Source organism: Ornithodoros turicata, chromosome 1, assembly GCF_037126465.1.
Source record: "Ornithodoros turicata isolate Travis chromosome 1, ASM3712646v1, whole genome shotgun sequence".
Taxonomy (NCBI): domain Eukaryota; kingdom Metazoa; phylum Arthropoda; class Arachnida; order Ixodida; family Argasidae; genus Ornithodoros; species Ornithodoros turicata.
In genome coordinates, this window is record NC_088201.1 from 58,782,169 (window position 1) to 58,854,257 (window position 72,089).

General features: G+C 46.1%; 5 protein-coding genes across 5 annotated transcripts; 3 read left to right on the forward strand and 2 right to left on the reverse strand.

Annotated features, from left to right (window-relative positions):
* Nucleotides 1-17,218: 17,218 nt before the first annotated feature.
* LOC135395407 (uncharacterized) lies at nt 17,219-17,881 on the forward strand. Its single transcript, XM_064626644.1, has one exon. It carries the CDS (start codon nt 17,219-17,221, stop codon nt 17,879-17,881), a length of 663 nt encoding a protein of 220 aa, XP_064482714.1.
* Nucleotides 17,882-18,112: 231 nt separating this feature from the next.
* On the forward strand, nt 18,113-20,461 carry LOC135395520 (uncharacterized). Its single transcript, XM_064626698.1, has one exon. The coding sequence runs from the start codon at nt 18,113-18,115 to the stop codon at nt 20,459-20,461; it is 2,349 nt and encodes a 782-aa protein (XP_064482768.1).
* A 173-nt stretch (nt 20,462-20,634) lies between these two features.
* LOC135395636 (uncharacterized) lies at nt 20,635-22,521 on the forward strand. The gene has a single exon (XM_064626756.1). It carries the CDS (start codon nt 20,635-20,637, stop codon nt 22,519-22,521), a length of 1,887 nt encoding a protein of 628 aa, XP_064482826.1.
* Nucleotides 22,522-30,661: 8,140 nt separating this feature from the next.
* On the reverse strand, nt 30,662-31,482 carry LOC135395699 (holotricin-3-like). Its single transcript, XM_064626809.1, has 2 exons — nt 31,471-31,482; nt 30,662-30,958 (listed from the first exon to the last, which is right to left on the reverse strand). The coding sequence occupies exons 1-2, from the start codon at nt 31,480-31,482 to the stop codon at nt 30,662-30,664; spliced, it is 309 nt and encodes a 102-aa protein (XP_064482879.1).
* Nucleotides 31,483-69,078: 37,596 nt separating this feature from the next.
* Nucleotides 69,079-69,691, reverse strand: LOC135395759 (uncharacterized). The gene is made up of 2 exons (XM_064626869.1): nt 69,364-69,691; nt 69,079-69,161 (listed from the first exon to the last, which is right to left on the reverse strand). Exons 1-2 carry the CDS (start codon nt 69,689-69,691, stop codon nt 69,079-69,081), a joined length of 411 nt encoding a protein of 136 aa, XP_064482939.1.
* Between the last annotated feature and the right edge of the window lie 2,398 nt (nt 69,692-72,089).

Genomic DNA, 72,089 nt, shown 5'->3' on the forward strand with positions numbered 1-72,089 from the left:
AAGTTCCACTCCACTTCCGCTACAGGAAAAAAAGAGTTTCTGAATTATTCTTAATAACAGATGCTGCGTGATACCTTCAAGATATGATCTGTGCGCTGGGATCTGTAATCAGCCCGGAAGATACGCAATTGCAGCAACGACGTGGTATCGAAGAATTTGTTGAAGAGGCACCGGTGGAATAATTTTCTTCCGTCACACAATATCGGAAGATCTAAATTATGCTTTAACACACTTGAGAAATCGAGTGATTAGACCGGATGAAACGGACACATCTGTTCCTCAGTTGAATAATGGCAGTTGAAGAAAAAGCAGCAGTAGTGGGATTCGAACCCACATATCATTATTCAATTGAAGTTGGTTTCAACTGAGCGTTGGTGAGGCTTGCTTTGTGTGCGCCCTTGTATGTTTAATTGCCTCATTTACTACTACGTTAGATCTGTTCTGTACACACATTGAATGAGGGATGAGGGTCCCATACAGACGCTGCGTAGTCTAATTTAGGATGGGTGATAGTAGCCTAAGCGAGAAGTTTGACGTTAGAAGGTGCTAAACGAATGGGGCGACGAGGAAATGGAAGCGTATTCGCTTTCCCGCAAACGACCAACATGTGTTCTTTCCGTGAGGAGATAGATAGAAAATTTAGTCCGAGGTACTGTTGCGATACCAAATGCGAGATGATATGACCAGAGATACACTCCTAAAAATGAACTTCACTGCATAGCACGCTCCTAGCCAACCATCATCTCGAATGATATCGTTATCTGCCCTGATTTGTTGAAAACGGGGGCGTACGCCTTTTTTGTGACACTTATGCTGTTCATAATTGTCACAAAAAAGGCGTACACCTTCCGTTTTCAACAAATCAGGGCAGATAACGATATAATTCGAGATAATGGTTGGCTAGGAGCGAGCTATGCGGTGAAGTTCATTTTTAAGAGTGTAGAATAAGTCGCTGAGACAGGACGCAAAGGTAGAAAGAAACGAACAAATACACATTTACTGACATTAAGCTCCACTCAACCAGGCTTACACCATTCATCAATTGAGTGAAGGTCGTGCTTTGGTGAGGACAGGTCTGAAAAAGGAGAGATTGCGCGATAGAGGACGCTGTAATCAGCAAAAGGACGGACGCCATCTACTCCTGTGGGACCCGAATAAACAACAACAACAATAAATGAAAGAAGGAAAAGTGATGATGACATGGGATGCTTCCCCGTGGTAGCCAGAGGGGTAACATCTCATTACGGCCCGAGTCTCATTACGGCCGAAGTCTCATTACGGCCGAAAGTCTCATTACGGCCGAAAATCCTTTAATCCCCAAGTGTCTCGTTACGGCCAAAGTCTCAATACCGCCGAAGGTAGTCTCATTACGGCCGAAGATGTCTCATAACGGCCAAAAAGAAAAAAGAAGCATCCACCATAGTAGCTCTGTATATACTGTGTTTTATGCTTCCCAAAATGTGTCCGAGGCGGTGTGGCTTGTGTCACACACAATGGTTCATGCACACAATATTGCGACAGTGTTTCATGCATCCCTCGTGAAAAATGTTTTTATTGTCATATGTGTCACACGATATTTGTATGTGTTACGCCATTTTCTCTCAGTATTCAAGCAACATCCTACTCGTTGGTTCTGTGAGCAAACTGTGTGTGTGTGTGTGTTCTGAAAAGTACTCCACAAGGGAGCCCACTGGGAGCTCCAGGAGTCACATGACCTATGACCATGATCTTCTCCCCCACTAGCTGCCTTCTACAATTTACGTCCACCTGAAATTTACAAAAAAGTACATAAGCCACTGAACAAAATGACATATGCTCTTGTTTGATGGTGACTATAAAACATATGCTGTCAAGCAGACTTTTTTTTTTCATATATTCGAAACATATTCAAGAATTATGGACAACAATGGCAATTACGTCATAATAATGCAGCTGCATAGCCAGGAAACTATTTCAGGAGGTGTTTTATTAGGCTTGACATGGGGTGGAGGAGTCCCCCTCGTCAGTGCTTTATCCAGACCCCCCCTAACTTTTTTGCCTGTGCACCCCCTACAGGGGGTGCCCTTGCGATTTCAGCTTCAGATACGTCTGTAATGATATGTTAAGCTGTAATGACGTAACTATTCCAACAATTTTTTCCAACACCCTTCTCGTGCTTGGGATTCTGGATAAACCACTACCCCTTGTTCATTTTCGTGGGGCACTACATTAGAGCTTATGCCACTGCACTGATGTCACAATGTTAAAAGTGAGTGTCACTCTGGGCATTCGGAATTCCTCTAAGCTACAATATGTAAATTCAGAATATCCGAAGGGTAAACATCAGATGTTACCGGCAGGCTTCACGCTGAAAGGCGTGTACGCAAAACACTTCCGCCGTGGTGGGCGACGCCGTTAGTGTAATCATACACGCAAGACAATTGCGGGCACATGGAGTAGTGGCAGCAACCTGAAAACGATACATTTTCTTGTTACATATGAGTAAGAACATAGAAGCCATCTTAACTGTAAGTTTGAATTTCAAACACGTCTAGCATCATTTACCTATTTTTTTAATGGCTTTTCCCCCCTCTGAGTAATCAAAAATATACATTCCCACATGTTTCGTTTTGTCGTTTGTAGGAAGCGCTAGTAAGGGAACAGCACTTGGTTGGTCACATGCAAGCCATAATGCGAGAGGTGCCGATATTTCGATTACGCGATCAAAAATTAAAAGTCTAGAACCATGCACACTTCCCCATGCAACTACTTCCCCAGCATCGTGAGACATGACACCCATGACATGACACCATGTATTCACGTATAGTGTAATGATATGCAGGAATGAAAAAGATGCCAACATACCTGTAATCCAGTGTCCCATAAGTTTGATTCGATTTTTTGGCAGCTACCATGTAAAGCAAATGCACGATTCACAAGTTTCGTTTCGCCATTTTCATTGTTGATTTCGCAAGCGTCGAGCAATCCCACGTGACCTCCTTTGGATCAGTGAAAAGTGAAAATTACTCGCGTCATGAACATATATGTTCATCTCAGCGCAAATCACGTTTTGCATGCTATAGAAGGAGGGGGGATCAATACTCTTCCTTTCGTGTTTTGATATCTTGTTGTTTTGCTACTCTCACTTCGGAGTTCGGATGGTGTCTAGCAACGTTGGGTACCTCGTTTCTTGTGTGTGTGAGCGAGTGGTTGCTGTTTACGATGTGTTCATATATCGCTTTGTAGTGCTGTAATGTGCAAATTAGCGGACTTTACAGCGGCTCTCTATTTTCCGTCGTTGTCTTTCGAGCAGCGCCTGTTGTTCCGGTAAAAATCGAGTTGAATGAATCGCCACAGCCCCAACGTATATCGCGCAGTGTTGACCAAGACCAAGTCAAGCAGGAATTCTGGTGAGTAATGCTTTCGTAGATTGCCTGTCTTAGTAGTGTGCTGTCCACACATAGTTGGATTCTCATAAGAGTAATTTAAATTAATCAAAACAGCTGAAGTGCCTGTAATAGATGTAACTCGGTATCCGTTCGTAGGTTTGCGCCGTTTCTAGTTGGTTGCGCGTTTAGGAACAACAAATTTATTCGAAGACGATAAGATACCGATAATGCATCACCGTACAGCAGCATTTACTCGTATCATTGTGAGCCATATTTCATTTGTTAAAATTTGTCGTCGTATTTCTTCAGAAATAAAAGCACAAGTCGGCGTACTTGAATTGATCTCCAAGAACTGCTTACGTCGAACGTCTGCAAATGTTGTACTTATGTGCCTTCGCGCACCATAGTAGGCACAAAGCATATCTGATTAGAATAAATACTTCAAGAGGAAGTCATTCAAATACATTGTTATTTATAGCTGGTTTTCCATTCCAGGCATGGTATGTGGCTGCACGAAGGATTCCGAAAAAGAAAAACAACAACATGGCTAATAGGATGATGCTGCCCAGGGAGTCCTGGCGAAGAGGTGAGCTGTTAAGATCATCATAAGGTTCTGTTGTGAAGTGAGAAATTTTGTAGTAGTGCACGAATATTAATTCGTGCACTACTTTTATAAAAAAGAAACCACAAATGGAAAGTTATGCATGCATCATTTCATGAATTGTAATGTATTACTATTTGATATTCACATGTTTCCATTAAGGGAATGAACTACTGAACCTATATTCATATCATGGTCATGCTCTGTGTTTACCTGGAAGTCACATTTTTAAGGCTGGTCATTCTTTTGTCTAAATGAATATTTATGTTAACCTTGCATGAAATAGCAGACACGTATCAACACGTGTGCAGCTTGTGCACATTAAAACGAGCCATGTAGAGACAAATGCTTGTTGTTGTTTTTTTTAATATTCTAGCCTATTCATGGTTGCTCATCGCTTCTTGCAGGTTTACTCATTCCAGAAGCAAGAATTGTATCATTGTAAGGCGAATGGAAATAAACTGACATCGACTGAGATAGGTGCTCTGTCATGGCCAATGACTGTAGGATGGCTCCAAAAGCGTCACAACAAAGCCAATATTCATCTAGCTCTCTACAAGTAGCTAACTCCACATAGTAGCCTGCTTCACAGCCTACACTACCTTGAGGGAGTACACATTACACAATATGTTGCATTGTGCTGTGGTATGATAACATACCGTTTGTCTCGCAATATGTGTATATAAATATGATAAGGGCCCTAAGGGCACAGTGCATGCCTTATACCCTGCTGAATATATATCCATACCTGGCTGCGACATTGCATATCAATGCAGGTTACAATACACATTTTGACATTTGGCCGTTATGAGACATCTTGGGCCGTAATGAGACTGCCTTCGGCCGTATTGAGACTTTGGCCGTAATGAGACACTTGGGGATTAAAGGATTATCGGCCGTATTGAGACTTTCGGCCGTATTGAGACATCGGCCGTAATGAGACTTCGGCCGTAATGAGATACAATCGCCAGAGGACCCTACCCCACTTCAAAGAGGTTACTATGAGAGGGTGAATTAATCGCGAACGCGAAGAGATGAGAGGTCTGAAGGTTCTGGTTTGAGCTCTTCGAGGAGGCCGGTAGTTTGAACGAAAGCGAAGAGGGAGCGAAGAGCCTGGCACTGATGCGCAGGGGTGCTCCATGGGCCAAGGGCTCTGGACAAACTGAATGATAGGTGGTCCAGGAGTTCATGTTGGTGTCGTAGCACCCGTCGTTTACATGTGTACCGGTCGCAGTCCTCGATTATATATATACAGGGTGTCCCAGAAAACGTGTAATTGAATTACAATAAAAAAACTACGCCACCTCGAATCATGCGGTCAACAGCATTTGTTCTTATTACGTTTTTGCCACCTCCTAATGTGAATGTCATGTACCCCAAGTTCAATTATGTAAATATTTGCGAACTGAACTCGGAAATTTGCTAAGTAAAGGTAACTTTTTTACCACACCAATATGAAGAGCGTGCCGAATTCACTCAAATTCATGATAATTCACAGTGATATTCACGAGCTACCCCGCCGGAAAAAAAAGTCTAATATCATGCTTTTCGGAGCACCGGACCATAGCGCGCGATGACTTTTTGAGCGCAATCGCTCTCAGTGCGACGAAAGGAGGTTCCGATGCCAGCCCACAGAGTGATAGTAGAAAAAGTAACAGTTCCTAAAATTGGGAGAGGGAAAGCATTATCCCAGCGAAAGTCGGACGTGATAAGCCGTGCCTGTTTTATCTCTTTCTGCGATGTCGGGGAGGGCTGGGTTTCCAACCTCCTTTCGTCGGACTGACAAAGATTGCGCTGAAAAATTCATCGTGTGCTATTCTGTGCGATCTCCGTAAGCATGATGTTCGGCTATTTTTTCCGATGGGATAGCTCCTGAATATCCCTGTCAATTATCATTAATTTGACTAAATTAGACACGCTCTTCACATTGGTGGGGTAAAAAAGTGACCTTTACTAGGCAAATTTCTGACTTAAGATGCAAAAATTTACATAATTAAACTTACGTTACACGACATTCATATGAGGAGGTGGCAAAAACCTAGTAAAAACAAATGCCATTGACCGCATGACTCTAGGTGGTGTAGTTTTTTTATTATAATTCAATGACACGTTTTCTGGGACACCCTGTATAGGGAATCGTAGCTCGGGTATGGCAGGTGTAGCGCAGGATTGTGTTATTTGTTACCCAGTCTAGGGGTGAACACAGGGGTGAAGATGACGTTGAGTCGGAAACGACGCACAAGGGACGTAAAGCTGCGAGGGAAGCCACCTGGCATCTTGAATGATAATGATTTGGAGCGACTATCTCCATTGGAGATGATGATGGCGGGTTGTCTGGAAAATACGTGGAAGTGCGCAATGTTCGCTGACGGCATTTATATTTTGTGTACCGAATCCTCGATCGAGTATGATTTAAACTGCAAAATATAATAAATATAACTTTTTTAGTCCGGAACGGCACTGTAAGGGAAAATTTATTACGCAGATGCACAACTCTACTATAACCTAGACGACAGACGAACGGACACAAGACAAGGAACCGGAATTGACAACTCGAACGAAGATGGCTATGTACTATTCGCCTATGTACAATTCAGTGACCAACGGTGCCCAACAATGTACAAATAAATAGGCAGCTAAATTATATATAGTCATTTCTTGTGAACAGTGTGTGGCACACGGAAACCTATATACTCCACGAAAAGAAAGACATGTACCGACGCACTCTACGTATTTTACCCAAGCGGACGCGAAGCAAGCAATTGGTACTCATACGAGACGTCTGTGCAGTGGACACTGGCGAAGAAGTGTCCCTTCTACGTCATTCCTGCGCAAGGTGGACCCAGATCTCCGTTTTTATATGCCGTCAGCGCTTCCTCGACCCATCATATCGCTCATCCACAGGCTCCGCCTCAACGTGCCATACAGTGACTGATTATTGTTTAAGCTCCGCATGGTTTCATTCCCCAACTGCGGTTTGTGTGATGTAGTTGAAGACGAGGAAAATATACTCCAAGACTGCCCGAGGTACAGTGTACACCGTTGTACACTCTTAACTCGGTACCCTTTAGTAAAGAGTAAAAAATCGCAATATTTTACCCTCTATTTCAGAAGCTACCAGGTACCCTCTGAGCGACCCCTTTTATAAAAGTTACAAGGAAACCCACTAATTAGAGGTTACGGCCTTCAATCCAGCACCTGCCCGTAAAGGTTACGCCAACGTGCGGTTTTTATACAGGATGTTTATTTTTATTCGCAACAGAGTAGCGCTCATTTGGCAGGTGGGTTATGTGAATTTTTGCTAATTAATCGATCCGTAGTTACAAACACATGCGTCAGGAAATGTCGGAAATGTTTGTAACTACGGATGGGTTAATTTGCGAAAATTAACATAACCCAAATGTCAAATGAGCGCTGGTGTGATTCGAATAAAAACAAACACCCTGTGCGTGGGATATGGACAGACCTTTACACAACACACCAAGGTACCAAAATGAACCAGCAGAAAAGGAGATCTTGAACATATGTATATTACAAAAACAGAAGTCTGTCAAGAGGTGACACATTGTGCACAAGTGCGATTCTGATGTGAGGAGAAACCATGGTCGCTTTACCATGTATGTGGAAAAAAGAACTATCTTCTAAGTGAGAAGCAATGCATAAAAGTGCGAGGAAGCCAGCGAGTCAAAACAACTGACCTATGTTTGCCAAGCTGAACAGACCCAATGAAATGGAGAATTGCAGCAGAAAAAAATTTATTCCACATTCGTGTTGCACAGGCGAGCGCAAATGGCAATACAGTATTACATAAAACGCACACAACCTTGAGGAATATGAGTGTACAGTAACGCAGGAGACACTACCTTACTGCGTTATCAGCGTTGGAGGCGCTCTGGGACGAGTTTGTGAGGTACTGCATTGCGCTGGTGACGGTATGTGAACCTGCATGTGAGATCCTGGGAACAAAAGTTTGAGCAATGAGAGTAACATTTACGGAACCATTCAAATCCGTACAAAGCACAAGCTATAAAGCAGCATAAATGCGGGAAGGCGTTCACTCCGCGATTGAGTCTTAGAATATCGTAAGAACACAACAAGTAGGAAGCTGCGAATTATATATCTCGATGCATATATCCGCAGCTCGCAAAATGCAAGTAAGAGCAGAAAAGTAGCAAGCGTTAGTGGCGTTCATATGCAGGACCGCAAAACGCTTGCCATAATCACAACAAACATGCGCTAAGAGCTCTTACTATCAAATTAAGCACGTACCTAGCACAAAATGTACACTTACCCAGTGTATGAAGTGTGTGAATTAGGGCTGCGGTGGTGACGTTCGTTTTCGGTTATATGTTCTTTGCAATCTTCGCACTCACTACACTTTCCCCTGAGAACACCGAAAATATCCTTGTTTGCTAGCGACATCTAGCTTTTCCGTTCTTTTTGACGATACTATGATAAACGCGAGGAAAACCACTGATTAAAACAGATTACACTTGTTAACGGACGGACGACGAGCGTTAAGCGTTTCAAGGAAACCGCTCTCAGTGTGGATAGACCTAGACCAGGCTCGGCTACGCAGCGAAATCGGAAATCTTGGTGGTTGCGGCATTGACAATGGTTTTCCACCCTTTAGAAAGAAACATACTATCAGTATTCCAGACTGCGAACTTATAATCTGTGTTCATACAGCATTGATAACATGTAGTCGAACGATAAGACAAGAAACGATACATTTGACAAACGATAAGAAACTAACAAAGAAATTATCGTTGGAGATTTCGCTTAGAAGTTACAGTGTCGGAGTAGAGGGTACATTTATAAGTTACAACAAGCTGTTTTTGTTTTTTCCGAGATGTAACTTCTATTCGTCTTGTAAAGACATGACCTTGGTCGCTTTTAACCTCTAAATATACGTTACAGTGGTGTAACCTATAAGAAATCTCGAAATCTACGTCTATATAGAAGTTACATGTTTCTAAAAGTTACAATAAAAGGTACGGGTTTAAGAGTGTACCCTTGTGTCATCGCTGGCCCGTCTGGATAATCGCCCATATACTCCACCGGAAATGTTCTTGGGTGCTGGCCCGGAAATCATACCTGCCATACGCGCCATTGTGCAATTCCTCGTCTCGACAGACCTCTTTGACACTCTGTGACGCTGTTTGTTTTTTGTTCATTGAGATTTTCACACGTGAACCCTCTTACACTATTGCCTTTGGTGCCAGGTTTTTGTGGTGATGTTTTCATCTATTCCATTTCGAAGTGTATAGATTTGTGTAGTTTCCCTTTCTTCTTTTTTGAATAACGCGTCCTGGAGTAGCCAGTCCCGAGTGGCTCGGGACTAACATCTCCATTTTTTTTCTTTTACAAATCAAATCAAATCAAGATCTGTGCAATTCTAGAATTTTGAATCTATCAACATGGTGATACTGCTAGAATGGCAGATACTCATGCGTGACATGAACGGCTAAGGTAGTAGACCCGCAGATGTAACTTGTTCAGCCTGGACACGGATAGAAGGGTGACAGCACCGTCGAAGCTCGGAGCCATTTTGCTCAATCGCAGTCACTCTGCAAGATGTTCGTTAGGTTCACTCGCACATCTCGCAGCAGCAAGAACATGGGCGTGTTGCGTCGTCACTGCGTCACAGCTTTATGCATGGTTAACGTGGGGTGGAGTGGAGGCGTGATTAGTCAAACACAAGCGTTTTTCGTGTCATGAACGGATGCGTGTGAACACCGTGTCGTACGACAACCGCATCCGCAGTCGATCCGTACCGTACCCGCAACGGATAGAAGTAGCACACTCTTAACTCGGTACCCTTTAGTAAAGGGTAAAAAATCGCAATATTTTACCCTCTATTTCAGAAGCTACCAGGTACCCTCTGAGCAGTACCTTTTATAAAAGTTACAAGGAAACCGGCCAATTAGAGGTTACGGCCTTCAATCCAGCACCTGCCCGTAAAGGTTACGCCAACGTGCGGCTTTTTATACAGAATGTTCATTTTTATCCGCAACAGAGTAGCGCTCATTTGGCAGGTGGGTTATGTGAATTTTTGCTGATTAATCGATCCGTAGTTACGAACACATGCGTCAGGAAATGTCGGAAATGTTTGTAACTACGAATGGGTTAATTTGCGAAAATTAACATAACCCACCTGTCAAATGAGCGCTGGTGTGATGCGAATAAAAACAAACACCCTGTGCGTGGGATATGGACAGACATTTACAGAACACACCAAGGTACCAAAATGAACCAGCAGAAAAGGAGATCTTGAACATATGTATATTACAAAAACAGAAGTCTGTCGAGAGGTGACACATTGTGCACAAGTGCGATTCTGGTGTGAGGAGAAACCATGGTCGCTTTACCATGTATGTTGAAAAAAGAGGAAAAAATCTTCTAAGTGAGGAGCAATGCATAAAAGTGCGAGGAAGCCAGCGAGTCAAAACAACTGACCTATGTTTGCTAAGCTGAACAGACCCAACGAAACGGAGAATTGCAGCAGAAAATTTTTTCCACATTCGAATTTATTCCACATTCGTGTTGCAGAGGCGAGCGCAAATGGCAATACAGTATTACATAAAACGCACACAACCTTGAGGAATATGGGTGTATACAGTAACGCAGGAGACACTACATTACTGCGTTATCAGCGTTGGAGGCGCTCTGGGACGAGTTTGTGAGGTACTGCATTGCGCTGGTGACCGTATGTGAACCTGCATGTGGGATCCTGGGAACAAAAGTTTGGGCAATGAGAGTAACATTTACGGAACCATTCAAATCCGTACAAAGCACAAGGTACAAAGCAGCATAAATGCGGGAAGGCGTTCACTCCGCGATTGAGTCTTAGAATATCGTAAGACTACAACAAGTAGGAAGCTGCGAATTATATATCTCGGTGCATATATCCGCAGCTCGCAAAATGCACGCCGGTGTATTGACTTGGCGACCAAGTAAGAGCAGAAAAGTAGCAAGCGTAAGTGGCGTTCATATGCAGGACCGCAAAACGCTTGCCATAATCACAACAAACATGCGCTAAGAGCTCTTGCTATCAAAATAACACACGTATCCAGCACAAAATGTACACTTACCCAGTGTATGAAGTGTGTGAATTAGGGCTGCGCTGGTGACGTTCGTTTTCGGTTACTATATATTCTTTGCAATCTTCGCACTCACTACACTTTCCCCTGAGAACACCGAAAATATCCTTGTTTGCTAGCGACATCTAGCTTTTTCCGTTGTTCCTGACGATACTATGATAAACGCGAGGAAAACCACTGATTAAAACAGATTACACTTGTTAACGGACGGACGACGAGCGTTAAGCGTCTCAAGGAAACCGCTCTCTGTGTGGATAGACCTAGACCAGGCTCGGCTACGCAGCGAAATCGGAAATCTTGGTGGTTGCGGCATTGACAATGGTTTTCTACCCTTTAAAAAGAAGCATACTATCAGTATTCCAGACTGCGAACTTATAATCTGTGTTCATACAGCATTGATAACATGTAGTCTACGTATAGATGACGCTGAAACAGATAAAAAAATAACAGCGTAGATTCGCAACTGTCGTCTCGAATGGGATGCTGAAGCGCGGCATTATGCTGAAAAACAGAAGGAAAACAAACGATAAGAAACTAACAAAGAAATTATCGTTGGAGATTTCGCTTAGAAGTTACAGTGTCGGAGTAGAGGGTACATTTATAAGTTACAACAACCTGTTTTTGTTTTTTCCGAGATGTAACTTCTATTCCTGTTGGAAAGACATGACTTTGGTCTCTTTTAACCTCTAAATATACGTTACAGTGGTGTAACCTATAAGAAATCTCGAAATCTACGTCTATATAGAAGTTACATGGTTCTAAAAGTTACAATAAAAGGTACGGGTTTAAGAGTGCAGTGTGAACTAGGCATTATAGCCGACCGCTATATGTGTGCACTACAGGTCGTCGCAAGGACTGATTCGGTAACATAACCTCCAGGAGATCTTATTGTGCCGCCGAACAATCTCCCGAAAGATTATTGATCAGTAACATTCGTAAAGCACATCACTCTTGGTCTCGACAAGTATGAGCAACTCTTCGCTGACACAATGCTCCAAGCGTAGAGGCGGTCGCCCATTGACTGGATCCTCCATGCAAATCTCTACATGGCGTCATCCAGGGGACCACGAAGCCAAGTCGTGTGTTCGGTCAGGTTTTGTCATATTGTGAACATTTCGTAGACAAGCGAAATAAATCTTCTATTCAGAACACACAGGCACCCTCCACAAGATGTTTCTTGGTTATTTCGTAGGACCGCGGATGCTCACGCCGCCGCCATACCAGACTAGCGTCGGCGGCTAATACACTGCTCGCGCCACCATATCAGACTAGTGTCAGCAGTCAGCACATATTTGTCCGGCATCTGGTGACCACAAGAGCCAGCTTACCATCATCATGCCTCCCGGCCCGAGGCGGCTGCTCCATGGCTTCTATACACACAGGGCCGTCACAGGGCACTTGGAGTTCCGGGCTACTAGGCGAAATATTGGTGGTGGTGGTGGTGTTTATGAAATAGCTCTGGAACATTACCCACAGCCCACATTCGTGAGGCCAACAACGGCAAGCCGGTTTTCGTCACCGCCACCACCACCACCGCCACCTGGAATATTACCGAAATATTTACAAATAAATGCCATTTATTTTACCATAGGGGACGCTAAGAGGATGATACGTGAACTGAGACAAAAAATGTGCAACTCTTCATGGCTGACAGGATCTGCTCGATCTTCGGTGTTGTACAGGGTCGACCACGATCTACGCTTCCAGGTACCTCCGTCGTTTCCTGGACAACCAGCGTGTCTCCTGCATAGCCTCCGGCTGAACGTCCCGTACAGCGGTCGGTAGCTCTACAAACCACCATCAGTCAAACCACCATCAAGTCACCATCTCCAAACTGCAGTGAGTGCGATGTTGTGGAGGACACAGAGCACATCCTCCTTAGGTGCTCCAAGTATGCCGGCAGTCGCAGGACACTAGAAGCAAGCCTAGACGCCCGGCCATTTGACCTTGTAAAGCTCCTGGGTTGTCAGCCATTCAATCATTAAGCGGCTGCATTGAAAGCGCTCCTACGTTTCCTTGAAGAAACGCATCGGATTGACATTTTGTGACACCTTCTGGTCCCTTGGTTTGTGACAAGTCTTCCCACTAGTTCGGGATGTTTGTCTCCCGCTCTCAAACTACTGAGCTTTCTCCTTTTCTTCTTTGTTTCTCCAACTAACTGCGGCTAAGTGGTCTGGGGTAGCCAGTCTGACTTTGTCGTGACTTAAATTCCCATTTTTTTCTTCTTCTATCACATCACGTCACATTACAGAAATATTACCGGCCCTTCGCACCACTCGCCAGCAAGTGGAACAGGCCCCAAGCGAGAGCGCTCCCGGAGAACTGTAAAGCGTACTTGCGCGGCGACACGCCTGACGACTAGGATTTGTTCCCATATCTGCAGCTGCTTGACGTGTTCTTCCAACCGGGAACGTGATTTCAGCAAAGATAACGGCGAACTGACGAGTGAAGATGGGGGAGGGACAGGGTAGAGGAACCGTGCACTGGACATCTCAAACGGTCATATGACACGTTCAAGACCTCGGCCACGCGTCTGTGGAGAGCCGCCGGCAGCAAACACTCGAGAAAGAATGTCGCAGGTCTGGCTTTTCATAAATAGCGCAGCGATTAGAGAAAGGTGCTCTTATAGAAACGATCGGTTGTGATATCGCACGAGGCCATGGGCCAGACGGCACGTAAAAGATGACTGGCGTGGCTCCAGATAGAGCGCCGCAAGACGCTTCGATGCCAGTGTGGCAGGGGAGAGGTCATTCTCTCTTGGCAAAAGTTGCGTTTCATGTTGTTGCACTCTGACCATCTGGTGCAGGCGAAGACATAATGCTTCCAAACCTGGACCCCGACACTTTTATCCCACGTAGAGCATCCGCTGCATCCGCATACAGAGGGAGCTGGAACACCTAACCGCAGGATAGTGTGACATATTCGGCCTGTGAAGTACCGAAGTTTGAAGCTGAGATAACACTTATGGCGCATTCGCGTGGTCATTTCGTAGCAACACTGTCTAGCGCTCGGAAATTTAATTGCCGGGTGTGGGTTCGAATTAATTGGTGTGGGTTCGAATCCCACTGCTGGTACATTTTCTTCAGCTCATTGACATAGACATTGGTTCTCGCTTCACCTGGTCGACGGACGTGGATGGAAGAGGTGGTGACCATATCCCTATTTTCGTCGTATGTGACAAGTTTACGGCCAAGGCTCACAGGATCGCTCGGCTTACGAATTGGAATGCATTCCGGGATTTGTGCAGATGGGGCACATAGAGGAATCACTGTTGAGGACATGACTCGTCTCATCATGACAAGTCTAGAGTCGGCTACCGCGACAGTGAAGGTCTGTGCCGGACACGCAGGTACCAACCCAGAAGTTGAGCGTCTTCGGGCACACAGAAGGCGTGCTGAACGTAGGGCTCGACGCTCAAGTCAACTACACGATGTTCAACAGGTGGCTTCGCTCCACCAGGCTTGTGCAGAAAGCGTTGAAAACTTTGGACAGGGACAGATGGCGCAAATTTTGCGAATCCCTATCTCCTTTTGCTCGTCCAGCTAAGATTTGGAGACTGGCACGGAGCTTAAAAGAAGTCCCTCCTGTGAAGAGCCCTCTGCGAGCTTTGTCCTTGTCTCTGTCCAAGCCAGAAAAAGAGGTGGCCCAGGACCTTTGCCGGATTATAGCGAGAAGTTCTGAGGCAGCAAACAGTGGAAGGTTCAGTGAATCTGTATCGCACAAGCAAACTACGATTACGCATGCTTCTCTTGTGGCTGATGCTGCTATGGACGCGGACTTCACGCTGGCGGAACTCACGACTGCTATAGCCCTTTCCCAGAAGGCGTCATGCCCTGGCCCTGACAAGGTCTCATATGCAGCTATCAAGAAACTTGATGACAGCTGCCTCCAGGCGCTTCTTGAAGTTTATAATACTTCTTCGAGACAAGGGTGGGTCCCCTCCCTGTGGAAGGAAGCACAAGTTGTCCCCATACTAAAGCCAGGAAAACACCCATCAGACTTGGCATCGTTTCGCCCTGTCAGTTTAATCAGTTGCTTATGCAAGGTCCTTGAGCGAATGGTTTTACACAGGCTGGAGGAGTGGCTGGAGGGACATTCTGCCTTCCCTCAAGAAATGGCAGGATTCCGCCGTCACCGTAGCTCCATGGACTCGGTGCTTGACTTAGTTTTCACCGTGGAGGAAGCGAAAGTCCTCAAGAAGATAACCACAGCCGTCTTCCTTCATGTAAAACGGGCCGATAAAACAGCGATACAGTGAGTCACACTTGTGCTCTGTACGCGCTTCTACAGGCCCGAGTCCCCCAAAGGGCTTTTGGATGGATCAGTGACTTAGTGCACCAAAGATCAATAGTTGTCAAGCCTGGAGAAGGTCATACAGGCCGGACTACGCTATTGCAGGGAGTCCCCCAGGGCAGTGCTTTGAGTCCTCTGCTCTTTAACATTGTCATAGTGGGTCTCAAAGGTTGCGTTTCCAAGGGCATGAACCTGTCACTGTACGCGAATGATGTATGCATAGGGACAGTAGGAAAATCTCGTCCAGCCATACAAGCCCGGTTACAGCGCTCGCTGGACGCCATCAGCAACTTCTACCTGGATGCAGGGATGGACATCTCAGCTGAAAAATGCGCGGTCCTCTCATTTACGAAGAAACATATGCATCGTTTTCGGCTTCATCTTGGAATGAGTCACCTGCAGCAAGTGAATCACTATAAGATCCTGGGAGTTATTTTAGACCGCAGTCTACCATGGCGCCGACAAGTAGACTACCTCGTTTCTAAGGCGCAGCGCTGGATAAATGTGCTCCGCCACTTTGCTGTTGCACGATGGGGCAGTAAGGAACGGGACCTTCTCATGATGCATAAAGCGCTCGCTAGGGGATGAATGCTTTACGGTCTACCTGTTCTCTATGGCATGTCCTGGACCTGGATCTCCAAACTTCGTGGTACCTCGGCACGTAGTCTGCGGGTTTGCTTAGGGGTACAGCGCTGTACTGACACACGCATGGTGATGGCGGAAGCGAAAGAGGTCCCGATTGAGATCCTGTGTCTGAGACAAAACTATACGGCATCACATGGGCTTGTTGGCCCACCATCGCCGTCATCCTCTGGTCAGAAAGATCTATAAGCGAAGAAACAGCAAAGTCTCCGTACGTGTCCGTGAAGAGCATCAACACCTCCCTCGTTTCACAGTGCAGCATGTAGTTTCCTCCTTACCTCCGTGGACACTCCCAGCACCGGCAATCTCAACCTCTATCCCTGGGATCAAGAACAAGAAAAGGGAAGTCCCAGTTTCTGGTTTGAGGCAAGCGACACTTGAAATGGTGGACGCGGTATACACAACTGATTCTGCTGTCTTCACCGATGGGTCTTCCACTCAAGAAGGTTCATCCTCCCATTTCGTCGTACCAGAGGAGTCCCTGTCATGCGGGTAAGCTTTCGCACCGCACGTCATCCACCTGTGCGGAGCTCTACGCTATACTCTTTTTCCTGAAAAAGCTAGTGGAGTGTCACTTTCAACCCCACTCCTGGGTGATCGATACTGATTCTAAAGCAGCCCTACAGTGTATTGCAAGCAGGGCCACTCGAGGCTCCTTGGTATCAATCGCTACTGACATACTGCAACTTTACAAGCGACTACACGAACAGGGACACCGACTGGTTTTACAGTGGATCCCGGGCCACATCGGTATACGTGGTAATGAAGGCGCAGACTTAATAGCTGAGGAAGCCCACCGCCGTCGACATACGATCTCCCTTATATTGCCAAAAGGGGATAGACGACCTTACCTGTGTAATGAATTAGTATTTGGTTTGGGCTGGTTTTTAAGGTGTCAGCAACTTCGTCTTCCTGGTTGTGGTTGAGACGAAAAAGAGGGCGATGAAAAGAGGGAAAAGGGTGTGCCCTGATACGTTGATGAGCGTGGCGCACTGTGACTGGTCGATTCAGTTGTTCCAACATTGAAGACGATAAAGTTGTTTTTGTTCACGGCCGTCTTGGATATCCTTTTTGTAGAGATCGAACGAATACCTTTTTTCATGGTGCCGAAACCTGGGAGAGTGACTCAGAGGCCTCCCACTGTATCGAAGCCAGGAACCGTGGACCAGAGCTGTCTCAACGTTTAGAGCATTATCGTCTTCAGATCAACGATGGACCGGCTGAAGCCAAAGCGAGCTGTACGCCGAACGCAGACTACTAAGGTCATCAACGAGGCGACAGCAGCACTGGCCGACCCGACTACTACACCGCAAACGTACGCATCACTGCTGGAAAGGCTGTTGCACAACAGCAAGGAGCTAAGTATCTTGGATAGAGAAATAGAACCGCTGATTACCGATCAGCACATGGATCAGGAGTATGCGACAGTGCTCGAATACGAAGATCAAGTCCTCAAGATGACGAGCCTGTTGAAGGCGAAGGCAACGGAACCCGTTCTGAACATTGTGGCAGCCACCACGACATCAACGAACCCGATATCAAACAGTGGAAGGCCAAGTGCGGTTCGACTGCCAAGGTTGCAGCTGCAGACCTTTAACGGAGATCTTGCGAAGTGGACACCATTTTGGGAGCAGTTTCGACAGTCTATTCACGAAAATGAAGATCTCTCACGAAGGGAGAAATTCCAGTATCTGCGTTCTTTGCTGTCCGGACTACCTGCCGCGGCGATAGCGGGTCTTCAAGCGACGGAAATGTGCTACCAGGACGCGATTGACATTTTGACTCGTCGTTTCGGAGATCAGAAGAGAATTGGACAAGAGCATCTTGGAAAGCTGAGAACACCTCCTGTGGTGACGTCGTCAGACGACATCTAGGGTCTCCGCCGGTTGTTCGACCACGTGCAGACACACAGACGAGGACTACAGGCCCTCGGAATTTCCCCGTCAACGTACGCCGCGTTACTCGTGGACATCATCCTCAAGGCGTTACCTGGTGATATCACCGTCGAGTACTATCGTCGATCGGCTCGTGGATCCATAGTTTCTGCACAACCGAACACGTCAGGCGGCCACCAGGGCTCCCAACGGAACGACGAAAGCACCAGAATGACGGGGTCATCCGGATCCGAGCTCGACAGCATTCTCGATTTTCTACAAATAGAAGTGGAGAGCAGAGAGAAAGCTGGTAACAGCAATGCTAGCAAAAATGATTCTGGTCGAGATCAACAAGCGAAGGGAAACCGACTCAAGAAACCCCGACCAGCATCCGCAGTTTTGCATGCATCGGCGAAGGTGGCACGGTGCAACTTCTGCGATTCCGAGCAGCACACGATGGAGAACTGCACCGCCCCCATAGATTTGGATCGAAAAAAGAGGATACTCTCCGCAGAAAGTCGCTGTTTTAGGTGTACAGTGAAAGGACACCGCGCCAAAGATTGCAGGAGGAGGGTTGTATGCTCGTCGTGCAAAGGCAAACACGTGACTTCACTCTGCGACCCCAACTGGAACTCCGTCTCGGGGACGAAGGTTAAAACGGTCGAAACAACAAGCATGTACGCCGCAAGCACAGGAGGAGCAAACGATGGCGACGTCGTGCTATTACAGACATTTCGAGCGTGGATTCTCGCCGGAAAACAGTCGGCCTATGTTAGAGGGATCTTTGATGGCGGCAGCCAGAAGACTTTCGTCCGTCAAGATGTATCCAGGCGGTTGAACCTGGAGAAGCTAGGCGACATAGTGGTGAGGCTGAACACCTTTGGCGACGCTACGGCGGGAGGAGTCGTTCACCGACAGAAACTGGTGCAAGTAAAGCTCCGCAGCCAGTATGATCAGAAGGAGCACCTGCTGGAGGCCGTGGAGATACCGTTCATCTCCAAGGACATTGTGTCACTATGCCCAGACGACGCTCACGTAGAAGCAGTCAGAGCTGAAGGAGGACACATTGCCGACGAGATGTTTTTTCCAGGAGTAGAAGCAGAACCTGGAATCGGGCTTCTGATAGGCGCAGATCAAATGTGGAAGCTGGTGAAGACAAACGTCCGTCGCTGTGCCGGTAAAACGAACACAGTCGCCGTCGACACACACTTGGGTTGGACGTTCCAAGGACCAGCCGTACTCAAGTCATCGTTGACTGAGGAGACTAAAGCGCTTACCTGCGTTTTGCACGTTGAAGCCGCAACGGAGGAAAGTACCTTCGATCTGAGGAAATTTTGGGAGCTAGAGAGCCTAGGAATTACCGACAACGCCGATGACGGTCGCCACGAGGAAAATACAGTCATGAAGCAGTTTGAGAGCACAGTCACGCGGGAGGATGGTCGGTACAAAGTAGGGTTGCCATGGAAGCACACCAGTAGTCCACTAGAAGACAACAGAGAAGTCGCAGAGCACCGGTTACGTACTTTGGTCAAACGACTGCGGCGAAACTACAGCCACTTATTAGACTACGATGGAGCAATGCGCAAATACCTGGAGCAAGGACACGCGGAGGTCGTTACTGATTCGGAGCCAACGTCGTCAGAGCATGTATATTACATGCCACACCAGGCGGTGATTCGGGAAAGCTCCACAACCACCAAACTCAGGGTCGTTTTCGACGCTTCCGCTCACGCTCCAAACACAGCTCCATTAAACGCGTACCTGGAAAAAGGGCCCAAGCTGAACACAGAACTCATACCGCTATTACTGCGCTTTCGCACCGAACGTATCGCGCTCGTGGCTGACATCGCCCAAGCATTTCTGCAGGTAGTGGTTGGAGAGGAAGATCGAGACGCACTGCGTTTCTTGTGGTACAAAGAAACACCGACGGAGGAGGGTCCTTTACCAGCCCCCGAAGTTTGGAGAATGACTAGAGTACCGTTTGGGGCGACCTCGAGTCCGTTCCTCTTGGCAGCAACCCTTATACACCACCTGAACGGCGTAGAGGAACGGTTGAAAGCAACAGCTTCCAAGCTCGCCGCATCCTTCTACGTGGATGACCTGTTAACAGGGGCTTCCTGCGAGGAGGATGCCCAACGGATTTACAAAGAAGCCAACGCGATCATGAGATCGGCGGGAATGCACCTGAGGAAGTGGGCATCAAATTCTAAGCGTCTTAACCAGCTTTTTGAAGAACAAGAAGAGGTTGGTCCCGGAGATCACGACACAGGCTTACTGGGATTACGATGGGATCGGCAGACAGACAGTCTGAAGCTTGCACAACACAACAGGAGTACCGGTTCGGAAAGCACTACGAAACGAACGATACTGCAAGTCTCTGCATCGGTATTCGACCCACTAGGTTTCGTGTCACCATTCACGATATGCTCAAAGATTCTATTCCAACGGATCTGGCAAGCCGGCGTTGGCTGGGACGAAGACCTACCCGTGGAGATGGTTGAAGAGTGGACACGATGGGTCGAGGGCCTACCGTACATGCAACGCATCGAGATACCGCGTTTTGTGAGCCAAGGAATATAGGGGACATCGCGGGAGTACAAGTACACGTTTTCACGGACGCAAGTCCCTTGGCATACGGAGCAGTTGCATACTGGAGAACAGAAGACACGACTGGGGACGTCTCAGTAACGCTCATGATCTCGAAGGCGCGCGTCGCACCCTTGAAAACTTTAACATTACCGCGACTGGAACTGATGGGAGCGTTAGTCGGGTGCAGGCTAGCAAAGGTCATACGGAGCTCCCTTACAAACTGGCCACTGAAGTTCTACTTCTGGACGGATTCCAGCATCGTCCTTCAATGGATCAAAGGATCAGCCCTCCGGTGGAAACAGTTTGTACGGAACCGAGTCACCGAGGTACAATCCACCACAGATCCGGCATCTTGGCGTCATTGCCCGGGGAAGGAGAATCCCGCAGACTTGCTGACGAGAGGAGAGAAAATGCAAAGGTTGTCGAGCTGCAAGAGGTGGTTTAAGGGTCCGGAATGGCTGATTAGAACTACAGAGTCATGGCCGAACTCAGCACCTAAGGAAAAAGTAGAGGACGAAGAACTGGAAGCTGAACGTGTAAAGACCCAAGTCTTGTTGGCAGGCAACGACCGTCCAACGACCAGCGTCTTGAGCCTGGAGAACTGCAGCCGACTGCAATTCGTCCTCCGTGTGACCGCGTGGGTGTACCGCTTCATCAACAACTGCCAACCGAAAGTAAAGGTTTCAGGGCCTCTAACAGCCGAAGAGATACAGAGGGCGGACCTCTACTGGATCAGGGAGGCGCAGAAACAAGAGTACAACACAGAGATGCAGCAACTAAGGCGCGGCGACGGGGTCCACGAGAAGTCTCCAATCGCTGAGCTACGACCAGTGCTTGATGGTGACCACATAATGAGGATATCGAGTCGTTTGCAACACGCTTCGTTGTCTACGTCTGCAAAGCACCCGATATTACTGCCTAATGGACACAGGCTTGCTGAACTCGTTGTGGAAAAGGCACACCGACGGCTGCTACATGGAGGTGTGCAAGACACCATGACCGAAGTAAGGGAGCGGTATTGGATCCCCAGATGTCGACAGCTGGTGAAAAAAGTCCTACATCGGTGCGTCGTCTGTCGGCGGTTCAAAACTAGACCAGCATCAGCTCCCGTTGCTCCGCTTCCTGCTGATCGAGTAAAGGAAACAGGACCGTTCGATGTGATATGGATCGATTTCGCTGGACCCCTATTCGTGAAGTCGCCGGACGGAGGGGATCAGAAGACATATATCGCTTTGTTCACCTGCGCAGTTACCCGAGCGGTACACTTAGAGCTGGTGACGACGATGAGTACCGCAAGTTTTCTGCTAGCCTTCAGACGGTTCACTGCCCGACGAGGTGTCCCGTCCGTAATATACACGGACAACGCTTCAACATTCAAGAAAGCGGACAGAGAGATCTGGAAGGCACTGCGCGGACCAAGTTTCCAAGACCACCTCACCGAATGGGAAATTCACTGGAAGTACATTGTGGAGCGTGCTCCGTGGTGGGGTGGTTTCTGGGAGCGGCTTGTCCGAGTGGTGAAGAACAATCTCAAAAGGATCCTTGGGAAAAACCGGTTCAGTTTTGAAGAACTGACCACGATCCTGCACGGTGTGGAGGCAGTCGTAAACTCACGTCCTCTGACTTCCGTCGCCGACAGCCCGGATGAAGCAGAACCACTTACGCCAGCGCATTTCTTGGTCGGCAAGCGGGTTACTTCGTTACCATCCTTCTCTGGGAGCGCACCTAAGCCGACAGAGGATCTACAGGCCCGTTGGAAACAACAGCAGCTCTTACTAGATCGTTTCTGGAAACGATGGAAAGAAGAGTATCTTCTGCAACTTAGGTCAGCGCACATGGCCAAGACGTCCAGCAGAAAACCGACGCTACGAGTGGGAGACTTAGTCATTGTTCATAATGAGAGACTACCGCGTCACCTGTGGAAGACCGGACGCATCACAGAGGTGTTTCCAGGCAGGGACAAAAACATTCGCGCGTGTGCAGTAAGACTGTCGGACAAAACAGTATTGCGCAGACCAGTGCAACTGCTCTACCCCTTAGAGATTTGTTAGAGTTGTGTGGTTACTAGTTTGTTGGTGGGGCAGGTATCACTTTGAGTACTTTTGCAAATGAGAATTCTCATTTCCCGGGGGAGTGTGTAATGAATTAGTATTTGGTTTGGGCTGGTTTTTAAGGTGTCAGCAACTTCGTCTTCCTGGTTGTGGTTGAGACGAAAAAGAGGGCGATGAAAAGAGGGAAAAGGGTGTGCCCTGATACGTTGATGAGCGTGGCGCACTGTGACTGGTCGATTCAGTTGTTCCAACATTGAAGACGATAAAGTTGTTTTTGTTCACGGCCGTCTTGGATATCCTTTTTGTAGAGATCGAACGAATACCTTTTTTCAACCTGTTCTTCGCTTGCATCAGCAAAGGCCGCCCATCAATGGCGTCAAGACATCCCGGAAGGATCCCTCCTCCACTGAGATCCCACACTGTCCTTCATAATGCCGTCTACCCTTCGTCGGACCCTTACGTCTATCGTCCGTCAACTTCGTTTGAACGTCGCATTCACCCCATACTTTCGCCACGAGCTAGGTTACAGTAACACAAAGCTATGCCCTTGCTGTAATACTCCAAGTACTGTCCAGTACATTCTCATCGAGTGTCAGCAGTATTCCACTGAGCGACGCGTCCTCCAGCGTCAACTTGAAGCCACTGGGACACCCTCACTTGCCCTTCCTCAACTGCTTGCGCCTCTGGCCAACCCAGCGCATTAGCTACGAGCTCTTCAAGCCCTGATCACTTTCTTAACAGCAGCAAGGCTCCTGCGTGAACTTTAAACATTCATCATCTTTCACCAGCTTCTCCCCCTCAAGCAATGGGATAGGGTGCCGCCTCAGCGGTGAAATATCCCACTATATCATCATTACTTATCTCTTGTTGTTCAGCTGCCATCATTCAATTGATTTATGCTATGCGGGCAGCTGTCGCTCTTTCTGACATGCGCACTCTCTGGTTTCCTCCTTCTCTGGCTTGGATGGGCGAGGGGGTATTGTGCCACAGACACGGCGATATCCAGAAACCTTCCTGTTAACGGCCGCCGCTTTAAAAATGTATACAGACAACGCTCAATATACAGACGCACTGCGCGTGGAATCAAAAGAGCATTTGCAGTATAAACTGACGCCATATCAAATCAGTATCAAAAGCCAGTAGTGTATTGCTAACTGTAGGATGGGACAAGGTAAGCGTAAGCGTGTGTATTGTCTTGTTGAGTGAATAGAGGAGTCACAGAATTAGTGAGCTCATCTTCCTTATCCTTTTAGCCTCCATTCCCTATATCATTGTTATCATCGTCATCAAGGAGGAGAGCTACCTATGGAGGTAGTCCTCTTTGGACAGACACTAACTTCACGTTACAATCGGCGTAAGCGTGTGTATTGTCATCAAGCAGGAGAGGAACGCGTAAGCGTAAGCGGCGAGCTTGTGTTTCGAGCCCTAAAATAGTTCTTGATAGAACAGTTGGTGAGGCAGTAGAAGAATGAAGAGATAGCGCCTTTTTTTATGGTGTGTGTGTGTGGGGGGGGGGGGGGGGGGGGGGTGACATGCTATCGCCTAGCGGACTGCGTCCCGGCGTGGTGCGCAGTAAATTCAAAAACACCCTTTCTGGGTAAAAAAGGTGTTTTTAAGCAAATACACCTCTTTTAATTCCACACAGTTAGCCAAAGGCCGCAAAAAGGGTGCTAAAGGTGCTGAGAGAATATACTCTTTATTACACCAAGTGCTGTATCAAAAAGGGTGTTTTTGTGCGTTTCCACCTGTCTCTTCCTTTTTACACCCTTCAAGTAACACTGGTGTAGAAAATGGTGTTTTTACGTAGCAATAAGGCTGACCGCTTTCTGGTCTAACATGGTATATGCAGGTGGTCATGCACAGGAAAAAGCAAATGCCACTGACTGTGAAATTTATCACTTGGTGTCCAACAAGGTTGTTTTACACTTTTGAAACACGATCCCGTAGCAGCAAGCTGACAACAATGTGGTTTGCCTGCACAGTAAATCATTTTATTGCTTTATTCGCTCAAAACAGGTGTATTGTTATAAAAACACCATTTTCTATCCCGCAGATTGAAGCAAAATAGCATCATTAATGGTATAACATCGACATACACCACATTTTAGTCCATGTCGATCATTAAGGGTGTAAAAAGAGGTGTCGAAAAAGGTGTTTGCGTTATATACACCCTTTTTACACCGGTGTTGAAAATGGTTTTTTAATTCGTGAGAGAAAAATTATATTGGCTTGACAGCTCCGCTCATTAGGTAATCACATTATAGACGATAACTTGAGTGAAAAACACAATATTTGACAGGGAAGGATGTCAGGAAGTTTGCTCATATCTTTGACTCGTTGCAGGCGTACGTGTTAATTGCAAAGACACATTTCCGTCACCGTTACAGACGAGTTCTGCCACACTACACCTGACGAACGTACCGCAACAAATTGTATTTCAGTATATGATCAATCTGGTACGCCAATATGGGCTGCGGAGGGTGCCGGGCTCATTGCTGGTATCGTCTTAAGATCGCAGCATCGTAACGCCGCTCATTTCACGAGACGATGAGGGGTGCCTGTGACGCGCTGCGCTCCGGTTAGGTTGTGCGTTGGAACCACGGCTGGAACTCTGCCGTCTCCAGGGTGGTTGTTGACATACAAGCAAAAACGTCGGACTGCATGGCTCGGCATGCTGCCGCGGGAGCTTTTAGGGAGGTTTTACTGTGTGGAACCAAGCCGACACAGCTAGTTCTAAGCTAGATAGCTAGCTGGTGAGAACGTGGGCTCATTTACCATTTATAGCGCTGGCAGCTGCACACAATGCAGGGACTGCCGGGTGCGGTAATGCTTGCTGGCATTTTATTACGCCCTTTCGAAAGCGTGTAAGATTGTTAAACACCCTCGTAAAAGGGTGTTTAAAGGGTGTAAAAAAAGGCATTTTCAAGGAAAAGCACCCTTTCATAGGGTGCTTTACACAGAATGCGCCCTCTAAAAAGGGTGTTCCAGGCCATACGGTACAAAAAGTGGGGTAAGTTATAGGACAAGCCATTTACACCCATAAGGGTGTTTTTCAGTTTACAGTGTGGCATGTCGCTCGCGTGGGGGGGGGGGGGGGGGTCGTGCGTCCTGCGCCCACTTCACTGGTCACTGTGCCGACATTTGTCTTAAAGCGTCTGAGGAAAACCCAGGGAAAACGCCCAGACAGCACAGCCTGCATTTGATGGTGGGCATGGGTGGCGGTATGGAACCGCGAGGGCGACGCGGGTGCTGGAGATAGTAGGTTGTAGGAGTGCGACCGCAAGAGCACTTGAGTCAGTATCGAGTCGCCGCTGAGGATATGCAACGCGGTCCTCATGGTAATTCTTGTAATCACTAGGACAGCATCAGCAGGTCTTACTCCTCCCCGGGAAAGAGGAAGACAGAGCAGAGTGCGAGCTATCGCCCTACGTCGCTTTCTCTCGAAAGAGTGCTCTGCAGTGCGAATCATCGCTAATATTGGGTAATGCGCAATTTATACATGGCTGTAATGCCACACTCGCCCGCAATAAACAGTGCACACTATATACGCACGCTCGCGGCATGATAATTCATATGGTTCGGCCCCCATTGACCACCATTTTGCATAGGCCCGTCGAATGCAATGCTAAGGATCTAAAGAGATGTGGTACATTGCAAAGCCTGAGGTTATTGCGACACACGGCTTCCAAGAGGTATCTACTTGGTCGTTCCGTAATTTAACATTCCTCCTGATAAAGCACCGTTATGCATCGTACACACGGGGAGTCTCTGCCAGAGAAGCTGTGTCATTGAGGAGCACCACAACATTATCTGCGTACGCCGTCATTTTCCGCGAATCTGGTGCTGGAGTGGGTTGCCCTTGGAAGCGGATATCTGTATCACAATTACACAGCACATTCAGGCCTATCACTAAAACAAGAGAAAGAGGAAACCCCTGTATTTAACCGCTAGCTACTAACTGGGAAAGGCTGAACGAATCGGTCCAAAAGGTATAAAGAAAGCTCCGATGGTTGCTGTATAATCGTCTGATGATTATGTGCATCCTAAAGCGCAACAACCAGGTACGAGTAGTCAACGCGATCGAAAGCCTTCGCTTTCTCTTACGACGGTGATCTCCCAGGAAACTTGTAGGCATATGCAGTACACTCGTAGTGGAGAATATTGGTGAATGTTCTGACTCGATTCCCCCTCCCCCCCAAGCGTCCTCCACGAACATCGTTCGCACAACCGGCGCCTCTCTTATTGCTGTTTCTCTGGCCCCAACGCTGTCGCCATGGCCGTCAACGCCCCAGCCCGGCCAGGTGACGGAACAGGCTCTATAGACCTGACGACCAAGACCATGCAGACGGTGGTTTCCAACCTCGTTGATAAACGACGCCGAGGACTGCAGCGTACAGTGCCGATCAGGTATCGTAGGTCTACTGGCGCCGGACTATACTGCAGACACCACATTGCCACCTTATCTTTCGTGCACGATCGCCCATATCGCCCACTAACATCCACATCACTATTTACGCCCAAGACATGTCATCCTTGATCATCCACTTTAGCCGCCGTGCTCGGGAGGTCACGACTTCAGGGGAGGAGGTTAATGTAACGACAACATCGACGTGTGTCACGCGCGGTCATTCTGCCTCATTAAACCATTATCATCTGGAAGCTGCGCTGCTTATATCAATATAACGTAAACCGGAGAGGGTGTCATCCATAATTCAACCCAGGACACTGCCATGTTTGTGATTGAACTACTCCTACGTCCTTATTTCTTTTGGCCAAGGTCGACACCAGGAATTTGTGGGCACTGTTCATATGGGTGATTGGCCGCAAGTTTTCTGGTTAAGCAAGATCCCCGCTCTTCACAGGAAGCACAACGGTGTTCCCTAGGCCGAGCAACTTAGGAAATCGATCGTCGTTTGCACACTTAAAGGATGTCGAACATATCGATGTTCGACATCGAACTGCACGACCTTGATGACAAGCCTACGGAAGACAGGCAGACCATCAGTAGGCACTCAGTAGGCAGACCATCTAAGCCGCAAGCTGGTTCAGTTTCAGTTTATTTTATGACAAACAGAAAGAACAAAGACATGTACCAACTGGGTCTGCAGGGCAAGCCCGTGGTGCAGCCCCTTATTCAAACATGATACAACAAAATAATATTGTCTTGCTAGAAACAGTCATAAGTAACAGCATACACTACACGCAATACAACCATATTACTAAACAACAAGAGCAACTTTTAACAATTACGGTGTCGCTTGAATGTGCCTTATGGCCGTCATTTTCTTCATAAAGTTGGAAGAGCCGACTCATCGAATTCTTCGATTTGTGCAACGGTGGAGGATAGTGAGCATATTATAATGCACTGCACTAAGTATCCATCTCAAAGAGCTACACTGAAAGCTACACTTGCTGGACTAGACAGCAGGGTCTTCGATATAGTGAAGGTGTCGGGACTTTGGAGGGATGCTGCCTTGGCGGCACTTGTGAAATTTGTTCAGACCTGTGGGATGGATACAACCTTCTAGGATTCTCTGTGCATGATCTTGGAATAATTGTGAATAGTGGACTTCTAGTGAACATGTGAATAGTGGGCTTCTGAATAGCGAACATGTGAATAGTGAATAGCGAACTTGCGAGTAGAGCACTGAGAAGTATTTTTTAGGGGTGGGGGTAAGTGGGAGGTGAGAATTTATGTTAGGAGTAGCAGAACAAGTCTGGAGAGGAGTTCAATTTATCCTCTTTTTTTCCTTACAGACAAACAAACAAATGACCTACCGTTCAACAATTACAAGATCAAAAATTAAAATTAACAGTACTATCAGAAAAGAAGTGTTCGACATACTGTTTAAATTTACGAACTAATGTAGCCTGTCGTATAATTAAAGGCAGCGAATTCCAAGCGAGTTCCAGAAGATGCTGCACGTGTTGCGCTGCTCAGTACTACTATACTCTACGACCTCCCAAGAAATGTCTTGTCTGCTTCAGAGAGTACTGGCAGTTCGTCTAAGAAATGCTTCCCAGAGCACTATAGTAGCTGACGAACCAGTGGAGATCACGTAAGATGTCCTCACGGCTTCACCGTGAACAAGAGTAGAAATGACGTTGGAGCGCCGCAGACTATGTACGGAACGGTGACCATGCTTGGAGTAGTGTGCATGACGAAGAACTGAAATGTGGCAGCCGTCGAAACAGCGGCGGGACTCGCACCACGCATCTCTCTATTGCCTTCGAGTGCGTTAACCAATTACGCTACGCTGACATCCCCTTTCGGACTACTTATCAAGGGGCCTCATTCGACAACAGCAACAACAAATGGAGAAGTGATGACGGCATGAAACTTTATCGGCGACTGCCACATTTGAATTCTTCATGTTCTTAGGCACCTTGAGGCTTGTGTTGTCTTCGTCTGTTGTGTGTTTTAGCCTCAGAACAGTCACTTTTCATTGCAGCATGGAGGCAGGCCCGCGGGCGCAACTCCAGAACCTGCAAGTGCCTGCGATCGGACGTAAGTCTTCTATGCAGCACCAGGTGGCTGCGTGAACAAAGTTGTCGCACTGCCCCTGGGTGTCCATCCAAAGCAGGTTGTTTTTAATGTCTCACTTTACTACCATAATTCGTAAGATGTGAAGGCAATGACATCTTCGTTTGCTGCTGTATCAATATACGTGGTATGGTATAGTCGCGCTCTACATCTCAGTGACAGCTTTGCTCCGTTCGTGCGCAATGATTCAGCTTCGAACTTTGCGATTCGTAAAATGGTCGCAACATCCCTAATTCTCTCGGTATTCAGAAGACGCGGACACGCAGCTTTTCTGCTTGTTGCTGAACCGAAGTCGAGAGTGTGAATTTTCGTCTGTATTTTGAAAATACGAGAGGTTTGTCTTAGAGTTAAGCTCAAGATAGTTTCTTTTTTCAAGACACCCACTAATGTATATTGACGCAAATGTACTATTTGTCCGCCAAAATCCCGTCCGAAATATCAGGCAATGATAGAGAACAACTAAACCCGCACCTGAAAGTGATAAAAAGGGCACCACTGATATCCTGCGCTTAATACTGCGCATAAATTGGTACTGTAGAAGTTACTCTCTTTGTTATTCTTACTTTTTCTTTGTGTGTGTGTGTTGTTGTATGTCAAATGTTTTCTTTCTTTTTTTTCGATTTTGGGTGGAATTGCCTCGAAAAGTGATTCGCGAGAATTTAAATTCGCTGTTCGTGAACTGTTCGGTTCTAATTCCATATCGGTTCAGGCGTCGCTCTTAAGTGAGCCTGGAGCCTGCGTGAACGCAGTTCTGTGTAGAGCTGTATCAGTAAAAGTTGTAACTTGTATTTATTTATTTACATTATATTGTATATTTTATTGCATTTATTTATCACTTGTGTAAGTTGTATTTATATTGCGTTGCTTTTGTTCTGTGCAAAATATTTCCGCGGATATACTGAAGCCGCTAGCATACTATAGATTGAAAATATGCTCGCCTTCAGTATACTTAGTGTCCAACATGTCACGTGGTACATGAACGCATATATGCGCAAGTACTTGAATTCGCACGCGAAAAATGTGTTTTTTCTACAGTATGCATGTATTGTCCAGATGAATGCAAAGAGAACACTCAGGTGGTGATATGTTTTAACGTTTTTATTTATGTACACTTTACATGTCTTCGAATGACGTTTGATGTTCTATACAGTCGACTGAAAATACTGCCAAAATGCAATGAGGCCTACGTTGCCGCATAGCTCACCTGAAAGAAAAAAGGAGAGAGTGCAAGGTTAAAATTGTTGCCATCGAATTTGCAACGTTTTGCATCTGCATTCACTATGCGCTGGTAAACATTTGTTTATGCGAGCCCGTTATTCATGTATGAACTTTCTTGTATGAATTTTCTTGAAGTTTCTTCCAGTTTTGCCTAAGCACACGGCATTAAGCCTTCAAAGGGTAAGCTTACGTCTTAACAGAGAGAGCGTTCAGAGAAATGTGAGAAGCGAACGTTACGTCTTCTACTACAAAATTTAATGAAAAAAAAAAAAGATTTCATGTGCAGTTCAGTGATTCACGACAGGTCTACGTGAATTTCTCATAAGGGATGCCCAAAGGTTTTGAAGTTTCATGGAAAGACTTTCCGAAAACTGATCCTCACCACCATCCGTGTCCACCGCCGTATCCGCCACCGTGTCCGCCGCTGAGAAGGACGACCGCACCGTGTCCACCACCGTGGCCACCCCCATAGCCACCGCCGTAGTGGCCAAGAACGTGTCCGCCATGGCTAACCTTGTGGACGTTGTGCACGGTGTTCACAAGGTAGGATGGTCCAGAAACAACCTTGGATCCGTAGCCACCGCCGTGGCCACCGCCGTAGCCTCCACCGTGGCCGCCAAGGACGATGACTCCAGCCATTGTGGAAGCCACCAGAGACATGACTACGACGACACACTGAAAAAGAAAAAGAGAGAGAAAACGCGTTTTTCACACTTGTACTCTTGCAACGGGTATTAATTATAATGAAGTCCCCGCTCCGGGTTACATTGTAGCCGTGTTGTATCTAGGCAACTTTGATGTTTTTTCACGAATAGGTCACGACAATTGCTCTGCTGCAGATCTTTGCATAGGTGTAGTAAAATGCAGGCGATCATATCGATGGATATTAAAGCTGTATACAAGAAAAAAGTTGTCGAAAAGTTACACTGTATGCTTGTATAATTAAACGGTTAAAGGAATGTTGGAGTAAACAGAAGAAGGTGAGGCGCCCTTCTTCTGTTTTTCTCCTGCCTGTACAGTATAATATCTTATTGCGCAATTATTTATTTCATTCTCATAAACTTCCATCACGACAGACTCCTTAAACGTCTACCCAGGGCAATGCTAACATAACAGCGACATAACGCTGTTTCCCATGTGGGGCCATAGACCTTCTTCCAGAGCCGAACCCACCAGCAAGCACTTACCAGAGTGTTCATGGCTGCTGTACTTTCGATTGCTGCGGAGCGAATGGTGACTGCCTGCTGGTGCAGCAGGGTTTTTATACGGATACTCTTTCCGGTCGACCTTCCGGATATTTCCGGGCATCCACTTTGAAACCTCGTTATTGAAAATGGAGCGAGATCCAGTTGGGCGTCGGCGATTCACTTCCGGAGAGAGCGACACGAGAAATTGTTGCTCCTTCATTCTCTCTTTGTGGGCGAAATTGGGGGTGCGCTGGCCATTTTGAGAGGCTGTCTATTCAGATTGGGATCTGCTTATGAGTACAATTACTGCCTGCTGTGCCCAATAGGGCTTTTGTCTGTGGATGTGATACTGAACACCTTTTCTTTCTTTTTTTCGACGCCCTGCGGACGAGCCTTTTATTTTTGTTTCATATGAGCGTACGCCTTTTGCCACACGTCGTGTTACAATGATAGAAGGACATTCGACGAAAAAAAAAAAAAATGACGTGAACGACAACGACAGGGATCAAAACTGGACCCTAGGTCTAACGTTAAATACGCTGTCGAACCAGGAACTCCACAGGCATTTCTGATTAACTTTTTTCTTTAAATTCCATGTTAGCGCCTGGAAGCAACTGTGGATACGAGCGGCGTACAGACCTGGACTGTACAGGGATGGGCATAAATACATTCCATGTTAAAAAATCCCATATAATATTTCATATAATATTTAAATATAAATACAAAATACTAAATTGAAAGAGGTATTTAAATACTCTTCGTAAATACTGAGTATTTATATAAATAATATGAGTATTTAAATACAATATAAATACTGTGAGGAAGATGTCATCTGGAATTACAGGAATACTGATGATCATAACAACAAATCAGCAAGGAACAAGAGCATTTATTTGTTAGATTATCGTCATGACCATTTTAATACCAGAAGTTTATGGAAGACTGCACCATCTATAGGTATCTTCTGTTCGGCCGTAGAGTCAAATTCACAAAGCAGAACACCTCTCCACAGATGCCGATGAAGAAAGGCTTGTATTAGATTTGACAAAGATTCTTCTTACAACTAGGTAGTCGGGTAGTCACGACCGTTGTCCACGACAACAGTGAAAAACCCGCCATCTAAAATGGTTTGTCGCATGTGTGTGCTTTGTGAAAACACGGCATAACTGCGTGGTTCTCCAAACTCTGCTTTGCCCTTCCTACCGAAAAGTCAAATGCAGGCTAACTTTAAGATATGCGCGTCAGTATATTGCTTATTTAGGAAATTTACGTATTTACAAAATATAAATACATGTATTTATACTTGAAATACTATTTTAATTACAATGTATTTAAATACTGCCCATCCCTGCGCGGACAGATGGAGAGAGGGCAGCAGGAAGGTGTTGTGTGTGTGTGGGTGGGGGGGGGGGTTAGTATGCGTCCTGGGCCGACTTCAGGGGGAACTGTGCCAGCATTCCTGATTAACTATCACAGAGGACAGTGTTTGACCCCAGCCGAAGATGCCCACTTCTCCTTTTGCCTACCTGCCTGCCTCCAGCACTCATCCAGGTAGGGTGAACTGATTTATATTATCCTGATTGAAATGATTGATTTTCATCGCGATTGAAACCACCTTTCTCATGACGCTTTAAATCAGCACTCAAATAGTTTTTTTTTTAATCACTCTCAAATTCGGAAGGAAGCTGCGGAACAGGTTCACATAGTTTATGTGGACTGCATGATAGTGGCAAGAAATGTGGCCCAATAAGTGTCTGGGCAAGCCTCCGACGAGAGTAGGGATAGGATGCGGCAAAGCTGGTAAAGTTCCGTGACGATACCGTCTGTTTCTCTGGCATTTTGCTACAACGTACCTTCTAATGTTCCTACTGCTATGTAGCAGCTCATTTGTTCCGGTTTGTCAAGAACTGCTATCGACATACTCCACATCTTCTAAAGCACATACCATCCACACCTCCTAATGCAGCAACACCGAAATAGCTGCTTGCGAGCTGTGCATGATTGCGCCAGAACGTTCGTGGCTTTTGCACAAAAGATGCGACATGCTTTCGTGCTGGAGTTGATCACGGTTTTGATATTATTTGCTTCACCGAAACGTATAGTTGTGTCCTGGTATCGCAAGCTCTTCCTATTTCCCCCCATCGAACGCCGTCTTCCGGTCTGATCATTGTCTGACACAGTCGCAGAGGGGCGGCGGATCACTCATCGCTATCCTATCACATATTCGTGTGACTCGTCATTCTGATCTGGAGTTAGTCCTTCAATGCCTTTAGATTGAGTGTACCCTTCGTGGAAAGGAAAAGCGTCTGATCACTGTGTATTATTTCTCCCCTGGTTATGATGTGATGTCTCTTGAGAATTATTTTCTTCTCCTGGGCAACAAAGTTGTCAATGTCACATGCAAATTTCTACTTTTAGGCGATTTTAACGCTCCTGGTGTTGTTTTTGTGCATGAGAAAGTGCTGAGACAAACATCTACCTCAGCTCGCTTAGGTTGCGCGCTCCTCGATTGATTCATTGATTGACTTAAAGAGAAAATAAAATGAAGATTTTGGCATCTCTAATGTGAGACGAGCAACTCCACATCACTTGCACCAGATGTATTGGTGACAGGGATGTATTTAAATACACTGTAATTAAAATAGTATTTAAAATATACATGTATTTATATTTTGTATTTAAATACAGACTCGAAAACTGTATTTATAATTGTATTTAAATACCATTTTTCGTATTTATTTTTGTAAATACCTTATAAATACTCCTAAATATGCAAGATACTGACGCATTTCTTAAAGTTACCCTGCATTTCACTTTTCGATAAGAAGGGCAAAGCAGAGTTTGGAGAACCACGCAGTTATGCCGTGTTTTCACAAAGCATGCACATGCGACAAACCATTTAGATGGCGAGTTTTTCACTGTTGTCGCGGACAACGGTCGTGACTACTCGACTACCTTTTTGTAAGAAGAGTCTTCGTCAAATTCAATACAAGCCTTTCTTCATCGGCATCTGTGGAGAGGTGTCCTCCTTTGTGAATCTGATTCTACGGCCGAACAGAAGATACCTGGAAGGTGCAGTCTTCGAGAAACTTCTTGTATTAACATGGTAATGATAATCTAACAAATAAATGCTATTGTTCCTTGCTGATTTGTTGTTATGATCATAATTATTCCTGTAATTCCAGATGACATCTTCCTCACAGTATTTAGGTAGTATTTATGGTATTTAAATACTGTATTTATATTTTGTATTTAAATACTCATATTGAAAAGTATTTATGCAGAGTATTTAAATACTTACCTCTTTCAACGAAGCATTTTGTATTTATATTTAAATACTCAAAAATTAATTTATGCACATCCCTTATTGGTGGATACATTGGTGGCGATTTTGCTCGGTTTTCTCAAGTTAACAATCTGACTGATAAGTATGGTTTTACATTGTATTTGTGGTTATGTAATTTTAAGGTATCTGTAGAGCATCCGCCGTCAATTTTGCTTCCTGTTGTGGTATTTCACCCTCTCTTTGTTTATTTCGTTGCCGCGCATCCGCACACAGCCACGCGGTGATGTTCCGCAGCTGACGATTTATTTAAGTGGGATTATGTAGGGCTCTACCTTATTTCAGCTGATTTCTCTTCGGTATTTAGCTGTACTGATCCCAATAGCGTCGCGTCTCGCTTTACCAGCATTGTTCCTGATAGTATCAGGCCGTTTGTTCCGCTTCGCGTACCCTGCCGTCGTAAATATCCTACTTGGTTCTCGTATCAAACGTGCCTCTACCTGAAGAAGAAAAAAAATACTTCCACAGAAAATTTAAAAAGTATGGCAATCCGTTGGACTATAGCCAGTTCGTCCTCTACCAATCCCTTCTCAACAAAACGATTGATAATGACCGGAGGCTGTACCTGAATAGCGTACAAGCTGACTTGCACGATAACCCCCGGAAGTTTTGGAAATGGTCCCGAGCACCGTGAACCTGGCGTAATGTTTTCTTTGCACGATGGTGATACACTATAGTCTGACCCCATAATGGTCACTAATATGCATTTTTACATTTGCATACTCAAACTGCTCTACTGTAGCTATCAGTTTACCAATCTCATTCTGTCGACAATTTAGCTTCATGTACTATTAACTGAGAGTGCTGTTCAAGCTACTATTCGCAGTCTAACATCACCCACTAAATCTGGGTTTGATGGCGTACCTGCCGTCTTTCTTAACGGCTACTGTGATGTGTTCACGCCAGTGCTAACGTTGATATTTAACTCGTCGCTCAAGAAAAACATGTTCCCCATTCTGTGGAAGTGTTCCCTGATTGTTCCTGTCCACAAGTCTGGTAGTGTGCGCTTTGTGAATAACTACAGATTAGTCAGCATATTATGTTCCAGCAAATTCCAGCAAATTATATACAGCAATCATTAATCATTAATCCATAATTATTAATACAGCAAATTATATACACATATTTATCTTCGTTTTTCAGACGTAAAATTGTGGAAGCTCAGCATGGCTTGATGAAGGGCAGGTCGATCCTCACGTCCATCCTTTGTTTCGCCCGCCGTCAATTCACGCGCTCAAGTTCATGTTGTGCACTTTGACGTTTCTAAAGCGTTTGGTCTAATGCGTAATGATGTCTTTTTATGCCCCCCCCCCACCCACTCATCGATTACTCCCAATTTGATTTTTTTTTTCTTTTTATGTAGGTTAGAATCATACGGTGTTTGTGACTCTCTGGTGCGCTTTTTTGAATCGGATTTACGTCATAGCTCCCATTCCGTCTGCATCCATGGTGTATATTCAAATATGTACTTTCCTACAGCCGAGGTTCCTCGGGCATCCAATCTTGGACCGTTAAATTTTAATGTCTTGATTAATGATATTGTATCATGTACAAAACATTCCACGATACTGCAGTATGCTGATGGCCTTAGAGTAATGAAAGTTATATCTCCTGACTCTGGGTGCTGCTACAAGAGGATGTGTCTAATGTCATATCTTGGTTCGGCCCCCTGGGGCGGGGTGCAAGTTTAGACGCCAAGTTTCACTCCTGTAAAAACGAAGAATCACGACAGTCCTACAGCCTTGGTCTTGAAAGACCTGGTGGGGGGGGGGGGGGGTGCACGTTGCACGTTGCAATCAAGGATTTCGTGCGTGCGCGCTCGCACACGCGTTTAAGCTGTGCAACAAGTTTTCGCTCCAGATTTCACTAAGACAATGGGCCTGAAAAGATAATCGACTACCGCCGGGCTGCTCCAGTGCTGCTGCTTTGTAATAACAAGAAAAAAGGACAATAAAATCTAACATAGAACACAGTAACGTCATGATGAAGTAAGCCAGGCACACAGATGAGAGCGCAGCCCATGCGATTGTCTCCGAGCTCGTCTGCTTCACATTCGCACCGCAACACACTAAGTGAAAAGTCCCCAGTAAATACGCCGACTTTGTGACCTACGTGTGTCCTGACCGACTTTGTGTCGCCTACGAGTGTGAGTTCGAACGCGACCACGTCGCGTGGAACCTGGTTTTAAGGCCAACGGCCATGGAGCGATTTTTTTGCGACGAAGTTCGTGCGGCAGACTGCCATGCGCGTTCCGCCGCCAGTTGTTCACTGGCACCAGCTCCATGCGACGAAAAACCAGCGGTCGGCGTCGGAGAGTCTTGTTACTGTTGCTAGACCACCAAGTGTGAGCTTAGTGAAATCAATCGTTCGAAAAAAATGCACTTAATGCCACAAATTTTACAACTAGATCCAGCAACTGTATGAAAAAAACGGTGTCCAGTAATATACCGAAAGGCGTATTCAATACGGCTAAAGGGAAAAGTGTTTTTAAGCGGAGAATGATTGGTGTTCTAGCGGTGCAGTCCGCTAGGCAGCGAGCAGAGGACAGCAGACAAGGCAGCGAGACGTAGGTGGCGCACAATCGTAGCGGAAGTGCGCTCTGATTGGCCGACCCCGCGTTCATCTGCAGCCGACGCTTCCGGAATCCGCGGACACTGGGCGAAAATATCTGGCATGGCCAGACCGCCGGCGAACGCTCTCAGTTTTGACACCTTGCGCAGGGCATCCGACGGCGTGCGAATTTCCCCGCTTTTTTGCCGCACATTCGCTTCATGGAGGTTGGCCTTTATGCTTCTGACTTCACGAACTCATCCGACGCTAACCTAGAAGTGGCATTCCAAAAGACGCTTACAGGCTCTCCGCGACTTACAGGCGCCCGCCCGCCGTGTCATCAAAGGCCCTCTGGCCGCTCCCTGATTGGCCTTGTCCGAGTGTCGTTTTCATTGATGTCCAGAGAGGGAATACTCTCAACATCCGGCGTCTTGCCATATATTACATCAAATTGTACAGAAATTACTAATTCGCGTGGGATTTTCGGCGTTATTGTCGGTGATCATCGAGGAGTACTATAGTTTCTAAACTGATCGGGGCGGATGCGACAGTACCTTTAAAGGCACAGGAGTTATTCAGCAAAATAATATCAATTAAAGACACAGCAGTACAAGCGATTGAACAATTGGACACCATTTTGGATTCACTGCGTGCTCTGAATTATGTCTCCGCACTAGGGAATGACTGTAAGTGCCGACGGGGGCCGAAGTATAATTCCATCCGCACTCAAGTGCGAAACAAGAATGTCACACGGATATCCGCGTGGATTCGCGAGTACCCGCGGACATAACCGCACCCGCGCACACCTCTACTAACGGTCGTATGCTGTGTATCAGTCGACTTCAAGAAACTTCCCAACTGCTTGTAGTGCAACCACTGGGTGTTGCGCTAGTCAACAGTTCACAATTTTAAAGATGTCGAAGGGTTGTGCGTCCAGCTCCAAACATGCCAAAGTCGCTTCTCGGACACGGCGACAGTGGGCATGTCCGATACATTGTCCATACCATTGGTTTTACACCCTTAAAGGAGTCCAAAAATTTTTCGGATTAAGACGTCTGATGAAAGTGTGCGTGTCATTATACCGAATAGCGCTAAAGGTTTTGATGTGTGTAATTTGTTTGCCAGAAAAAAAAAATCACATAAACATGGCTCCGCGCGTTCACCCTTAACTCGCCACTCCAGCTATAGGCCTGTTGCGCTGGGCCAGGTGGCGCAGCAAACCTTGTGTGTCAGCGCCGCTAGTGGCGACCTTTCCAACACACGGCCGCTCCCTAGCAGACGACACTCAGTCTACGCTGGCTAACTTGGTGTGGCTTTATCGTTTACCATCTGTTTTCCGTATAGAAAAAAAGTCAAAAGGATCGACAAATTATTTCTAAAAAAGTCGCTGAAACATGTGTACAATGCGCGGCGCGATGTACATATGCAGAACGCGTGTATGTCGCGAATGACGCTGTTTGTTAGGGTGTATAGTGTGCCTCTCTGGTGCACTGGGGGTGCACCAGTAAAAGTATAAATTTCATTCTGAGAAAAATCAGGCTTAACAAGAACGTGGCAAAGATTAATTCGCAGGGTGCTTATCGAATTCAGTGGGGACTTAACAAAACGCTCGCCGTTATAATTGAAGATAGTTAAACAATATTAACGGGACATTGAAAAGAAACACAAACTGTTTTGTGGTTCAACACCCAAATAGTTGCTCTTTCCTGGGACCTCTGAGCGACCTTCTCGACTATTTAGATTTGGAATCAGCTATCATATGTCCGCCTCGTTCAAAGAGACGTCTAACTTTTTCTTAATGCGTGCGGAAACAAAGGTTGTGCACAATTGTATATGTATATGTTTGTAAGAGCTCGAAAGAGCGCCGGCTATATTTTTTCCTTGTATATGTATATATGGAGTTTCTGGTGACGACGACCCAGTGAAAGAATTGATAAAAACAAGTCAGCTGGTGAGCGTAATTAATGACAGTAAGACCCGGAGACTAGGGACGACGAAAACAGACACATACAGATGTCTCCAAACTCTGTCTGTGTGTGTCTGTTTTCGTCGTCCCTAGACTCGAGATCTTACTGTCACACAGCCTCAACTATCCGAAGCATCGGCTGCACAGTCGACTTTTAATATAAAAAGCGGAAAACCTCAAAGCAAATACAAGAAAACGAAAAGTATATCTGGTGAAAGTTTTTGTGTTCTATTTTATTAGAACGGATGCCGATATTTGTCTACTGCAATAATTATACCTGAATATTACATAGCCGCAATGTAAGTCTATGACTGAAAACGGTAAACGGCGGCAGCAGTCAGGAATAATTCTTTCAGGGCTCCATATTTTAAGAGTTCTGGAGTACAAAAGATACTACAGCAGTCTGCATATCGCCGGCAGCCGGAATAGCGCTGCCAGTCGGGGACATTTCTTTAGGTGACATCTTTTCCGGGGACTTTTCTTGGGCGGGCAAGTTTTTACCGTAGCCATCTTCTTGCTGCTATGCGTACGACACAACAGCAGTTTGCGATTTTTAGTAGAGTTCGATTCCATTCGAGTAGAGTTCGATGTCGGAAAAAATAAAAAAAAGAACGGCGCACTCTTTGACGCGTCCTACCCGTTGCTATCAGTTATGCATACGGGGCGAGAGCGGCCGCGTGTCGTAGCATTCCGACGGTAGGGGTCAGAGTGGCGCTCCAGTCGCCCTCCTCAAACTTTAGCGCAACAGCCCTATAACGAGGATGAGAAGATATGATCCCACGTCACCGATGACGTTATAAGGAGAACTCGTTCTGGTTCGCCTGTCAGTGGGGGTCAGCGCCTTCTCCCTTTGCCGCCGTAAACCAGTTTTGCCAGTTCTCCCGGAGAATTGGGGATAGAAGGAGCGGCCGAATCATAACCAAGCCAGAAGAAAGGTTTTTTCAGAACCCCGAACAGCGGAGCAGCAGACAACATTTCTCTAGGCCAATCAGCGAGCGTTCTCCTTATAGAGTCAGCGCGAGGTTCCAGGCAGATCACAGGCTGGTACTGCTCTTCACCACCGTTGCGCAGGGTCGCTTTTTGTGGCGTATTTTAAATTCAATTTCTGCGATAATTATGACTATGTGGTGTGAAGTACTTCGCATGGTGCATCTTACTGGCCTACTTAACCTTTTTTTAGGAAGAAAACAGGGTGTTAAAAATGACTTCTATGCTACTTTGAGACCTATGGAACAGTGAAACGTCGCTTGCAAAGACCGTACGTGGAATCTCAGAAGGCGGATATTGCTCAACAGGGAGCCAATAAAGTTGAAACAGCTTGCATTAAGACGTATCAGTGAGATGAGTACCACGTCTATCCTGAGTAAGTGTTATCCCGATGTTCTTCGGATGTCGTTCAGATGCTCTTGAGTTCCGAAGACATCCGTGGTGGTCGCTCCAACAGCATTGTTTGTGCTGGAGTAGCTTGCTCGATGTTGAGCCAACTTATTTTTCTTCTTAAATCAACCAACACGAGAAAAGATACCGTGGGCTTGTGCATGCACTGCGGTCACCGTCTGGCACAGCAACGGCGACGACAATTCCCGGGTGAGTGTTACTTACAACATTGAGCAGCAGATTTTATCGACAGTACTGACGAACTTCTGCGTTGTCATCGCTGCTACAGCTGTACATAAGACAGAAGGAACACGAACGGGTGGGAGAGTTAAACAGATGCAGAGAGCAGCGAAAGTGGTAATATTGCGGTTCTAGATAGTTCGTGGCATCCGGAAAGCGAACGTTGGATCAACTCTTCCAAGTACAGTCGAAAGAACGTCGACTGCCCAGTGGCCCGAGGCCGCAGGTTGAGTGGCAGGCTCTATGTCTAAGAAGAACGGACCGACGGTCACATTTTATAGGAGCGCGATGCTCGTCCGTCTGCTACCACAGAGCTGCTTCTGCGGTGCGGTCAGCTGGCTCATTCCCCACGACGGCGCTGGACTTCGAAATTTCTTGTCCAGTTTTGGATAATCTATGCTTTTCACATTGATGCCTCCCTTCCTCCTCATGAATTCTTCCCGTCTTCTACTGTGATTCGGATGTGACGCATGTTGATGACTCTGTATTGTTTCCCCTGTACATAGAGAAACGTCAAAGGGGTTGTGGCACTTCGTCCCAAGATACATGTTGGACAGATGTGAAATGCACTGATTTCCATCTCCATATTTTTCTTCTCTAATTCTAATCTAATCTAATCCATCGACGTGCACATAATCCCCTCCACACTCTAACAAAGCAGCCATTCACTCCGGCCGTAGAAGCCCGTACGGACCCTTTCTTCCCTCCGGGCTGTTGACCCACAATTCGCATGAACCTTTAAACACGTCACACCTAACCCTTTAAATACCATGCCAATGATGAGGACGGTGCCCAGAAGAAGAACAGTCTCTGTTCGAAATATCGGCGGCTTCTGTCCTGAGGCAACTCCCTTCCTACCTGCATTCCCAGTTTTACAGCAAAGGGGATAATAGACGCGTGGAAAATCGGCACCGCCAAGCACTGAAACTCATCCGCTCCTGTGAGGCGTGTCGCTTCCAGTGAAACAGCCCGGCAGTGATCAGGTGCTTAGGCTACCAATGGGAATCGGCTGCCAAAGTGCCGTAGCACTGGTTCCGTTGACGTCACAGATTAAACGCACGTGTGTTCAAGGGTTTGCAGTTAGCCGAATACGACACTTACAAAATATAGTACTCTGGCCTGCAGTATACAACGCCTGCATGAGGCAATCAACCACTTACACAAAGTGTTACGACTCTTTTAATGGCAGGAAGTGCAGTTAACCGAGCCTGCAATTACGTAATGCAAGTGGTTTCTGGAGACCACGTGGAACTCATGCTTGTGCTTTGCTCGCGTTTGCTTGTGCTTGGCACCCCGATATATGTATACTCGAAGCAGGTATAATGAAAAACTCTATAGTCCCTAGTAGATTCTTTTTTTTTCAGCTACTACTGGTGAAAGATCGACATTAATATCGAGAGAACAGTGGAGGCATGAAAGGCACGGTAGGTGAACGACGTGGAAATACGGGCCCCTTCCAAGGCAAATCCTTGCCATAGAAAATGTATGTCACATTGTAAAATGATGGCTAGTAAAACGGGTTCCACATAACCGTCTCGCTCCAACTTGCTTTGAGGCGAAACTTCGCTTTCATTCGAGTACGTATTGAAGAAAGAAAAAAACGACGGAGGATGTGGTTTGTGAAGCGGAACAAATGATTGATAAAGAGGACGGTACGGAGCTAGACTTTGATAAGGACAGTAAGTAGGTTTCACCCAGTTTCATCGTATGTCATTTCGCACTATCGCGGTGTACGTACGCGCCACCAGTACGGGATGCGAGGCACGGGTTGATACAAAAACGTGTTCAGTCTTTTCGAGTCGAAAGAAGCCAGCCTATATGGTGTTATGCTGCTCCAGACGTTGCAGGTCGGTTGACTAATGGAAAATTGAATTTCGCCAATTTCGGCAAGCGAGTACAGCATCACCACGTCCGCGATGCCTCAGAACGTCACGTGACAAAAATCAGGCGGGGCCTGTTGCACTAACAACTTCTGTAAATAATCACTTCGTGTCCATCCAAGACTTCGCTTCCTGATACACAAACAGGCTTACATTTCCACACTCCTGTAACTTGCTGAAATAAATAGCATATTGAAATTGAAAGGTATTGAAAGGTATCGTTATCTCTTTTAATTTGTTGAGCATGATAAGCGTACATCCATTTTGGTAGCGTTTACATTTATGTTAAAGGAGCACAGAAAGCACTTCAGTGACTACCCCCTTTTTTTTAACCAACCGGTTAACATACCTATTAAAATGCACCATGCGAGCTAATTCATTAGACAGATGCATAAATATCGCGGAATTCGATTTTAAAAATCGCAACCGTGCGCAACGGCGGCAATGCCCGGAACTAGCCGCGCCCAGGTCGCTTTGACGTAATGACAGTTGTGGGGTCCTCCCTGGCACCCTCGTAGGAGGCTAGCACTCCGTATTGGCCTTGGGCGTCCCCAAGGTCAAGGGAGGACCCCAGGAGGAGAAGGCGGAGAAGGGACGCGGGGGAAAACAACGGGACAGTGACAATCGGGCTGTGACGGTCGGTGTGGATAGTAGGGTGTGTGTGCTTTGGCGGCAAGTATTAAACGATGCAAGTCACATCTCTTGTGTCCGAGTCATTCTTGTTTGACAATAGGGAACGGCTTTCGGCTATTAGAGCACCCACGGTAGGGTTGAAGCTGACTGGGAGGCTTTAACCCATATTTCCCATACGGTGTAACCCACTGATTAGTCTAGAGAAACGTCGTCTGCTACGTATAGCTAGTGCCGACTGGACAACAACGCTGTCAACCGCAGCGTTGAAGAAGTATTGCTTTCCACTTTTTCTTCATTTTATCAGATACACTGAACGAACAGCGATACTGTTGTTTCGATGCACGGCGGCACAAAGTGTAGAACAGCGCAGCACTTTCAGAGCGCGCGCTTCAAATAACACTCCACACTCACGGCGCATTATCACAAACCCCGACTGAAGAGCGGTCTGCTTCGGGACCGTTCTAAATCAGCGGTGACGTTATTTCTCCTCCACCTCATTTCACCCGGGAGAGCGGGTCGACTGGGAACGCGCGCGGCGATGTTCGAGTGTGTTTCAAATGCGATAGCATTTCTTTAACGCACTTGGGGCCAGTTGTTGTCCGCGTCGTCTCACACTGCACCGTACTGCACTTATCGCGGCGCCGGTTGAGTAGGAAGATTTAGCAGACTGGAAGGCCTTTACGATAACGGTTCCGAAAATACGTGCGCCAAGCACCTGATTCCTTCGAAGTGACTGACACCGCTTGGCACCACTCGATACCACTGATCTTGGATTTGACAGGTTCCTTTATAGCGTAGTTTTCGAGGAGCGCTTCTTTTTGATTGCGTTACCGCCACGAAACAACTGTTGCTATGAGCGGCGTACAGACGTGGACAGATGGAGAGAGGGCAGCTAGAAGGGCTGGGGACAGGAGGCTTGGTGTGCGTCCTGGGTCGACTTCAGGGTAAACTGTGCCGACATTCGTCTGGAAAGTCTGCCGGCAAACCCAGGGAAACCCTTAGAAAGCATAGCCGATGGTAGGATTCGAACCCAGGCACCTCCTGCTCTTCCGCACGACCTTGGCTACCACCAACGAGCGGACGCTTTTACTCACTCGGCCATGCCGTTGCTCGCTCAGTATGCGCGGCGCGTCTCATTTGATGTCGTCCACGTCGTCTGGCAACACGGACACCGCGGGGTTACAGCGTAGGAGGTGTTCTGCAGGGGAGAACCTTTTCGGAGGCTGCCTTGGTACCGAAGGGGGGACCGAAGGGATCACGTGGTTCACTGACGTCGCTCCAGGGAGGACGGTCACGTGACTTGACGCGCGAGTTTTCAACGCTTCCGACCCGATCCGGAGGAGCTCCCTTCAGGCTTCGTTTCGTTATGGTCGTGCTCCAGTCTGAATTAAGTTTCGGGTGATATTTTTTTCTGGTATGGATGGGGTTTTGTATCGTTGAGGGACTCTCATGCTGTAATCCCTCGAGAACAGCACTGATAGCTAAACCGTTTAGTGAAACCCTGAGTGGAGAATAGGTCAGAGTAGGGGTTGTGGACTGTATACCGGAAAACTGGAAAACGTATTCTGCAGACTGTGGCTTCCTCGGTCGTAAGGTTTAAGTTTTCTGGAGGAAAGGGGGGGGGGGAGGCATATGTTTATTAAGAAAAAAAGAAAGGAAAGGTTAGCCGGGTAAAGAGCCGGCTTGCTATTCCGAAAAAAAAGGGAAAGAAAATAGGAAAACCTCCGGACCCTTCGGGTTTTTTTTTTTTTAATGAAATGAAAAAAAGGAAGGAAAGAAGAAAATAAACACTAGCACAACGTTACATGCAGCTAACGAGTCCTGAGGCGCGGAGAAAACCGAGGAGAGCGGCAGTGACAGCCCACTGGTTGGGGTGCAAGACGGGGCCAAGAGCGGCCAACGAAAAGTCGTTACAGCCAATCTGGAGCAGACGGCAACGGAGGGTGTCCCTATGTTGAAGGTGCTGCTGGCAACACAGGAGCTGGTGTGGGATGTCAGCTTCCACTCCACAGACATTACTGTTTGATGAATTGGAGGAATGGTTAGATGGTGAGCTCAGACGAACGAAAGAGCCGAAAGAGGCCTTCGTGTGACTGATAGAAATATTTGTCTATTGCTCCCGATCATGTGACAGCTGCCATGTATCTCTGCAGTTACAATTGCTATTTTTTTCACACGCACTTACTTAGTTAAACTCACTACTTTAATACTTGTTTTCTGTTACATTATAAAAAGCACAGACAAGTTCCCATCGCGTTCCACACGCTCGTGGTAATTCACACTCTGTATCTGCTCTTCTTACACATCTCCCCAACTTTGGGCTTTTGCCCACGCCGCGCGTCCGTCTCTCCGTCGCCAATTAGATGCTGCAATACTCAACTTTTTCTTTCGTACGATTAAAAGAAAACGTAAACGCCTACGTAATATTCATGTACTGGACCTTTAATAGCGTGGAATTCGGTAGCGGTGCTTAAACATGGTCGGTGTAGTATAACATACAATTGCTTTTGCATTTTGCGAACTGCAATGGCGCTATTGTAGACAAAAGAGGCACGCACAGAGACAGAACGAACTGCCAAGTGCCAAATGCGCGTTTTTTAAATTGTCATGTACCGACTTCCCCAGATTAAGGCTCTCAGTGTTTATGTATCAACATACACTGTGAACACTTTTGTAACAACAACTTGCACATCCACTCTACTCTTTCGCAAATTTGCAGGTTGGGTAGTCAGCACGGTGTAAGATAAAGATATCTTTATCTTACACCGTGGTAGTCAGAAACACAAAGGAGCTCTAAATTAGACAGTACTCTGTAAAATGCCTCGATCTGTTGCTAACAATTAAGTGCGCTCAAATTCGATGACTCACGTTACATGTTACTCTCTTAACTCTTTGTTAACTTTGGTGCCACCAGCTGCCATATTTTCTGATCTTGTACAAGCGGTGCGTACACTGGCCTACACCACACGGAACGGCAACTGGGCTTTCAGTGTGGGAATTTATAAGTGACAAAATGGCGCAAAAGCAAGGTATAGTTCGAGGAGAAACTTCATATAAAAGCCTGGGATTTTGCAGTATGGGGCATTCGTAATGTTGGGCTGAGCTCCCCATGTAGTCATTCATCCGGAAAACTAACCCCTTTTTTCACAGTCTGAAGGCGCCCACAGGGCAGCCACCTATCTCGAATGCACCACACCCCAGTTAAACTTCACTAACTCAACAGTCTGAAGGCTGTTGTTTTTCAGTTTCCCGGAATGGGTTACACAAGTAGCCTGCGACGCAAAACGAGTAAGGTTTTTCACTATTAAAATTGTTTTACTTTTTACCAGGCAAGGGTAGCGGTAATGGTAACGGAAACAGAAACGGTATATTACCGAAATTGGAGATTGTAACGATAACGGAAACGGAAACGCATATCACGGTCCTCCATTATCGGAAACAGAAACGGAAACGAATTTATCGTCCGGTATCGAATTCGGGTAACGGCTATTCCTGTTGTGCGATGACATTTGAGGGACTTTTCGTTTTTTGTTTTTGTATTTTGATGACTTCATTCCCTGTAATGCTCTAAATACTACACGAGAGCATGGAAAGAAATCACAAATTGGATCTCGAGGGTGTATCCCTCACTTACCACGCCCCATTCCTCATAACTCCATGACATCAACACATGACTATACTCCACCATAGCACGAGGATGCCAGCCTATGATTTTTAGTTAGTTATTTTGTACTTTATTTTTATTTTCACTGTGGCCATGGCAGTATTATACTGGGCTGAGAGCGACCGGTAATGAATGTGACATTGTATGAAAGTTACGCACGTCTTGAGTTGGTGGACTCTCAGTGACTGAAGTCTGAAAACATGTTCCTACATATATACAGGGTGTCCACGCTAAGTGTGAACAGATTTTTTAAAAATATATCAATCACTTTTTCCGAGATGAAATCAATTGCAATATAGCATATGCTGAAGGGCACTCCCTATGGGGGCATTAACAGACTCCTAAGGCAATGTCTTAATTAGCTTTCGATAATTAACTTTTTAATTATAAAAGCTACGAAGTTGCTCCAATGAGAACATCTGATCTCTTCGGTCCCCAGATACCAAAACCGTTTTCAGAACAAAAATCCGTTCGGTAGATCGTCCGCAAAAAAATCGTGAAGGAACGCCATTTTTTCTTTATTTGGTTTATTGCCCATCTTCGAAGAAGCGGCTTTCCTTTACCCCCCAGTGTGAGAGAGTGAAAGAGCACAGTGCCGCCTCATACATCGAAGATTAGCTTTAACTTGCGGAAACAAAACAAAAACACAAATCTATCGGGTGACTCTATCACGACTGCCCTTATCATGGGCTGCATTTTCTGTTTTCTTTTAATCTTTTTCCAGGACGCAAGAAGCGATAGTGTGCTCTTTCATCCTCTCATATTGGGGGCGAAGGAAAGACGCGTCTCTAGAGATGCGCAATGAATAAAATAAAGAAAAAATGGCGTTCCTTCACGAATTTTTTTGCGGACGATCTATCGAACGGATTTTTGTTCTGAAAACGGCTTTGGTATCTGGTGACCGAAGAGATCAGATGTTCTCATTGGAGCAACTTCGTAGCTTTTATAATTAAAAAGTTAATTATTGAAAGTTAATTAAGACATTGCCTTAGGAGTCTGTTAATGCCCGCCTAGGGAGTGCCCTTCAGCATATGCTATATTGCAATTGATTTCATCTCGGAAAAAGTGATTGATATATTTTTAAAAAATATGTTCACACTTAGCGTGGACGCCCTGTATATATATATTATTATATTATATATATATTATGGCGCGCATCATGGCGCCGGGCGGCAAGGAGGTGTGCGGGAAGTGCTCCCAGAACTTTCAAGGTAGACAGCAGTTTATCTACTGTTCTGGTGTCTGTCAGCGAAGTTTTCACTGTAAATGTGTCAACGTTGGAGCGACGGAGTACGAGTACCTAATGCGTGAAGGTACTAGTACGTACAAATGTGATTCTTGCACACGACAGCACGCTGCAAGCAGCGTTAAGCCTAAAGCACCTGTGAACAACAGCAAAGATAATGAATACGACAAGGAATTTTCCCCAGAGGTCACAGAAGGTAAGCTGCCTTCGGCTCAGAAGAATGGAATGGAAGGGCTTATCATGCTATTATTGAAGAAAGTCGACGTGTTAACGTGTGAAGTTGAAAACCTCAAGGTCGAATGCCATGCTCTCAGGGCGGAACTGTGGGCAGGACACGGAGTGATTCCGGTTAACAACGATAGCTTTGGTGCTGTTAAGCCGAAGCTGACGTACGCGAAGACAGCGGTGTCTGTCAACAAGCCAACTGCGTCAGGCATGCAGCGAGAAATTTCGGGTCCCGCTGCTGCTACAAGCAGTACGACAAGTGGTCGTATGCCAAGCGATATGGAAGAATGTAATCGACCGCCATTGACAGAGGACGATGGATTTACATTGATCAAAAGGAAGCGTACGACGCAAATGAAATCGGGGGCAGCAAAGAACAGCAAGGTTGTCGCCGTAAAGCGGGTTAGCACTCGCAGCCTCTTCGTGTCCCGGCTTGTTCCTGAGACGACGGAAGCTGACGTAGTATCTTTAATTATGCCTGTGATAGGTGAAAACCCCGAAGTGCATGTTGACTGCACAAGGCTGAGGTCCAGGTATACTACATACTCCTCATTCTGCATTACTGTGGATGTTGATCTATTTGATAAGATCAACGACACGAATATCTGGCCGGAGGGATGTATATTCAGGCAATATTATGGAAGAATATATGGATCTGCTGAATCAAAGCAAAGCGATAAGCAGAACAGGAATGGAAGCACGGATTGAAGCATATTACCAGAATGTACGAGGCTTACGAACTAAGACAGCCCAGCTTCTTAGTGCTTTGTTGCTTACGAGATACGATCTTATCTGTTTAACGGAAACTTGGTTATGTGAAGGCATATCTACTTCTGAAATCTTTCCGCCTGCGTACACAGTGTTTCGTAAGGATCGCAATTACGCTGCCTGTGGTTGTAGATACGGTGGCGGGGTGCTAATCGCTCTAAATAATGCAATGCAAGTGCATCGACGACATGATTTGGAGACTTACGATGAATGTCTCTGGCTTGAGGCAGACTTTGGAAAAGGAAGCCGTTATCTAATAGGCAACTATTATTTTCAGCCGGGGTCCGATGTGGACATTTTTATTCGACATTTTGAAGATCTGAGTCAGTACTTGGAAGCGTCTTCTAAGCGTATCTTAATCTTCGGAGATTTCAACCTACCAGGAGTGAAATGGCATGGAAATGCTCAGCTCTCGACAGACTCTTCAACTCGTAAGAAGGCTTCTTGCCTGCTAGATTTCATGAACCTTCTAGGGCTCTCACAAGCAAATCGTCATTGCAATGTAGCTGGTAACGTTTTAGATCATGTTGTTACAGATGAGGCCTTTATTGATGTCAATGTACCCTCTTCTTTGGTACCACCTGATAAATATCATCCGCCGTTAGATATAGTGATATCTGTTCCAGTTGAGTTTACCCAACGCGTCATACCTGCAGTGTATCAGTTTAGTCGTGGCGACTACTTATCATTGTATCGGTATTTTGAAAACTGTGATTGGACGCCTGTAATGCAGGACACAAATCTTGATGCCTCCTTGGGTGCCTTTCTCAATATTGTAGTTGATGGTATGCGAAAATACATACCAATGAATAGTCGAAGAAGGTCACGTTATCCATCGTGGTTTTCTGTCGAACTAATTAAGTGTCTTAGAAAGAAACTGCATTGCCACAGAATGTGGAAACGTTCTGGTTTAATGTACTGGCACGATAAATATAAGGCCTATCGCACGCTAGCTAAAAAGTTGTATAGTTATGATCACCTGAACTATGTTCAAGATACGGAACGTAGTCTGAGAACTCGTCCGAAGGAATTCTGGCGATATACTAAATCTTTGTTGAAGGGCTCGTATCCGGATGTTACCTTGCGTGATGGTGGATCCTACTACAATGACCCTGTGATTGTGGCGGATATCTTTAGTAAGCATTTCTCTTCGATTCAGTGTCAGTATTTTACACCTGGCGTGAGTTGCGAGTTGTATACTGGACATATGGATGTTATGCAAATGAATGATGTCGGCCTAGATGAGGTCATTGTTGCCATATCTCGTCTTAAACCGAAGATTACGTCGGGTTATGATGGTGTCAGAGTTTTATACTAAAGGGGTGTTGTGACTTAATTGCCCCAGTATTGAAGCACATCTTCCAACTATCGCTGAGTGCAGGTGTATTTCCTGAAGCTCTGAAAAAAGCGGTAGTTGTTCCGATCTTTAAAGCTGGAGATGCTACTGACCGGAACAACTATAGACCAATATCGCTGCTAACAAGCGTGTCAAAAGTGTTTGAGTCAGTTATGTATACCCGTTTATATAGTTTTTTTAAGCATAAAATTAACAACTGTCAGCATGGTTTTATCAAGGGAAGGTCAGTAGAAACAACCTCAGCGCATTTATGAATGAATGTGCGTCCATTGTAGAGAATCGCGGCCAGTTGGATGTAGTTTATTTCGATATGTCGAAGGCTTTCGACATGGTGAGTCACGAGCTGTTACTAATGAAACTGGCTGCGTACGGTCTTAGTGACCGTTTAGTGGCATGGTTCAGGAGTTATCTCACTTGTCGGGAAAATGTTGTGCGCGTTGGTGGCTCTCTATCTGAACCATATGAATCTTTTTCTGGGGTGCCGCAAGGCTCAAATCTTGGACCTCTGCTCTTTGTTGTATTTGTGAATGATATCATTCAAAATATTAAGCATTCAAATTGTTTGCAATATGCTGATGATTTAAAAGTGTATAGACGAGTTAATGACGCAGGTGACGCCACAAAGTTGCAGCGTGATGTTGATGCCATAGAATGCTGGTGTCGGGTCAATGGTTTGCGCTTGAACACAGAGAAAACGAAAGTAATATCTTTGACACGAAAAAAGGATGATTTTTTGCATGTTTATAAGGTCGGTGGCGTAGATATGAAAAGAGTAAAGGTTGTACGTGACCTTGGCGTAATGTGGGATTCGGCTTTAAATATGGAGGAACACGTCACTAGTATAGTGACATCGGCAACGCGCTCGCTAGGTGCAATTTTTCGTATAGCTAGAGATTTTCGTAACAAGGAAAGCGTACTGGCGCTTTACAGGAGTCTAGTAAGGTCAAAATTAGAATTCGCGTCCGCTGCGTGGAATTTCCTAAACAGTAAATTATCAGCTAAGATTGAATCAGTACAGAAACGATTTATCAGAACGTTTTTTGATAGATTTTTCGACAGAAGACATTTTTATGATTATTACTGGATTCTGAAGAAACTTGACTTGTGTTCTTTAAGTGTTCGCAGAGATATTCATGATGTGTTGTTTTTGCACAAAATTTTAAACAGTTCCATTGATTGTCCAGACCTACTCTCGTCTGTATCGTTTTGCGTACCTTCTCGCCAAAGGAGAAATGCTAATTTGTTTTACGTTGCTCGTGTTTTATTGTCTTCACCTGTGGTCAGGAGTGAATTAATGTTTAATACTCTAGAATCGAATGAGATTGATATGTTCATGAGTACGAATTTTTATCATACCGTTCGAAGTGTTTTTGCCTAACAGTGTTCTGATTTTTCCCTGTATGTGCTCCCATTTCTTTTTTCTTTTCCTTGATCCATTTTTTTCATGTATGTGCACCATTCACAAGGCGCTTTAATGGGCTGTTAATGGGCACAATAAAACCAAATCAAATCAAATCAAATCAAATCAAATTATCTTGCAAGATATGCGCATCCCAACGACGTAAAATTACTTGTGTAATGTGTACGCGTGACACCGAAGCAACAATTGGCCAAAACAGGGTGCTGATAGAGCCGGACGGGCTGTCCTCCCGCAGCTCTGTAACGACCGTTCCATTACCGGAAACAGTAACGGAAACGAAACGGAAACGAAATTGAAAGGCCGGTATCAGGAACGGATAACAGAAACGAAAATATAGCAGTAACGAAAATGGAAACGGTAACCAAAATAGGCCCGTTATCCTTCCCTGCTTTTTACTGCGAGCTCCTCCGAATCGGATGGGAAGCGTTCAAAAGTCGCGCGCAAAAGTCACGTGACTGTCTTCTGAGGAGTGGGCGACGTCAGCGAACCACGTGATCCTCTCGCCGCTCGTCCTGTACCAAGACAGCTTCCGAAAAGGCTCTCCCGCTCTGCAGAGCATTCGTGCGTGTATAGAATTCGGAGATGTGCCGCCATTGCTGCGGGAGCTGCAGACGCAGTGTCTGAAAATGAGGAACGTAAGCGGCGTGCGGCCGATAATGCCAGGAAGCAGCGTGCGGCAAAGCGTGCCGCCATTACACTCGGCCATGTGATCAGAAATGCGCACCAAAGAGTACATTCAATTCATTTCCAATTTATTCCAATTCAAGTTCCGGTTGTAAGTACATGTACTTACATTGCGTTAAATGTGAGGAGGGTGGGGAAAAAGTTGTGAAGAACAGCTTGACAAGCCTCACGCTTTTTGCTCCATGCCCCATGCTGCACATTGACCTTAGCAAGAAGTGAACGTACTTACAGGCGAAACCCGTCTTTCTGCACGAGGTCAATGCGAACCTATGGCCGGGTTTTCCCTGCGGCAAGTCATGTAGGGTCACAGAGCAGCGCCCGCCCTTCGTGTGCTGCAATGCTGGCATTTCATACGTGTTTGGCAGTGCGCCAAAGAGTGCAGTGCATTGTGCAAAGCAAGTTATTGCGTACAGAGGAAATTTTTATGTTTGTCGTCAAGTGAATTTGCCTCTTTTCAAATGCACAAAAAATCTTTGAAATGGCTTTTCTGTGCTCCTTTAATAGTCAGAGAGTTTCCCTTACTCTTTGGGTCAGGAGTGATATCGATATACCATTCTGTGATCCTTCAATGAGCCCAGAAAGCCACCTAAAAGATTTTCTGTTTCTGACGCATTGTGAAAGGATGTGACCTGGCTTGACAATCAACAACAAAGAATTCTTGGGATGCAACACTTTTCTACGAAAAAAAAAAAAAGCATCGACGCGGGCGTTCTTGCTCAACTCGCTCTGCAGGACGAAACGAGGAGGAAGAGGAGGACGAAAAACGTCACCGGTGATGTCATTGCGGTTTCAAGAGAGACTGCGCTCCAATCGAGGCCGGCGCTTTCTGCACTTTTTTTTTTTTTTTTTCGTTTATCTCCCATTTCTCTCTGTGCAGCAGACGATGTTTCTCTGAACCAATCAACGAGCTGTACCGCGGTGACGTCAAAGCGACCCTGCGGCTAGTTGCGGACATTGCCACCGTTGCGCACGGTCGTGATTTTTAAAATCGAATTCTGAGAGCTTTATGGGTCTGTCGAATGAGAACCACTTCGCATGGTGTATTTTAGTAGTCAGGTTAACGACTTGGTATAAAAAAAAGTAGTGACTGACGCGCTTTCTGTGCTTCTTTCTTCTGCTGCTTTCTGTGCTCCTTCAGTCGCTGCGCCGTCAGAAAACACGCTCGTGTGAATACACTTCACACGAGCGTGTTTTCTGACGGCGCAGCGACTGAAGGAGCGAGAGGGATAAATGATAAGGCGCTGAGGCTACGCCCTTTTGGAACGCCTACACAGATAGTGTTCCAATGTGCTGTCGGCTGAGATGTTGGGGAAGCCGGGGATTACGTTCGGGCTGCGGTTGAACGTTGCAGCATTAATTTTATGTCCACGGCTTGCTGAGGAAAGAGTACGGTCTGCAAAATAGCCTTCTACGGGAGCTACGACACGAGGACCCATTTGTCTACCGCAAGGTTTTGAGCATCGATGCGGCCACTTTTAAATACATTCTGCTCCACATAGCAAAGCGCAAAAGCAGAGTATAGAGGCTAATATGCGGGACAGTATACTAGCCAGTGATCGTCTTTCCGTAACCCGTCTGCAACAGGTTCGTTCGAATTATGTGCGCTTAAACATGCCTTTAAATGCATAAAACGTTCGTAAATAAGAGTGAGCGGGAAAGAGTGTAGGAGAGAGTACTGTGAAAGCTGTGCGTCGTCGTTTTTTACCGTGACTCTGTAGCAGTCTGACGGTGTTGAGTGTGGTGTAAAGCAAAGACGGCTGTGGCGTAAAGGTCGCACCTTTCGAACACAGTAAAAACAGCTTCACCGCATAGCAGGTTCTGCGCCAATCATTGCCGTGAATGATAGGGCATCACTTCTGATTGGAGGACAGAGTGGAGCGTACACCTTTTTGTGTCAATTGTGTGTGTGTCTCTGGTGGTCCCTCTGCTGTACGTTCCGCAAAAGCAAGAAACCTTGTCCTCTTTCTGCAGAAGGGAGGTCTTGCTCAACGGCCCATCTAATACTTTGCTCTCCCCGACGAACTCATGCACCCTCAACGCATCTCCACCCTTCATCCTCTATCCTCCATCTGTCTTGCTTTTTTTTTTCGGCTAGCTTTGGTAGCTTCCAATTCCTGCGTTTCATTGGTCCCATTGGTTTAGACGATGGACAGGCCATGTTTTTGTGTCTACTACTCATTCCCAGTGAAACGTTCATCGCGTATACCGGTGGCATAGCGAGGCAGAGTTCACACCCACTCAAACAACCCTTATGATCTGTTTCTTTTCTTTTTCTCTTTTTTTGGTGGGGGTACGTTACCGTCCCATACATACATATAAAATTATGGAACAAAACGAAATTCACGAATTGGCACTTTTTGCACATCGCGTTATATAGGAAGCTCCCCTAGTGACTAATTATGAAATAATGTCATGACAAAGCGAGACGTCATCACGTAAGTGTTGCATCTTCAGCACTATAGCTTTGTCCAGGGGTAAAGCACGTTACTCTAAAGCGCTGTGGCAGTTCTCAACCTGTGTGGCCGCGATGAATGGGAAACACGTAAGAATAGTGAAACCGCGGAAAACTGACTCCCTTTATTACAACTGATCGTTCTCGCTGGTGCTTGTCAGAACACGATGTATGCACACAGTGGCCTCCCGTGAATGCGATGCATGACGTGATGATGACCCCGGGGTGCTGCCATGTAGACTTGTGTAATGACAGCCCTAAAATATTATACCATTACATGGTTAATTTATGATGCCAGACAACTATGAATATGCGTGACCCCACAGTGGCCGGCTTGGGGATAAAATTTTGCACTTTTTTGTCTTACCCGGCGTGCGATACTGCTCACACATTTCTCATTTTTAAACCAAACCGCTAGCGTCCTGAGCCGATACCTTTTGGTTTGGAACGCGAATGCTGCCAACTCGTTATTATTAATTAACAGCAACTGATACAACGACTGCGCCGTGAATATGGGGACCCAAAAAGTGTTTTGATGTACACCGTTGCTTCGACATCCGGGTGTCTCTTTTCCATTTCAAGAGCGATCTTTTCCCACGTGGCATGTTTCCTCGGTACATTTCGGTTTTGCTCATCGGCAAGCTTCCACAAGATCGGATGTTGCTCTACCTGGTGTAATGGATAAAAAATAATAGAGCTTGTAACATTGACAACAGAGGGTGGCTTTCTTTTTCGCTTCGTCCTCCTTCTGCGCGTCAGTCGTCACATTCTGTGCCCCGCGAACAAACTATCCGTGTGCTTCTTTCTGACGGACGGAGCTGCTGAGCGCAGTTATGTTGCATAAGGGTACATTTATGCTGCAGCATCGCTGCTGGCACATGGCACATCGCTGTTTGGCGATGACGAAACAAACACATGTATCTCTGTGGGAGCGTTCATGCTGCAGCATCGCTGCTTGCCAAAGATGCACGCCATGATCATCGCCACAACAATGCTGCCAAACATGTTTGAACATGCCCGGGGACTACCTGACTTCTGGCGATGACAGGTCAAACACAGAGCTTTCTGTTGGTGCATTTACCCTGCAGCCTGGCTGCTCGCTTATCCTCGCCGCTGCTTGCCGCTCTGCTCGCTGCACCTAGGAATGTAAACATGTTTGTCTTCCTGGTATCATTGATGACTGGCGTCTTGAAATCCGACCTGCGATTGGTTGTGATGAAGTCGGTTTCCTCCTTCCCACTTTTCCTCGTTTCCATCCTTCCACAGTGAACGCTGCTAGGCGACTGATATAGCGAAAGCGAGCAGCATCTTGAGCAATCTGCAGGGTAAACGCCCCCTAGCGGTTATGCGAGCAGCGATGTGCTTGAAGCTGCAGCGAGCAGCGAGCAGCGATGCTGCAGCATAAATGTACCCTAAGGCTCTTTGATATCTCGCCAAAAATACAATGAAAACGTGCGCGCTTCATAGATTCTGCTGTGCGATAAGCTCCGCCCGCGACCGAATGGTTGGATGATTGCGTGATAATGCTGATACCTCCTTCTCCTCCTTCAGTCGCTGCGCAGTCAGAAAAGGCGCTCGTGTGAACACACGGTAACAAGAAAATGAGCGCGCTATCTCGGCCCGCTTTTGGACGCGCGTCCGCGCTTATCATAGTCTGTTAATCTATCGCGGAATGATAGAGCAGAGTCTTCTCCCTGTTGGGAAAGATAAAAATGTGCATGTGTTTTTCCAGCATGTGTCCACCCGCGAGGTTCCTCCGATCATTATTTGGATTGGGCTTGTTGTATTGGTCGTACCGGGGGGGAGGAACATGCTTGATAAATCAGATGAATGAGAAAGAGCGACACTAGATGAGACACTTGAACAAGAAAAGAAATGTATTGTAAATGGATATCCGGCTTCATTTGCAGTGTGGCGTTGATCATTCCCGATGGCTACGAAATGAAGCTCCTATTGACGCTAATACCAACAGGTATGCTATTTCCTATGAATTTCTGTTACATCATAATGACTGCTTCGGACCATAAAGTATGAGAAATCGAGGACCAGTAATTTGTCTAGAACTCCCTGCACCCTCAACACCCCAAATGATTGGCGACGCACACCTAACTTTTTACCTGTGCACTCCCTACAATGTGAGGTCCTTGCTATTCCCCCCGCCCCCATTTTTGAAACACCCCGCATGCTTGGGTTTCTCGATAAGCTACTGCCGGGGACAGTAAACACACGACACAAGCAGCACGAGTAAAATCGAGTAAAGTATGTGCTACTCAGAGATGAAGGCTTAGGAGGGGATGCGTCCTCTTGTCTTAGTACCCGCCAATTCCTTTCCTAAGTTCCTCAACTTCCTTGTCGCCATGCGCAGTTGGTGTCTGTTGTTGGGAAATATACACATTATTTCTACACTCCATCTCAGCTTCAACCGTCATCGGGAACAACTAAAACGCATTCATTTCACGTGTGCTTGCTTCGAATCATAACAGGTGCTGGGACCATACATGTGTGCTTTAGGTATGGAATCAAGTTGAATAAGGTTTGACACACGTTGTACATGTGGGTCGTGTACAACCTGTGTTGAACAACCCACGACAACGTGTAGAACCCACGTGTCAAGCCTCATTGAACCTGCTGTTTACACCTGATGTGTACACATGTAGAAAAACAAGTTTATGACTTTTATGCCAACTTTTATGATGTTGATTGGGTAATTTCTTCGCCAGGGGCGATACGCTATTCCGCACATGCAGGAACTTCAAAAATCGGGAGTAGATTTGCACGGAAGCATAGACCAGTTTCGAACCGACCAATGGTCCTGAATGTGACCAGTGAATGGCAGTGACCAGTGACACACAACTTAGGCACTGAGCCGACGTACACATCGAATATCCCCCAGAGAGATAATGATGTAGGGCGTACGTACGTCGCAAGACACACACAAGATGGCTTAGCAATGGCATTCGAAAGCGGTGACAGAAGTAAAGTGTCATGGAGTGACCGGGCGCAGTAGAGCGGCCTACAGTCACTACATGTACTACACTATACACTACAGTCACTATATAGCAGTGATGGCCACTAACTACTTCTACAGTAGTTTAACTATAACTACTAACTATTTCGCGACGGAGTAGTTTAAGGCGGAATCAACCCAATGTATTCTCTATGGGCATTGCTTTGGGAAGTTCATCTCGAAAACTACTGCAGTAATGGAGCAGTACGCCGAGCTGGTAATACATGGGCAAATTCTGCACGTCCTGACATATTTTTTATCTGAATACAGCAAATAGGCGAATTTAGACGATTTTTTGTTTCTGTGAATGCGAATACATGGAGTCCTATGGGAGCAGCAGAAATTACTTCCTCAGACCTTTCAGCGACGAAATAAACGCCTGAAAAATATGTCAGGACGTGCATCTGTCTCCCCTGCTGACAGTACAAGCTAAGTTGCAACGTTAACATTCGTATTATTCAAGATGAATGAGACAAATGTGTGGACATTTGTCGTCTGCTAGCATAGGCTGCATTGTGCTGCCCCCAGTGGGCTTCCGCTCCGGGAGAGGGGATACATCGAGATGGGAGGTGCGAGAGCGAGAGGGAAGGCAAACGGCTACGTGGCTACGTGCACTGCATAAGGTTGTTGTTTCAACCTGCCTTGGCGACGGGCCAGAACGGCGCGTGTCTTATCATGGTGAATGACTTTGCCTGCTCTATCCGGCGTCAGCGTCGTGCATCGATATTCCTCACGCATGGCCTGTTAGTGCGACCTCGGCTGCAATCAGTAGGACATAAATTGGCGTAATCGTGGCGTAATGCACGATACAAATAGGTGTTGAAGAGAAGGTACGACTTGTACTTTCTGTGTGTCAGTTGCGTGATGTTTTCGGGAGTGCGCTTGTTTTATTACAGTGGTTCACGACCCAGTGTATGCTTCAGCCCAAATATGGAGCGATATATTTTTCAGTATTCATACCTGAATCTGGGATGGTCCAGATGTGCTGACATGTCATGCAACCAACACAAGTCGATGTGTGGGTGATGAGGTGTCGAGGATGTAACTAAGCGGCCTCTACGGGAAGGATCGCAGTGAAATGTGGCTTGAGAACGAGAAGACGTGCCTTGATTTTGAACAAGTGTGTCGGAAAGACGCATGAATTGTGTACCATTATTATTGTGTAGCATTCCACTCATGAGGACTTTTCGAACGCCGTGTCTGTGTTATATACAACAGCAGGTTCTGTTCGTCATAAATCAGACCATCTGTTTATGGAATTTTATCGTGCATGTGCTTCTCTTCGTTCCTAAGTCCATTTCTATGTACTCTGGGTCATTCCTAAGTGTCGGTGCGATCTGTACTAGTTGTCAGAGGACAAAATTAAAGCCAATCAAATGGACTGTTCATCTGCATAGACAAGTGTTATTAATTTCTGCTTAGTTGCACCACGTACACACAGGTGAGCGCAAATAACATGCATGCGGGTGACCGTAAGTACAAGAGGTACAAAAAAATCCAGCTAAAGTTGTTGACACTGAGCATATAAGACGACGGTTGATCTTGCTTGCGCCTTGCTCGTTATGGATGTCCGTTGAGTTTTTCCGGGTCTAGCTACAGGATTTGTGTGAGACCAACAACACGGCTTCATCCACAGTTATTCGCGTGCTTGCACCGATGGTGCAGCACATCATATTTTCGGCCGTGAACTTATGTTGAATTGTGCGATTATGATACGTGAAATAACAGACGCAGGCAAGTCATGGGGATATTCCTGCCGTCACCCTATCTCCATGGTGTGATTTGCACAACATTTCGATTGGGGGATGGGTGAGGGCGGATATATTTATTGCAAAAAGAATGAAAGGGAAGCGCCAGCCACGCACAGTCCGATTGCTCCCGCAATGCGCTCACCAACAGGAGCGTATGAAGTTGTGCATGCATTAGATTGCATTGCATGCAGACTGAGTCAGACGTGTACAAGGTACTCGAAAATGTATTTAAGTAAATACAATAAATACTAACGTTAGATTGTAATTAAGATAGAGTATAAGTACACGAAAATCGAAGTAATTAAGATAGAGTAAAATACTTCAAATGGTATTTGAAATACAATTAAGATACTATTTATCCTTGAACGCAAAAAGTCACTGGTCAATGCGGCAAGTCGCTGCTATGTGACATGAATCACCTAAACCCCGCGCAATACGCTAGCCGCCGCTGTGTGATAGAACTCGTTTAAAGACAAGTCCCAAAAAGATGACAAAGAGGTACCACATAACTCCACTAAGTATATGTGACCAAAACAAAGCAAACTTCTAGCAGGTCGCTGCCCGGCGAGGTCAGAATTCAGCGTCAGGGCACACATAATTGAACCCTCACCCGCCAAGGATTAGTACACACAGGGCAAGATCTCTAAATGGAGGCTTCCAGGAAGGGCCAATGTCCGGGTCAAGCCCTAGGGACTCAGGAAATTTCCACTGAACAAGCAAGATAATGAAAGACGAGACACAGAAAGTTTGAGAGGGAGATCCAAAATATGTAATTAGGTTATTGAGTACAAAATACCATGAAATCCATTTTAAATAGCATACAAATACACAAAACAAAACGTATCAAGTAGAGTGCCAAAATACCGCTAATTGTATTTAAAAGACAGTATTTTAAGCACAGTACACCAAATACGTATAGGTCTAGACTGACTGTATACACACACGATATCTACACTCGCTGCACGCGAATAACATTATTATGCAGCTTGCCAGGATGATGAAGTTGCCACAGAATTAAAAAAGTTCGTCCAGTTCGCTTATGTCCACTGCTTTATCCCGTAGTTCCATGTGTCTCGTGACTCATGGATCAACTAGCTCAGGAATCATATATCCTACATAAAAGTTCTTAATGTTAGGCAATATTTTTTGCCAGAACGCAAGGTTCCTCTCTATGGTTACAACTTGCAGGTCCGTCGGCGACCACACTGCGAGTTTGCAGTAGCTCCTCTTCGCAGTGTTTAGCTGAGCTTGTATTTGATAGAAGTACTTGTGTGATTCTGGAAGATATAAGCTGCCGTCTTTCGATATTTTTACGCCGATGGAATGGTTGCGAGCGGTTTCTGCGATGGTCATGTAATTCTGTGCTGTTGCAGGGCATTTTATTTCGAGGATTCCGTCGTTGTCGATAAGGCGGACAGGAGTGGTGCATACGTAAGGTATATCAGGGTCGACGAAAAGGCCACATTTTTTCACTTCAACGTTCGGGTATCTGGCTTGGAATGCTGATGCTGCGTCTTCCTAGTGGTCGATGCCGTACTGACAATCTTTGCTGCGGAACGACTTGGGATACATTATGGCCTTCACTAAAGAAGAGTGCTTGAATGTTTTTCTATGTGGGCGACATATACTATGTATTGAGGTTGATGGTATCCTCATCTTTCTTTGTGAGTGCCATAGATCAGACTTGTTCTGTTCTAGTGTAGACTTCTGCAGACTGCCGAAAAAAACCATACGGCCATCTGTATGAGCAATCATATGAGGCTCGTATATGTGTTTATTGTATGAGCAATCATATGAGCTATATGAGCATGTATGAGCTATATGAGCATGTATGAGCTATATGAGCATGTATGAACTATATGAGCACTCTCTCAAACAGCGTATGAGCTATATGAGCACTCTCATACAGCGTATTTATGTACATGAATGCACAACCGTCTGAACAAACATGCAACATGGCGTGATTAGGCTAAAATGACAACACGTGATTACAAAATACCGCTTTATTCAGGTACTGGCGCGACGTAGGTCCCTCAGAAATCTTGCCAAATGCTTTTGATGAGCTTTTTTCGTTTCTGTACAGGCACCTTTGATGTCGATAGTTTACCGTTTTCTGCATATTTGACGAAGGTATCTGTTGAAAAGAACGAACAAAATTAGAACTGCGCTAAATTTCTGCGCCTACAAGTATTCCAGTTCCCACAACTTATACAGCCGTATGGGTTTATGCTGAAATGAACATGACTGGGGCCTGTTTCTCATCCCAACGCGTAGATCACACCTCCAAAGCATTAAGTTGTATTTAGTCAGTCGGAATAACGCACGAGGTCATTTTGCCGATTAAAATTTAACGTAATCTTCCTCTAATGCTGGTGATGTCCAATGAACGCGGTTCTGAAACATCTGAGTATGTTTGCGTTGTGGTTGCAAAACTGAGTGCATGTACTTGTTCGCGCAGCAACGGGTTACTGACACTGAGTGTTCGTGGCTTGCTTCACTTTGGGGCATCCAAATACACATTTTTTTTGCATGCTAACGTGCGATTTCGGTATGCCCTGGTGCATGACTTTATTATAAACACTCTATACACACATGCAAAGGCTATCAGCGAACCGGCTTTCCACAAAAAGTAAAAAAAAAAAAGCACGAATATGGTAGTTGCAGACAGCTAACCCGACAGACATAAAGGGCGATAACGAAAAAACGGGACTGCAACGTACCTGTAATGCGCACACACCTGCCACGGCTTCTGTAGTTTGATACTAAGGTATACACACATAACATCTTCAGTGATCACTGAAACGGTACAAAGACACTGTCACAGCATGGAAACGGCGACGAAAATATGAGTCCCACGCAGAGCGGAGCGAAATACGTCCAGACGGCTCCGAGAAGCAGGGTAGAATAAGCAAGTAAGCGTCCAAGCACTGAGATATGGCACTCGCAACGGCTTGGATGAGAATCCAGGAGCCAAAGAGAATGTAGGACACGATCGGAACGGGAAATATGCACCTAAAATTTGAACAGAATCGGACGAAAGGAAATGGAGCTGCGACCGTTACGGCCCATCGACTGGGACGAGCGTCTCTTGAAAGGCCATCACCAGACGCTGTGGCGCCAGCACTTCTAGGTGAATAATTGGTTAACTAAACGGTCAACCTTTCTCATACTGCTCATACTGCTCATATCTTTCTCATACTACTCGAAATGCAGCTCATACTGCGCATAACGTTGCTCATACTGCTCATTGCTTTTCTCGTATTGCTTATATCTGCGCACATAGCGCGTCGTTGGCCTTGCCGTGCGGTTCATACCATTGCTCATACTGCCCATAGCGCTGCTCATACTGCTCATTGCCTTTCACATATTGCTCATTGCCTTTCACATATTGCTCATTTCTTTACACATAGAAAGTTATATGAGTTTTTTCAACAGGGAGCTTCCTGGCTGGTCATCTGTATGCCACGCACAAAGTCTTTGGCTTTCTCAATAAAAATTGTCCTGTCCAGATCTGGCTTTTGAGATTGTCCTCCATAGTCCTTGTCCCCAACGGTGCTTGCGAATTTGGGTGTTCTCGATATTGGAGCCCTGTCGAACAGCAACGCTCTTTTGCATTTTCGTTCGTTGCGCTTTTGTCTTGATGTTATTAATTTCTTCAGAGCGGATGATGGACTTTTCGCGACGAACTTGCGCAGATAGAAGTCGTGCCATCTCGCACCTCTCATGTTGTATGCAAGAGCTGCGACGCGACATCTGTTACCGTAACTTTTACCCTTTGCATAGTCAACGCGTTTGCCACCGACTGTACGCGCCACCATGCTCATGTAGGTCTCAGCGGCATTACTTGTTGCGTCGAGGAGCAGCATATCGGATCAGTCTGCGAATACGTCTACTGCTTTCTGGATTTCAGTCATCATGTTGGATCTCAGAAGAAGATTGCCCTTTTCCGTTCTGCTTTGAAGTTCCACAGCATCGCCTCTCTTGACGGAGCAGTGCTCGCTTGGAGAGCCGCTGTGGATACCAAATACGTGGTATGGGCCGTTCTTTAGTTGATGGCGCAGGCTACTGACCGCAGCAGCTCGATACTGCAGTGTTCGCTTGTGCATGACGTCTTAATGTGGATCTGGCAAGACCTTTTAGGGCTTTGATGTTAGCAGTAGACAATAGCTTCCTGGCGTCTTTGCCTTCAGCTGTGGCGAATGTTTTAGTATCCTTTGCTAGGTTATACAGCCGTTTGGTATAGTTTTTTACCATGTGATTGACGCATTGTACCTTTCTCACTGAACGGCCGTAAGGAACCTGTTCCTGGACTGCAACGAAAACACTGCTATCTCCGTCTCCAATCAATGTAGTGTACCTAAGGCCATACATTTCTTCACTTTCTTTGAATCCCTGGACAATAATGTCTCGCTCCATGGACGTTGAAGGCGATTTCCAGTTGCAAGAACACGAGTGGGGTAGAGGCTCCTTATGCTCCGACTCAGCACGTCGACAAGTTGTGCAGAACTTGTTGCATACTCCGATGTAGAGAATCTTGCGCGTGTAACGACAGACAATGACAGCCACCCCGCTATTCGCATTGTACCCATGGCCGAAGGATCGCTTGCTCCATCCTCCATCTACAATGACTGGGATGTTCCAAAAGCCGTCGGGATCGCGACACTCTTTCCGTTGTTTGGCAAGCTCAACCTCTTCGGCCGCGGCTCTTTTCATAGAGTCTAATGTCGCTGATTGAAGGTTTTCCCCAACTTTGTTCTCACATTTCTGGTAGAGCTTATGCGAAAGGAATGGGAGGCCGACTGACGCTGTTAGCTCTTGCGCCTGCGTGTACCCGATCCCGATGGAAAGGCACCCTCTAACAAAATCAAGATTTATGCTGTCGTTTGTGACGGTCATTTTTTCCGTCCGCACGAAGTGAGTGAAACTGCACAGAGGTGACTTCGAACAACGATACTCCAGAGTGGCGATAAGTCCAACTCTGACTTCTTTGTACAACTGTATCTCACCACAAAATAGACAGTTTTGCTGGTGGCGTGTGCTCCCTAAGTAAAAAAAATCGCTTAGTATTAGTTAATAATATAAAAATATGTATGGAATAAAAGAGGTCACCCTGTACATTGTTCCAAAATGCATTGTCGAAAGCAGAGGCTGTCCGCGGGAACAGGACAAATCTCTCGCAGGCGCCTGTTGTTCTTCCATTCTGACCTTTGTGGTTACATATGCGAAGTGGGCTTACTTTTTCCAACCTCTTCAACCTCGTTTATGAACCATTGATGCGTTTCATTAGTGCAAAAACAGTACGGAAGAACAAGATTACTTCGTGTTCACTCATTTTCCAGTGCACTTGAAAACGCTCACACATTCCGTGAACTTCTCATTCCATCGTCATTCCATTATTACGTGTATGCGTGAGTGTATGTGTGTGTATTTTATTTTTTATTTATTTGTTTTGTGTTCCACTATTCTTAAACAGGCACGCACACTCAGAATGGGGTGAGGCGCATGGCACGTGAAATCATGGCGATAATGCGCCGCTGTGCAGCATGTACTGTGTGTCCAGCCATAGTCAGAATGTGATGGTTGTTTGGTTCCCCAAATTCGCTATCTCCAACTCGTGGGCAGTTGAAGAGAAAGCCGGATACCAACATAGACAGGAGACATGGCCAACGACTATGTCCCTTCCTACCTTTATCGCTGCTCACCAACTGGGACTGCAGCAGACAGGTAGAGAATCCTGGGCTTTTTCTGTAATACGCCACGCAAAGCTACTTGATAGATTTGTACCGCCTAATCCGCATGCTGTAAATGTACACAATGTTATCACCCAAATTGCGAAGAACGAAAAATCAGACACAAGTTGGTCGCTCGGTTTTGCTCAGTTCCGCCTTCCCAATTAGCGTCCCTCATTCTGTAAGCAAGTCCAAATGGATTATCTCTTCAAGCCATTCGCGAAACTGTCAGCAAATCTACGAAGCGATGACAAACCAGCCGAGACGATCGAAGCAACTGAGCCACACGCCACATCTCAAACACGCGCCGCCGCTAAACCAGGCGCCCACAGCTCCCCATAGAGCCCATAGTTTGAGATAATTCAGGCAACACTGGACATACGACCAATGAAAATGCGTCGTGATGCCTAGCAACCAACCAATCAGCAACCTCTCAGTTTGGCTCGGCTTTCGGCCGGCCCTGGCTGCCATTGACTTCTACTGGTTTTCATACCTGGCGCCCGTTATTCCAAAATAACTAAGACATTTTTGATAGGCGAAATACATATTTATTGATGCAACGTATAAACTCAAATGTTTGACTCATATATTCACAGTGCGTACAGGACGTTTCGTCCCTTGAATAGACAGCAACCAAACCAAGTTCGAACTTGCAAAGCACACATACAGTCTACTTCTGGAGGCGAGCGAAGTCCACGAGTGCGTGCGTTTCACGGATGAGCAGCTTCTTCTCATTCTGGCGATGCACCGTAGGTCACACAGTCACGGGAAATACTTTTGTCGTTACGAACACTCTCTTCTTAGTCACTGTATTCGAAAATGCGACAGCGCTCGAAAGTGTTCCTCAGGCGTCAGTTCACCAAGCGTTCCAGTTCCGACCCGGCAAGAATGTCCGTAGGTTGACACTTTATCGGAGATCAGTACATGGCCAGAGTCACTATAGCTCACGAACAAACCCGCGCGTACACTTCCTCTTTGGTCGTTGTGGTCAACCGACATCGGCGAGCCTCGGAGACGCAGCGACCTTGCTTGGAGCTGCCCGCCTGGCCGACTGCCGAGACTGCCCGCGAAAAGTGAGCTGTCAGATATTTCGAAACTTTATCAACCAATCCCGGAGCGCGCATCCTCCTTTGGCCAATGGGCATCCGTCATGATGCCTGACGATGTAATACCACATGACTGTGACGTGATTTTATTTTTCTACTGCCGCAAATGCGGGGAGCTGTGGAGGCCTGGCTAAACACAATAAAGCATGGACAAATATAGCAGCAAACCATACGTGATTCATAGCTCAAGGTCAGGCCGAAGCCCGCGTGCTCTCGACGGCTCCGCCCTTACGAGGAGGAAACCGTCACTTACGTAAAGGAGAGCAAGGAGGGTAAAAAAAAAAGCAAAGCATAAAAATTTCTCCCGCGCGCCATCTAGTGAAAGAAGAAGACGTCACCAAGCCGGAGCATTCCCCCTTAACCAGTAGTTCAACTACTTTTCAGGGGAGTAGTTAAAACTACTTCTTTAACTAACTGCAATGTATTTTAACTACATCTATAACTACTTAACGTTGTCCGTCAACATCAGTCTCTTGTAGTGTTCTTGGACATCTAAATATGAATCACAAGCAATGATAAACTTTGGCTCAAGCCATTGCTACGACCGTCAAACACAAAGCTTGCGGCGAGATTCTTTCTGTGGCTACTCGATAAACTAAGTTGCAGAATTATTTCACAGCAAATGAGGCTTGACTAGACAAGTAAAGTTTGCGGCAAAATCGGAATCAGTTGGCGCCTGCAGTAACCTAACTACTGTAGTTAACTACTCAAAAAGTAGCTTAACTAGTAGTTGCCACTACATTTCTGCAAGTAGTTGATAACTAATTTTTAACTACAATCAGGTATTTTAACTAGTAGTTTAACTACATGTAGTTAATTTACTGGCCATCACTGCTATAGGCTGCTATACTGCTATAAGGTGACTGTAGTGCGGTCTTTGTCTCTCTCTCTCGCACTGTCTTGTTTTTCGTTGTTCTTTTTTTTTACCCCTTTTGAGTGTCCTCTTATGGCAAACGGACACCGCATTCTGGCCCTCGTTCGGCACCTAAGTGCAAGAGGCGCAGAAATGGCTGATTCGTAAAAGAAATACCTCAGTATTTTGGTCTGGTATCACTGTCCACAGATGAACATTCAATGTTGTCGCATTGTCTTTGTGTTTATCGTTCGCAGTATGGTTCCAATTTTCGCGCACGTGACATGAACACATTTTTGTTGTTCCTGGTGAAGGTTGAAGCTGAGCTGGAGTATAGAAATAAGTGAAGGTGTCTATTTTCCAACCCGGGACACCAAGCGCACGTGTCGACCAGGAAGTTGGGGAACCCGGGAAGGGAATTACCCAGGACTATGACAAGGAGGCGCATCCTCTCCTAAGCATCTCTGCGTTCCACATATCTTACTCGTGCTGCTTGCGTCGCGTGCTTGCTGTCTCCCACTTCTCATATTGTCCGAAACAGTCATCCCGAGGCAGCAAAATCATGAGAAATAGGATACCTATTGAAATGAGCCAGGAGCTTTATTTTAGCCATCACAAGGAATGCTCGATGGCGCACTTTAAATGAGTCCATGAGTCACCTTATCGAGACATTTATTTTCTTGTTCAAGTGTGTCAGCCAGTGTCGCTTTTCATCATTCATTTTACTTTTTCATAATGTTCCACTCTCCCCCGTACCAGTACGACCAATACAACATGTCCCATCCGAAATAATAGGAGGCATTTCACCGTGGACGCATGCTGGAGAAGGACCGGTCCTGAATTGAAATGCTTTTGGGCACGTCACTGGGCACACTTTTATCTTTCCAGACAGGGAGAACACTCTGCTGTAGCATTCCGCGATAGATTAGCCGGCTACGATATGCGCGGACGCGCGACCGAAGGCGGGCTGGAACTGCGCGCTCATTTTCTTGTTATTTTGGTTTTGTCACTGATCATCCTCTCCCGTTTGGGAGCCACACATATCTTCCCTTCCTCCTGAAGAGAAAATCTGTCCTGGGGCTTTAACATCTATGGCTTAATCTGAGTCGGGATAGTTTGCGATAATGGCTTCTACTGCGTTTTCTTCATTAAAACAATGCCTCAGAACTCCCACGCACATGCATAGAACAATTCCTTGATCACATGAAGTACTTTCTATTGGCTATTTTTGACAGGGCAGGTCAGACAACAATCGGCTTGAAACGGCGACACTTCTACTGTTGTTTTGCTATTTGTTTATTTACATCTTTTTTACACGTATTTATGTACATGCTGATTTACTTTACTTTTCTTTCCTTTAGAGTTTGCTGAGCGTTGCTTTGTACATCACGGTGAGTTTGGCCTTGCGCTTTTCAGTGTAGCCACGTGGTAGAGATTTACCTGAAAGAAATAATCGTTTGTTTGGACAGCAAGCAAAATACCGCAACAAGCATTGCCTCCAGGTTATTTTGGAGAATGGAGTTTCAACACTACACATGTCGTTGCGAATTATATGGTTTCCTGCACGTAACATCGACTGCAGTCCGCACACACCGCAAGTTTTGCCAAGGCTTGTGAAAATATACGCACCACCAGCCGTGACCATAGCCACCACCGAACCCGTATCCACCGCCGTATCCACCGCCGTATCCGCCGTGACCGCCGCCGACGAGAAGAATGGCAGCACCGCCGTGGCCGCCTCCGTATCCGCCTCCGTATCCGCCTCCGTATCCACCACCGTATCCACCACCGTAGCTTCCGAGGTAGTGTCCACCGTGGCTGACCTTGTGGACATTGTGGACGGTGTTGACGAGGTAAGATGGACCAGATACCACCTTGGCACCGCCGTATCCGCCGAAGCCACCACCAAATCCTCCGTATCCACCGAGACCACCGTAACCGTGGCCGCCCAGAAGGGCAACACCAGCCATGGCGGTGGCCAGCATGGAGAGGACGACGACAGCAGACTGCAAAAGGGACCTCCTTGTAAATACCACCTACATACAGCTCTGGACCCTTATGTAAGATCGGAAGGTCTGCTTCTCCTAACTCGAAGTGAGTGTGACGTCATTGAAGATACTGAGTGTATTAACTTCGTTTGCTTACAGTACACTGACATTCGAAGTGTCATGGACGCAACTGTCACTCGTCTGGTGTGTTACGAGCGGTTGTGAAGTTTCCTGAAGATTGATATATTTTGCAACTTACCCTGTCTCCAAGTGTATGCGGACACTCGACAGGTGTTCTCCATCAATAATTATCAGAGTCTGAACCTTCGCCCTCTTCCTACTACTTCTTGTTGATTTTTTAAAATCCTTGTGACAGATACTATTGGATACGTGCACTATGTGGTAGCCGTGCCGTGACTCATATCCACATATATACACATGTCCTTATCCTTGCACAACATTCCTGGTGGCGCATGCTCACAAGGAGTGTAATGCACCCCTGAAAATATTCCTATACATCGCTTCTGAGCCACTCTATGCAGTATTATTGGTATTGACAACCTCAATAATGTTATTTAACCGCTCTATTTTTTCTTCGGCATGCTTACACTACACACTACCCCCGGTGGATCAGTTAATAGCGTGTCCGCCTATTGATCCCAAGATTACGGGTTCGAACGCGGCCGAGCACGCCAGCAACTTGGTGGCAGGGTACAAGTTGCTTAGGCACGCTGTCTTCCGCGAGGGACGTTAAACACGGTGTGCCGTGTGCTGAGGTTTCGGTGCACGTCAAAGAACCCTCAGGCGGGCAAAGTTAATCCCCAGACTGACCACTGTTGCGTCGCTCATGATCACAGTTGTCTCGCGACGTAGAGCCACGAATTATCACTTATCACTGAATTATCACAGCTTCGTTGTGTGTTTTCGTGTTGTGTCTACTGTCTTCCGCCCATTGCTCAGGCACCTTCAGTATGGGGTATCACTATCACACTGCACCGAACGCTCGAAGACCGCGAATGCGATCGAAGTGCTCTGCCTACTTCCCAAGCAGCATAATGTACCGAAAGTCGAGTGCAATGGGGGTAGACGGGTAGGAGGAAGTCCTTGAACAGACTCGTGAGACCAAAGAACATTGATAAGACACATACCGTCCACCCCTATTGCACTCGACTTTCAGTGCATTGTGCTGCTTGGGTTGTAGCAGGCGCCTGTCCACGTGACCTCTGCCCACGCGGAAGCATGTGGGGATAGTAGGCGCGGCCAGCTGGCACCCCCTGCGTCACAAGCTAAGGAGCGGCCACGAGCCATCTCAAGGAAGAAAGGGGGTGCGTCCTTCGTTAGGACTCAAAGGAGTCTACACTGCTGGAAAACTAAGAGCTTCCTCGGGACTGTTAATTGGATATTAACTCTCTACCTACTTACGATACTCATCCAAAGGCTCAGTATCTACTCTTCTTTGCGAACAGACCCTATTCGTCAAACATATTCTATGATAGCCCAGAAGAAGAACAGTCTCTGTTCGAAATATCGGCGGCTCTCGTCCGGAGGCAATTTCCTTCATATATTCTATGGATATTAACTCTCTACCTACTTACGATGCTCATCCAAAGGCTCAGTATCTACTCTTCTTTGCGAACAGACCCTATTCGTCAAACATATTCTATGATAGCCCAGAAGAAGAACAGTCTCTGTTCGAAATATCGGCGGCTCTCGTCCGGAGGCAATTTCCTTCATATATTCTATGATAGTTAATTTAAAAATTCCATAGTGCTTCTAGCAAACTGAAGCAACCGAAGTACTAGCAACTGAATGGTTTTCTTACGTACTGAACCTTTCGACGCCCGTTTGAAATATTCATTTGTAGCCTGACCGTCTTGAAATGAAACTACCGTACCAAAGCACTTATTCCAGAAAGACACGTACAACAATATTTAACCATGTGACATCACATTTGTCTGATGCAACCCGAGGAAGGCTGTGGAATCAGATGCCTGCGATGCCACACGGTTGAGCATGAAATGAGTGAATGTGTGAATGACTAGAATGGGACAGTTTTAAGCCGCTGCACCTAACCCCTAATGACAGCTATCTCCTTCTCTTCACTTTTACGTGGAGTCACTCCGTTCGACATTACTTCCTAATCCTTATGCATCCTTCACTGCTACAATTTAAAACGCAACATGCGCTTCAGAATCCACACTTTTGGAACCATAGTCTTGGTACCATATTGAACTAAGATCCAATCGAATCCAATATCATGCTATAGGCTCACTTACCAGGGCGTTCATGATCGCTGGATTACCAATCGACTTCAGCGGAGCAACTGATGGTCGGTAGTGAAATCGTGCACGCCTTTTATACTGGTATGACCCTCACTCAG

Excerpts from the sequence above, each read along its gene's own strand:
- LOC135395407 (XM_064626644.1), top strand. The coding sequence starts at position 17,219 with ATGGACCGGCTGAAGCCAAAGCGAGCTGTACGCCGAACGCAGACTACT.
- LOC135395520 (XM_064626698.1), top strand. The coding sequence starts at position 18,113 with ATGACGGGGTCATCCGGATCCGAGCTCGACAGCATTCTCGATTTTCTA.
- LOC135395636 (XM_064626756.1), top strand. The coding sequence starts at position 20,635 with ATGGGAGCGTTAGTCGGGTGCAGGCTAGCAAAGGTCATACGGAGCTCC.
- LOC135395759 (XM_064626869.1), bottom strand. The coding sequence starts at position 69,691 with ATGGCTGGTGTTGCCCTTCTGGGCGGCCACGGTTACGGTGGTCTCGGT. Across the intron at positions 69,162-69,363 it reads CGGGTTCGGTGGTGGCTATG|GTAAATCTCTACCACGTGGC; the intron begins GTCACGGCTGGT and ends TATTTCTTTCAG.